The 72,089-nt window shown below is 39.2% G+C and overlaps 1 protein-coding gene across 1 annotated transcript; it reads right to left on the bottom strand.

Annotated features, from left to right (window-relative positions):
• Positions 1–33,300: 33,300 nt before the first annotated feature.
• LOC147605523 (arabinogalactan O-methyltransferase 2-like) lies at positions 33,301–35,725 on the bottom strand. The gene has a single exon (XM_086793477.1). The coding sequence runs from the start codon at positions 34,815–34,817 to the stop codon at positions 33,948–33,950; it is 870 nt and encodes a 289-aa protein (XP_086649603.1). The 5' UTR covers positions 34,818–35,725; the 3' UTR covers positions 33,301–33,947.
• Between the last annotated feature and the right edge of the window lie 36,364 nt (positions 35,726–72,089).

The raw sequence follows: 72,089 nt of genomic DNA, 5'->3' as shown, positions 1-72,089 counted from the left end.
TAGATGTAGCGAGGCCATCGAGGGTAGCCACACTCAGCCGGCTGAGACCATCATGAGCATATGGCTCAACATCATTCACACCCTCCACGGTCAATGGGGGAAGTTGTACGAAGGTTCTGACCTCATGTGGAAGCGGTGGGAAGCCTTTTTGGCCACAGTAGGTTGCTTCTTGCTCAACCAAGATATGCATGAGCTACCGAGCATGAAACAAAAACCACTTGTGGACACTCTTGTGTCATAGCAACCAACCCAATCTGAGTCCAAAAAAGCATGTAAATCTGGCGGCAACAATCCCCCCTTGGGATAAAACAACCCAAGATGTATGGTGCCACTCAAGTAGCGAAAGATACGTATAACTGCCTTCCAATGCTGAGACCCTGGGCTATGCATAAACTTGCTCACCTGTGAGACTGCAAACTGAATGTCCGGCCTTGTAATGCATACATAAATGAGGCAACCAACAGCTGTCTGATAGAGCGTGACATCAAAGTGATCTCCAGCATCATGAAGACTCAACTTCAAACCTGTCTCCATTGGAGTAGCAATAGGCTTGCAGTCTTCAAGGCCAAATCTCTGCAACAATAATGTCTCAATATACTTTGTCTGACACAAAGCAATACCTCCATCACAATGCTTAAATTGTATCCCCAAATAATGATGCAAATGCCCCAAATCTGACATCTCAAAAGAGGCATTCAAATCAGCCTTAAAATCAGCAATATGACTCATTTGGTCCTATGAGCAGCATGTCATCGACATAGAGAGCAATGATTAGATGTACATCATCCACACGTTTAACATACAAAGTGCTTTCTGTTGGACTATTCTGAAAACCATGTGCAGTCAAATATGCATGTATCTTTTCATACCAAGCTCGTGGAGCTTGCTTTAAACCATATAAAGCCTTTTTCAGCCTGCACACTTTGTTTTCCTGCCCTCTTTGAACAAAACCACGAGGCTGCGTTACATACACTTCCTCATGCAAATCTCCATTCATCAAGAACGCAGTCTTTATGTCCAACTGATGTACATTCCAACCATTATGAGCTGCCAATGCACAAATGCTACGAATGGTAGTCATACGACAAGTTGGAGCAAAGGTCTCATCAAAATCAATGCCCTTTTCTTGAGCATAACCCTTTGCAACAAGTCTAGCCTTATAGCGATCAACACTGCCATCTGGCTTTCGTTTCAACTTAAAAACCCACTTACATCCAATGGCCTTTTTACCAATAGGCAAATCACACAAAGACCATGTACCATTCTTCATTATAGCATCATATTCACTTTGCATTGCAGCCAACCAATTTTCTGATTTTTGTGCCTCATCAAATGAAAGAGGTTCTTCCTCTTCACACATACTAGACACAGCCAAAGCATAACAATCTGATGCATAAGAGGCATGGTGAAAACCTGAATGAGTACGACTAGAAATAGGTGCATCAATTTTACTATCACGCAAGGTTTGCACCAGCCATTTAGGCATACCTCTAGCCTGCTCATTTTCAGCCCTATCATGAATTACATCTTGTAAATCTGCATCAGAAATAGGCTGATCTATGATGTCGTTTGAAATCTGCGTAGGCTGAATATTTACCTCATTAGGACTTACATTTGAATTCCCACCTGTAAAGAGAGGCAACAACGTATCAAATACTGAGCTCACATCTGTCTCTTTGGTACATGATAACAAAGGTTGCACAGCATCTTCCACAAAAACAACATCTCGACTAATCAAGATACGCTTTGACTGCAGATGATACAATCTATAACCCTTGCTCTCAGCAGTGTAACCAACAAAAATGCATTTGACAGCCTTATCATCCAATTTTTTGCGTTGTTGCATAAGCACTAAAGCATAGGCCAAGCAACCAAAGACACGCAAGTGACCAATAGAAGGCTTCCTGCCATGCCAAGCTTCGTATGGAGTAATAGAAACCTGTTGAGTATATATGCAGCACACATGACAGCCTCAAGCCAAAATGCATGTGGCAAAGCTTGGCTCTTGACCATACATCGTGCCATCTCCATAAGTGACCTGTTTTTTCTCTCAGCAACACCATTTTGCTGAGGGGTATACGGCACTGTACATTGGTGTTTTATCCCACGACTAGCCAGAAATGCATCAAACTCTTTAGACATGTACTCCTCCCCCTCGATCAGAACGGAGGGTGCCCACATTACAATTGGATACATTTTCAACCATAAGCAAAAACTGTTTGAAGCACAAAAACACTTTGGACTTTGCCTTCAGTGGATATACCCATGCATGCCTTGAGTAATCATCAATGAAAGTCACGAAGTACAAGTGTTTACCAAATGACGGAGTTTGCATAGGCCCACATACATCACTATGTACAAGTTGCAATTTGCGATTGGCCCGCATAGAACCATCCTTTGGAAACGCAGAACGCTGCATTTTGCCTAAAATACAGCCTTCACAAACATGTTTCAATGGTGCCTCAAGAGGGGGCAATGACGCAACCATATCAAATTTTTGCAAACGCAGCAAACTAGCAAAGTTCAGATGACCAAAACGAGCATGCCATAGTTTTGCATCTGAAACTGCCTTTTCATCAGAAACTGCATTTACTGAATCTTCTACACACTTGTCATAAGAATTGAGCCTATACAGCCCATGAAACAAGGTGCCAGATACAATAATTGTATCACTAGAAGTCAAATCATGAACAGTACATCTGTCATCCACAAATTTGACTACAAGTCCAAGTCTGGCAAGCGGAGAGACAGACAATAGATTCTTCTTTATCCCTGGCACATACAAAGCATCTGAAAGTGTGAAAGCGCTGTCATTTGCAGCAGTAAGCATAATTTTACCAATGTCCTTCACTAGGTAAGAAGCATTATTGGCACATGTGACAGTATTTCCATTAGGGACAGGCTCAAGACAAGTGAACATTTCACGATGCGAGGTAATGTGCTTTGTAGCACCACTGTCAAAATACCATACATGAGAGTCAACAAAAACTGCCAAACATGCATCTGTACAGATAGATCATACTGGCAATACACGCTAAACGCCCATTCTGTATCCTGCACAACATTTGCAGAATCTGCATTTGTAGAAGCATCCGCTATTGTGGCTGCATTTGACTCTTTCTTCTTTGCCTCTTTAGCCTTTAGCTTAGGGCAATTCTTAATGACATGATCAGTTGCCTTACAATAGTTGCACCTCATTTTTTTCTTGCCTTTATCAAGAGCCTTCTCAGATTTATTGTTGCTACCTGTGGAAGGAGAAGAAGTTGCAGACCTACTTATAGGAGAAGAAACAGTGGAAGGGGGTGCCTTACCACTTCTTCTCTGCTGGGCAGCAACAAATGCCTGATCAACTGCACGCTGCCTAGCTCTGTTTTGCCTGGACTGCGCTTCTTGCAAGAGCTTGTTGACTAAAGTATCATACTTGACAACATCAGGTCTATCCTCAGTAACAAGTCTCCACGTGGAAGTAAAAGTCTGATATGACTCAGGTAAAGCATCAAGAACAGCACAAGAGAATGATCAGGAATAATCTCACATGCAGACAACTGTTCCTTGAGATCTTTAATCTCAGCAAGAAAAATATTCATGTCATCATCTTCCTGCATTATCTTTTATTCTAGCTCTTTACGCAGGTAAGAGATTTTTTGCCTCGTTACGACCTGCATACAAACCAGCTAGAATATCCCAAGCCTGTTTTACTGTTTTAGCTGAACGAATATGTGGGGTGATGTTACGTTTGACAGAAAGTGCAATCAAGGCATGAGCCTGCGCATCTTTACCATCCCAAAAACGAGCTTGTTCAGCAGTGGGTAAAATAGGAGCAACAGTAGAGCTGCTAGAACCTGCAACATCCTCAACAGATCCTACATCCATAGAACCTAGACGTACATCCATACCCTGCACAATGTTCCACACTCCTTTTGCAACCAAAACATGTTGCATCATGTATGCCCAAAGTGGGTAGTTGCTGTCTCCATCCAATTTGTCATCAGCATAATATGCAAAATACATCATTGCTGTTATCAGCCATGGCCACTGACTGAAACTGATGCAAAAGCTACCTGTAAAATGAAGCAAAGACTGAACAGAAAACAACTTGTGCTATGTAGCACGGTCCACAATAGAATACGTATGCCTATTTTGTAGAAAACTGCACTGTCAAAATTTCTGCACAAAATGACGAAAACACCTGTGCAGAACTTAAAATGCAAAAACGGAGCCTGAAACGACCTCAAATGCAATTTCTGAGAATGCGAAGCCCTACGGGTAAATTTGCAGAGAATAGGGACCTGCAAGCGCTCGTGAAAGCTCACCTCAATCGAAGAACATGAGTCGGAGGGTGCTGGCGGTGTAGCCCTAGGAGCCGATGCCTGCTCTGATACCAATTGTTGGAATTAGGGTTGCAGGAAAGCACACAAAGCTTGGAGAAGAAGAAGCAAGAATGCACACAACACAAAATGTATTAGATTGTGTCAATGTACAAAGATAATTTAGCCCTAGAATGATGAGCGTATATACAAGCCGGGGGAAAAAAACCTCTTAAAGAGGGAAAAAGTACCCCGGCGGTCCTAAGTGTGTTCACACACATCACTGTCTATATATATGGCAACAATAAGAAAAGCCTAAAGACCTACTCTACAAGAGGAAGAAGAAGCTAAGCAAGTCTTAAAAGAATAAAAGGAAGGCAAGAAGCACCAACATCAATTCAAAGTTCAAGAAGATGAACTCATTGAAATCAATCTCGGTGATGAGTATAGGCCCAAGACTGTAAGGTTCAGTGCAAATCTTGGACAAGAACAGAAAGATTAATTGACACAAATACTTACAGGGGTGTATTTTCTTGGAACTACATAGATATGAAAGCATCAATCTAAGCTTCTATTAACACAAAATCAACCTTAAAGAAGATGTAGTGTCCATCAAGAAAAATAGGCTCTACAAAATGAACCCAAACTAAGCAAGATAAGTGAAGGAAAAAATGGACAAGTTGCTAAATGTGGTTTATTTACCCCATTGATAAAGTAGATCACCCATTGTGATAGTAGCAAAGAAGAATGGGAAGTTGAGAGTATGTATCGATTACAAAAAACTAAATGAAAATACTTTCCACTGCTCTTTACAAACTCGCTCTTGGATGCAGTACAGGACATGAGATGTACTCTTTCCACTACTCTTTATAGACTCACTCTTGGATGTAGTATAGGAGGACATGAGATGTACTTCTTCCTCGCTAGGTTTAGTGGATATAATCAGGTCTAGAGGAGTAAAAGAAAATTAAATTTGTCACAAAATGGGGGGAATTTGCCTCAAATACTTTTGGCCTCAAGAATGCATCAACAACTTTCCAACATATGGTGTAGGAAATCTTTGATGAATACCTCACCACATTCATGAGTGTGTTTGGTGATGATTTCACTATGTTTGGAAAAAAGAATGAGGAGTTTCATCACCTAATGCTGTGTTTGGAAAAGTTCAAGAAAGCAAAGACTAAGCCTAAATCAAGCAAAGTGTGCATTTGCAGTGACCCCAATGGACCTCTAGGCCATGTGCTAATAGCAAATGGCTTGTTATTAGACCCAAACAAAGTGGAGGTAAGAATGAAGCTATAAGCACCAAGGAACATTAAGAAATTGTCTACAATTTTGGGCCAAATCAAGTGGCATAGCAAGTTCTTATGAGATTCTTGGGTAAGATTCTTGGCAGATGTTGCAACACCACTATGTTATTTAACTGTAAAGAACACTAAGTATGCTTGTTCTGGAGGATGCCAAGAAGCATTCTGAAATCTGAAGACCATGCTAGTGTCTGCACCCTCATTATTTTTATTAAACCATGGTTTTTTGAATCTTATGGATTTATCCCTTAGCCAAAATAAATTAATTTTTATGTGTACGATTCATTGGATGTTGGATGGATCTAGCATTGGGCACCATAGGTATGGTATGTTGTACCACCTCTATAGGTACTCCTTTCATGTCCTGGTATGTCCAAGCAAAGAAATCCAAAAATTCCTTAAGGAGAGCAAGAAATTCAACTTCATGTTCCTTGGTGAGATCCTTAGCAATGTAGACTAGCTTATAATCTTCTCCAAGTTCAACCAAGTCTACTTCTTTGACTTCTCCAATTCTATCATAGACTTCTCCATCCTCTCACTATCATGTTTGGAGTTTTCAAACACTAATGTGCAATCCCCAACCGTGTAAGACTTATAATGTTTAGGTGTTTAGCCTCATTTATGGCATATTGGTCACAAGATCTACCCTAAGGATTGAGTCATGGATCTTAGCTTCATGCATAAAAGGTCATCCTAAAGATCTTACCAAAAAGTAGACATGGGTCCTCGCCCAATCATGGACCATCTTAGCTTCACATATAAAATGTCATCCTAAAAGGAGTCAAGTTGTTTGGTAAAATCCATCACAATGAAGGTATGCTTCACTCAATGTTTCAACACTTTGATCTTAAGATCTCATAACATCTTAATAGGCTTGCCAATTGTTCCATCGGCCATATTTATTTTACAACAATGTCAAAGACTTCAAGATTTTGGCAATAGAAAGGGTTGCATTAGTCTCATCACTTTGAAAGTTTTGCCTCAATTTGCTCAATGGAGTTTTGACTACAGATTTAGTTTGGTCATCATCCACTTGAGGCTCTAGCACACTCCCATATGAAAGGCATAGCTTACACATGTCTTGCAATTGGTGGTAACCCAACATGCATTTCCCCATTGAGGAGAGCTTTCAACACAACAAAAAGTTATGAGTCTCCACACAAACATGCAATGATTTTGCTTTTTGTTTTTGAAGCCATGAATCCATTAGTTTGGGAATGTTCTCAACAAAGTTCCCGTCACCTCTCTGCCATATGAGGGCACTGGTGAGGTTAGAATCTCCACCTCTTTAAGGAGGTTAGGGGTCTCGTAATTGAACACTCTCCTAAAAAGATCAAGATTCATGCTCGGGATAGGTGAGTTTTCATTTTCTTCTAAGATAACACTAGGAACGTCCAAAGATCTATGGGTTATGATGGGTTTTAGATTCTTAGGATAAACAGTGTAGACTCACACTAGTTTTGGTTTCAATTCTAACTTATCATGAGTCTTTATAACCATATCCACCATGAGCTAATGAAGTTGTTTCAATCCTTGTATATGGTCAAGGTATGAACCAAGTCTGAGTTTGTTTAATTTTTTGATTTTTTGGATCTCATCCTTTTTGGTCTTCTTTGGTTTTTCTTGGGTTTTTTTTTATTTTCTCAGAGTCAGTCTGTGTGCCAACGGAATCAGAATTTTTATCCATCTCATTCATGTATACTGGTTCATTGGATGCTCCCAAGTTTATTTGTTCTATTTCCTCACCAGGTTTACTCTCCTTTAAATATTTCTTTCTTCTATGGCTCTTCTTCTTTTGGATCCTTCTACCAAGGTAGCTTGGGTTTCTGTGTTCTTTTTTGAGCCATGAGTCTTGTCACTTACATTTATAGATGGGCTATGATTCTTTAAGATTGTCTTCTGAGTTATGTTTCTTATCCCAATCATGTTGAGGGGCATAATGGTGGGGACCATTTTGTTGATTTACAAATGACCTCATTTTGTTGATTTACAACTGACCTCATTGTTGGGCAATCCGATGATCTATGGCACAGGTTGCGGGTGGCAAGCTAGAAGATGTAGCTTGAGTGACTATTGTGTGCTTGTTGGGACATTCACTTACTTTGTATTGTCCCTGACAGTGATAGCATTGAAAAGGCATTCTCTTAGTGGAAGCATTAATGTCGCAGCCTCTTTCTACTACAACTAGCTCTGGTACACTAGTTTAACTCCTCCTCCAGCATCAACTACATAGTAGTCAAGGAGCTAAAGGTCTATGGAGTCTTTAGTGACATGAGATGTGGTCTTGAACTCAACCTCATGCTCAAGATAATGAAAAAGTCCCTCAAAACCTATTTGATTAAGCAGTGTAATCCTAGGAGATGGAAGTTGAACTCAACACATTTGGTGTATTGTAAATTCCCTTGGTGAGATAGGTTGTGGCAGATGCTCATCAACAGTGATGGGTTGAGATGTGGCATCAATAGGCACCATGACTTGTGGTTGTGGAGATGCTGGTAAAGTTAGTTGGGGTCTAGAAGAATTAGTGAGAGCTTGTAGGCATGTTCAGCAATGTGAAGCTTCATGACCATAGCATCCACAAAAAGTGCAATTTCCATTGTATTGTGATAGCAGGACTAGACACTCACTTGTTGTATGCCCTTGTCTAGCAGATTGAATACCATTGTAGCTCCCTCCTTGGGTATATGTATGTTCTCAGGAGCTTTTTAAGTTTTCATTCCCTCTTTTGGAGAGCTTTCATGAAATTTGTGTTCATCTCTGCTAAAGTGTTAGCTTTAGCTATGGGTTTGACAATTGTGGTGCTATGCCCAATAGCTTCGGCAGAAGCAACAGATTTGGAATCAAAGGCTCTGACCTCTTTGATCATGAGATTATCTTCTAGTTGGATGTCATTAGTTGTAACTTCATCCCAATGTGTGGTGATTCCTCTAATGAACAAGTCATTATAGATCTCCTTATATTTTAGCCTATGGATAAATCTGTCAACAAGAAATTGATTATTCGAAAAGAGTTCATGGGGGTGTAACGAGAGTTCAAATGTTTAAGCTAGCTAATAAAATCTCTAATTGAATCTTCTTTCTATCTCTCTACTTTGTGCAACTATGAAGCTACACTCCATTATGCCCCCTTACGGCCCCTCATGCATTCCTCCTCAACTCTAGGAGTTCTATACCAATCCCCAGCTTTATCATCTAATGTAAGGCTAAAGGCATTGGTCTTGTCGATCTCATTTTGTTCTCCTAGGGCCTCACAGACTTGATTGAACACTTCAAGATGTCTCCTAGAGTCTCCATCTATACCAATCCTCCTCAGCTCTAGGAGTTCTTGCATTCCTCCTCAGCTCTAGGAGTTCTATACCAATCCCCAACTTTATCATCTAATGTAAGGCTAAAGGCATTTGTCTTGTCGATCTCATTTCGTTCTCCTAGGGCCTCACAGACTTGATCGAACACTTCAAGATGTCTCCTAGAGTCTCCATCCTCAATAAATTTGTGAGTTAGTTTAGCTATCTATGTAGCTCTTTCAGGGTTAGTTTGGCCGCCATCTCTTATAATAGGTGCTAAGGTTTGTACAAAAGAAACTAGGTCTACTAGTAGAGCAAGTGGTTTACGAATGGGTGCAACAAAGGACATCGGTACAAGTGCAGGTGTAGCATGTGGTATAATATGAGGGTGTAGTGGTATGTATCACCTAGCAAGGCTGGGCAAGTAGCATATGGAGGTGGCATGGGTCCCATGTGGTGGCACTAATCTTGGAGATATTATTCTCACCCTAGGATGTGAGTGTGGCATCTGTTTACTAGAGTGGAACATAGAAAATGAAGGTTGTGAAGTGGATGCTCCTCCTTGTGTAGTAGTTGTATTAGGAGCATGAACTCTATGCATAGGGGTGGAGAAACCATGGTGGTGGCTATATTAGGAGCATGAATGGTATGCATAGGGGTGGAAGAAACTATGGTGGTGGCTATCGTGGTAAAACCATGTGCATGCAGTTAAGAGGCAATGATGTTGCATTAGTCACAGGTGCTATAGTTGGTGGTGTGGGGGGCCAATCATTGGGTGAGGAGGTATGCTAGCATCATCTCATGTGAAGAGAACTCTAGAATCTAGGAAGGTGAAGCTCGTGCTATCTGGTTCTTGAATTCCTATATGGCCTTGTAAGATAGAGGGTGTAGTCTAGGACAAGGTATAGCTAGGTGAAACTACAATAGGAGAATCTTATGGGCTTACAAGAGGTGTTACCATTTCGCTCATTGTGAGGGATTTAGCCTTATATGTCCCAACTTGCTCCATAGGTCTTTGGATCCTTTTATGTTCTCAACAATCCTATATATGCATTCACAAATGCTCCATAAATGTTCCTCCTCAGTCATGGCTCCAAAGACTATCTAGACAATCTCTTCCCAACTAACACCGTATGTTTGGGTAATCCCAAAATCTATAAGAGTTTTTGTTGTTGTGTTATACTCCTAGTCTTCTATGAGTAGGCGTTGGTCTAGGACTTGCATGCCTAGTTCCCTCTTGGAGGCATGTGCAATGTCACCAATCGAGTCTTGGCTATGTCAAGTATTACTTGCATAGTCGTAGCTTGGGATTGGTTTTGGGCAGATTGAGCTGCCTGGGTAGCTAATCGTCATTGTTGTGCCAACCGAAAAGTCTCCTTCTTTTACTCTAGCAGCCTAAATTAGTGCCTCTATTTCTTGCGCTTCTTCCAATGTTATGTCATCAAAGCATAAGCACTTGTGCACAGGAGGTGGGTCAGTTGGGTAGAGTAGTAACAACAATAGTAGGCATTGCTTGGAATAGGGATATCAACGTGCATGCTGGCTACATCTGGTGTTGCTCTAGAGTCAACCTCAACTCCTCCTTTGATGTCTTGGTATGTGTTATAGAGTGTTTCAGAGGCAGCATGCAGCCAAAGCCAAACCTCTGAGATAACTCACCATAGGACCAAATAAACTGGGAGGAGCCAGTCTGCTGACAACTGGGTTAGGGGTTCCTCTCTTTAGATCTTGAGAACCTTCCATTCAGTCACTAGTAAGCAAGTCTAGGACCCTATACTATATTAAATTGGGTTCCGACCAAAGGTCCAAAGCCTAGAGTAGGCTGGTGCGTCCCTAGCTCAGCAAGATGCACTATCCTCTATATTGGCCTCTAAAACACGTCTAGACCATAGGTGCATGATTTAGGGCTAATTGAGGGCCAAGGATTTGAATGACCTTTTTTGCGTATTAGGGAAACTTTTCCAATGTGGGTCTTAGACAGTTGTGAACACTTTGGGAAGGGTTGTGCATGCACTTTATTTAGGGTACCCAAGTGCTAGCTTGTATAGTACTATGCAAATTGCAATTTTTGTTGGGTGTACAAGTACCAACATGATCCCCACATGGCCTAAAATGGATATCTAGAGAGTTTGTGCATGCGCTTTTCCAAAAGTTCCCTTTTTTTTGGGCTACTAGAGGTGACAATCATTTCTTTTCCTATTTTCATTTTTTTAATTTTAAAAAATAATAATTTTCACTTTTCTATTTTTAATATTTTATTTTTTCACTTTTTGATTTTCTCCTCCCGTTTGGATTTCAGGTCTAGTTATCTCATTTTGTGGCTACAAAGTTTCCTTGATTGCTACCCAATCTAGTGGACGTGTGGCACCCAACTATTGGTCTAAGTTAAAAGAGCATTAATCTTGATTAGTCCATAGATTAACTTTGACCTAATTTTTTGTAGGTTTGCAAATTTATACAGAACTCGCACATTTCGTCCAAATTTTGTACCCTTTTACTCAACCTGAACTTGGATTACCCAAACACACAAACTACAAAGATTGCAGAAATTGCAGAAATTGCAGAAAACACATCAAGATATTCTTTTGAACAAAAACATATTACAATAAACTTTCCCACACATCAACCATTTTTAAACATCTCTCAATTGCAGAAAACACATCAAGATATTCTTTTGAACAAAAACATATTACAATAAACTTTCCCACACATCAACCATTTTTAAACATCTCTCAATTGCAGAAAACAAGCTTTTGTAAGGGCTTCGCAAGAGAGTGATGTCCTGACAAATGGAACCAAAAATGGAGGGCTTCACAACCACAAATGCTAGGACTCCGATCTCAAGCCTCGGAGGGCTTCACACCAAAAAATGGAGGGCTTCATAGCCACACAAATGCTAGGACTCCAATCTCAAGCCTAAGAGAGCCATAGCTCCACCACCCAAACTCTATCTACCAAAAGAATAGTTCAACTTCCTCGCAGCTCGATCCCTCTCTCACTCACTTACTCACTTACTCACACACCAAAAAATGGAGGGCTTCATAGCCACACAAATGCTAGGACTCCAATCTCAAGCCTAAGAGAGCCATAGCTCCACCACCCAAACTCTATCTACCAAAAGAATAGTTCAACTTCCTCGCAGCTCGATCCCTCTCTCACTCACTTACTCACTTACTCACACATGCATAGACAAGCAGCTAGAAAGCTCAAATCATGCATACAAGCAAGCAAGAGGCAAGAGGGAGAAGTAAAGATCAAGAGCACTCTTAGATTATGCGCAAGAGGGAGAAGTAAAGATCAAGAGCACTCTTAGATTATGCGCAAGAGAATACCAACCAATGAGGGGCCGGGTTTCTTTTTGCCTTTATCTCCTTTATTTTCTAGGGTTTACACCATTTAGGTAGCCAAAGTTAAAAATTAGGTCATAGTCTTCATAAAGCTATCCCGTGGCACACGTTTCATAGACAATTGGTGAGTGCTCACATAAAATATACAAGACATAAAATAATTTAAGTGAAATCGGGCCTTTTTGATGCCTAGAACCAAACAAAATGACAGTGAAGAAGTGGTTGGTCTTGATGCCCTTAACCATAATGGTTCCTTCACATTTGATCTTTTGCGTGTAGGATTGAGCTTCATAACATAAATTTCTTAGTTCTTCCTGAGTCCCCTCTTCGTCGATAACTTTAATGCCTTAACAAGTTTTAGGGTGGGAGTTTTAGTTACTCCAATCCCTTGCACCTTGTTCCCATAAAAATCTGAGAAGAACATGGTCCCTTTCTGATAGTGAATATTGACTTGGTTCTAAGTGAGCCAATTCATACCAAGAATTCCATCATGCACACCTGAGGGCAAGACTCTGAACTTACATTCGGTTAGGTTCCCATCTAAGGGAAGAAATGAATTACATCTGTCTCATGGCACATGAGAAGAACTTTTCCACATGAGAATTTTACTTACATTGGTTTACAATGCTAGTTTACACTACTTCTAGTTGATAACCAACTTACACAAGTGTCCTGGTGAAATAAAAGAATGTGTGATGTTTGAAACAACCAAAAGCTTTAAATATGTATCTTAGAAGTTGGTGGGGGCCTAGATCATATGAACTTCTATTGTTCTGACCGCGTAGAGTGCTCAACTATCATGGATTTTGATTTCTCAAAATCTAAGGGGGGGGAGGTCCTTGATTACTTTGGGGGGTTGATTGTGCATAGTCCATGTGGAAACAAGATCTTAGAGAGTAGAGGGAGCTGGATAGGTGACAACAACTTGAGCATTGGGGAAATCATTCATGAAATGGGTTGGTTGCTAGCATCTAAAGCACTTATTCTCCTTTCTAAGCTAGAACTACAAGTCTATCGGCATTCAGGGGGAAGATTCCAGGCCTCTAGGTCTGCTAGCTTTAAACACTTATCTCTAATCCCAAATGTTACTCCTCTTAGACTTGGGCATGTCAGAATTTGAAGGAGCTCTCTTTGGAACAAGGGATTTTGCTAGGCCATCCTTTTAAAGTCTTACAAAAAATCCTTATCGATTCTTCTAACTACAACTCTATAGATGAGGTCTTTATATTCTTCGCCAATCTATCCAAAGGAGGATCCAATCTTCTGACAAACTAATGGAGAAGAGTCTCATCATCCATTACTAAAGCGTATCTAGCCAAGACTCACACAATACTAGTGATACGGCTCGATAGGTTTACCAACTTGGGATAGCTCTAAGAACTCATTCATATTTACTTCTTGTGAAAGCCAGCAGGGGGATAAAATCTTTGATGAAGATAGTTCTTCATGTCCTCCCACCTTAGGTCATCCTGATTAAGATGGTTAGATTCAATATAATTCCTCCAACTCCTTTTGGCCACACCAATAATCTTTAACTTATCAAGGGTCATCTTACACCTATCATTGTACCATCATGAAATATCAAAATAGAGTCAGTCTAGCTTAAGTCTTCCTCTCCAAGGTTGTTGCCTTCGCCTCAAGGGGGTCTAAGTTGAGATCTATGGAGGACTTCTTTAATATTGTTATCAAAAGTCTCCATTTCGGTTACAACCAAAAACACCCCAAAGCACATAAAAATATTATTAACATAGTAATTGACAACACACTATAGGGTATAACTTCTCCACCTAAGAGGATAGCTCAATTTGAGACAATCAAAAAAGCAGCTCAAGGAGAAGATGATGAGGGGGTGAGCACCAAAAGAGCCTATTATAATACTAATTGTTGGAGTGGAGATAAAGGTAGAAACACACATATAGATGCAGTAAGCAAGGAGTGATAGAGAGAAGCACACCACTCAAATTAGATTGATGAGAAGGAGTGAAGTACAAGTGAAGTGACATGATAAGGTCACTTATACACATTCATAAGAATGTGCGCATATGCTCGGGGGGGGGGAGGGGGGGGGGGAAGAACCTCCTAAAGAGAGAAAAAGTACTCGGCCCACTATTAGCCTATGTCCACACGACACTACCATATAATGTTATCCTAGGAATAAAGACCATGTCTCCAATTTTTGTACCTATAATGATTTATGCTTCTATGACCTTTGACTAAAATTGCTTGCATATCACTTTGGTACCATTACAAAGTCCCCACTGAGGATCCAAATTACGGAGCAACATGATAGGAGCATTAATCTTTAGAAGCAAGCCAGTGAGGAGGGTAACCACCACCTAAGTTCAAACTATTCAAGTACTCAATTGGCTACAATATTGTGTCATTATCACATAAGAATGTGCATATGAGGGAAAAAACCTCCTAAAGAGAGAAAAAGTGCCCAGCCCACTATTAGCCTACATCCACATAACACTACCATACACACACACACACATACACACACACACACACACACACACACATGGATACTGGTAGCCCCACTGGGGTATATAAGGGCATCAAAAATGCACAAAAAGTAGCGTGGATAGAAAACACAAGCATGTGAGAGATTCTCGACAGTTTGCATGCACAAAAGTAGTGTAGGTTAATGTGGTTAATGAGGTGATGGTAACAGCTACATCAAAGCGATTAAAGGCAAAGAGAGAAAACACACTCATGTGAGTGATGAGAAGAAGAAAAAATGCAGGGGGGGAAGGTCACCCAAGCTCTAGTAACCCATGTTAACTGTACATGGTGCTTTAGAGAGTGAGAGAAAGAAAGAGTGGGAACACAATGGGGAGAGAGTGATTGCACAACATAATGATGAATGAATTTATGATAATACTTCCCTTAGTACAGTGCCTTTATAGGCACCAGGGCCCTTACCTTTTATCTCTTTAATAAGCGGGTGTTCACACCACTAGCACACTACTAGACTCGAAAATTATCCAACAAAAATAAGTGCTTGAGATAAGGTGTATAAAATAAGTACCTGATATGAGGTGTATAAAATAAGATGCATTTTCATACTATTAAAAATATTATTAACAAAAAATCAATTAAAAAATCTCAATAAATCAATAAGCTCTACATTATATTAATTTAGGGTGTACAAAGTGGGAAGGACATTAGAGTTTTTTAAAAAGCTAGGATAAGGCATAAATATTGATTTTGTATGATAAGAAATGAGGCTTTAAATATTTTTAATTTTTTATTAAACTTATTTTAAGGTGCCCAATAAAGGATTTGATGTTTCATTAGAAGACTTCAAAGTGAGATTCCTTGTTAACTAGGTGTGATTAGCCATTAAGTGGTGTGGAAAATTTCCATATTCCATATTCCTTGTTAACTAGGTGTGATTAGCCATTAAGTGGTGTGGAAAATTTCCATATTCCATATTCCTTGTTAACTAGGTGTGATTAGCCATTAAGTGGTGTGGAAAATTTCCATATTCCATATTTAGACTTTTAAAAGGCTACTAAACTAACCTGACATAGGCACCCGTACTACACAACCACCCCAACTCACTCTAATAGATATTGGAAGTTAAATCATAGTGGAAACTAACATTTACATCATAGTGGAAACTAACATTTAAATCATAGTGGAAACCAACATTTACGTTGAAACTTCAAGTAGCTTTAAAATTGCACCCATATCCACATCATCCCACTATATAGCTATAATTCACATTCACCAATCCAATTGCAATATCTAATACTTTGCACAAGAGAGATTCTTAAGAATACATTTGGACTTTAAATAAATAACAAGGAATATGATGAACACTCGCCAAAGTTTTAAATTCCATTTGATATCCTTGCTAAACTATGGACAATGCACTATTACCAAGAGCTTGACCCACCCAACCACTCCCAAGCTCTAATAAGTCTCCATAGTAAACCTACCAAGGTATGTCTCTATAAAGGATAGCTTGTCTCACTCTCACTCTCCATCACAAGTGGGACTCCAAAGAGTCTTATCTTAGCCTCCACAAAGACTCATCAATACACTTTTATAAATAATATAACAAACCCTCTAGTGTAGTGGCTGGTCTATTTCACTCTTACTCCCACTCTTATTCACCCAAACAACAAGGTTCAAGTTCCTCAATTACAAAGTTTCATCTAGCTCATTACAACTTCCCAAATATTATGATCATATAAAAAAGAAAGGATCTATACAATCTTCACACATATTATGATCATGTAAAAAAGAAAGAATTTATACAATCTTCAAGAACATTCTAGTATTTTATTGAAATACATTCTTTGCTTCATGTATGAAACCAAACTTCATAAGGCTTCTTGGTTGAATCGCATCCAAGCTGATATTGTGCCATAGAAGAGCCATTGGGCTTATTTTCACAAGAGATGCATATGTTCAATGAACTTATTTGTTTCAACCCATATTATATCCATAACCATATAAAAATATAAATATTTTGGAAGGATCTTGAGATGATGAGATCATTTGGACTTGTGAATTTGAATTTTTCTTTGTGAGTGCTTGTTGATTTTCACACACACACACACACTCTCAATCACACACATGCACACACACACACACACGCACGCACACACATGCATGCACACGTATGCGCTGTCGTGAAGTGTGCGGTACAGCCAGGAAAGTACGAAACTTCTAGCTGTGAGAGTGATTGTCAAATCCAACAAGAAAACTCACACACAAAATTGCCTGAAACCCTTTGAACCATTCACATGTGGGCATCACAAGGCCTTCCAATTTTTCCAATATACATGTGACCAGTTTCATTCTTTACATCCAGTGCCATCAAAACCATTATTTCGAGATGCACTTTATCACCTGAAAACCTGCCTTAATATTCCAACATCTCACAAGGAAAATAGCATAGCATATGTATCACATAATCTTGTAATTTTTGAAGTTCCCTAACTTGCATTCAAAACCCGAAGTTCCCTAACTTGCATTCAAAACCCGAAGTTCCCTAACTTGCATTCAAAACCCGGCTATTTTGAATTTGAAATCTAAGCTTTAAAGCTCACCAAGGTAATAATAATAAAAACTTTTACAAGATCTCATTTGAAAGCTTTTTTTTTTTTATAGAGGAATTTTGAATTTTCTTTTAAAAGGAAGCATTCGCTTATCTCTTTAAGGGGAAAAGAAACGATTTCCAGTAATCGTTTCTTCCTTCTCATTCGCCACCTTCCTGTAAGCGTAAGGAGAGAATAACATGTTATGTAAAGATTTTTTCTGAGAGTCCTATCTCCTTATCAATCTTCATTTTCTCCTCAGTTTGAGACCCAAGACATGATGTACAGTCGCCACCATCAAGAAATTAGGAGCCCTGGTCGTTTTGACGCTGTTCCACACCTCTGCAGATTTTTTCTACTCCCTCTGGTTCGCCGCCGTGAGCCTCCGGTCCTTTTTCTCATTTCCCGCGGAGAACTCGGCGATGCTCACCTTTTCCCAGCTATTGAAGCGGGAGTTTCCGCATCTCTGCAGATTTTTTCTACTCCCTCTGGTTCGCCGCCGTGAGCCTCCGGTCCTTTTTCTCATTTCCCGCGGAGAACTCGGCGATGCTCACCTTTTCCCAGCTATTGAAGCGGGAGTTTCCGCATCTCAAAGGCTGCGCTCGTTTTTTTTCATATTATCTAGAATGCCCCACCACGTGTGTTGCTAGCCACGTGGTGATGCTAGCCTTAGTGCTTTCAACCTTAGCTCTAAGGTTGCAAGGCATAACCACAAGATTCTCCAAAATATTCTCAATGTGGAGATATACATAAGATACATGTACCTCTTTACATGATGATCCATGAAGTCCAAGTGCAGTTTCTATCTCCACATTTTCCCCACATTCAATAAGTTTCTCGACACTGCCATGTCCATTGAGTCTCCATTACTTTTTGATGCCTCCATAGTGTATAAATCATCATATTGGCCATGTGATTTATAGACTCCCAAATTATTTATTCAAGTATTTTCCCATATCTTCATAAATACATCCCTTTGTGCATTGAGATACCCTCATGCTTGCATTCCATAAGATTCACTGATTTGACCCAATCAATACCATTTAGCAGAACCATCACCCTCCACACTCATATGCAAAAAACTCCTAATTCTGACTCAGCCTCAGCTTGTCTTATTAAACCTCATATACAATATGAACATATGTACATGGCATCATATAATGACTCGTCATGGCACTTAACCCCATGCATCTGGATGTGTATTTGATGGCCTCACATGCACGGTTTCACATCATAGACGTGCCATGGCACGACAGCGCGCACACACACACACGCACACACACATGCATGCACACGTATGCGCACACACACATGCATGCACACGTATGCGCACAAGCACACGCACACGCACATGCACACGCACACGCACATGCACACGCACATGCACACGCACACGCACATGCACACGCACATGCACACACACACGCACATGGTGCTCCAAGGTCATATGTGCTAACTTGGACAAAGGTTTATAGATAGTTCACTGTAAGGATGCATAAAAATCATTGTGCTCCAACTCATTAAATATTTCTTGAATATTTTAGTAACCAAAAGTGTGAAACCATTGCAAAATTTCCTACACTTGATGAAAAAACTGTGGATGGTCAAAGTTTTGAGCCTCTATTGATGTTGATAAATTAAAAGAGGAATTCATGATGTTATTATAATTAAATAGGTAAGAGAGAGAGAGAGAGAGAGAGAGAGAGAGAGAGAGTTACAAATTATCCATCCATGAGTTTATTAGGGACATTATATTTTTAATTCTTAATAGGGATGCATGTGTAAAGTACGCCCATTTTACTTTGATACCAGCCAAATGATCAGTGGGTGGTGGATGCATTCTATGGGTGGGTCCCCATGCTATTTTGGTTATTTGGTATTGTATTTCAATTGTGTTGTGATTATTTCTCATGATGTTGTTGGGATTGATTAATGTGACTTCAATTGATTGTTTAACTAACGCAGATTACATTTGTGAGTTTTAGGTTATGAGATGTGTGAGGGTACCAACCTAAGTATGTATCGCACAATGCGAGGGTATCGATTGAGTGTCACATAGATGTATGTATCGCACAATGCGAGGGTATCGATTGAGTGTCACATAGATGGTGGACTAAGTGGAGGTGTGAAGATTGAGATCTAAATATTAAATATAATATTTTGGTGACCATGTGACACCATTTTAGTATTTAATTTATATGCTATTTATACAACCCAATATTCATGTAATGTGCATGTGTGCACAAATTGATTTATTATGGTTAGGCACCCATGTACATAATCGTTGGATAAAGTTTATTACCAATACGGTATACCTTATAACATTGGACAAAGGTTATTATTGATACCTTTGAATATTGGACAAAGGTTATTTTACTGATACCTTAGAACATTAGATAAAGGTTATTTTTATTATAAAGAAAGCCCAAACTTGATAATGTTTATGGCTCCAAGGACTAATTTTATGAAATATGATTTAAATACCCAGTGTGGGGAGTGGATCCACACGTGTCAATGAGTTTGTATTTGTCTTCTTGAATCTTTTTGTTTAAGATATGGTTAAGTGAATTGTTTATATGTTTTGTGAGATTGTTGGTTTTTTTTTGGGATCTTTGTGCTCGTGTGCGTGTGTGCTTTTTCATGCCACCGTCAACAACTAGCAGGTTTTGAACCTAGCACCTCATGCATTGGACTTCAACACCTTACCGCTAGGTTGTGTCTCCATTAGCGCATGAGATTGTTGGCTTTATGTTATACTTGGAACAAAGGCCATGTTATAGTTGTATCACATCATAGTATAAGAGTTTTTGGCATGGTTTAGAATAAGAAATTCAAAAAAAATTGAAGTTTTATACAAGGGCAAGGTAAATTTTTCCTTTCATATAGTTTATTGAATTGTTTTCATAAAAGCATGTAAAACTCATGGGCTTGCAAATTGAACCGTGCTTAGTACAATTTAATTAACCTAAAAAGTTTTAGGTAAAAATAAGGGATTGTTTGTGAATTTTAGGAAACGAAAGGAAAGGTATTAACTATTGGGCAAAGGCAAAAGATAAAGCTAAAATATTATCTCAAATCAAAGACTTCAAACAAAACAAAACAGGTTCTTCTTCCACAAAGCGATGCCTTCCTTCGCTCCAACAATGGAATAGAGAACGAGATCATTTTTCCTTCAACTCTTAGAGAACTATTTGCACCCCATTGTGATCACCAAGGTGAGGGCTTTCTCTTTTTGCTGAAAAAACACACTATTGTGTGTGGATGACAAGGTGTCATCTCAACACCCTAGCCATAGTTTTTGCAAAGACAAGCTTAGTGTATAAGTTTTTTTTAAAAATTAGCAAAGCTTTGTTAAAGCTTAATCCATGGTTGAACTAAAAGCCTTAATAAAAACGCTTACCCAAGCCTTAGAATAGCATTAGGCCTAATTAAAAGCCTTATCAAAAAGCACACAAAATCCTTTTAAAAACCCTTAAACTAAGGCTATGAAACCCTTACAAAAACAAAAACAAAAACAAAGAAAGATTCACTTCAAAGGGACTTTATTTTATTAATCCCTTTCATAAGCTTTCTACCTTGTCTTTTGTAGTCATATTTGGTAGTGATGTGTGTGAACACGCTAAGACGAGTCGGGGCACTTTTTCCCTCTTTAGGAAGTTTTTTTCCTCATGCTAGTATACACCCATCTTGGGGTATACTTATCATCTTTTGTATAGGACACATTCATTATCTATCTATCATCTCATTATGTGCTCCCTTGAGCTTCTCCATTGTGTGTGTGTGTGTGTGCGCGCGCGTATTCCTACAACCCTGTTTCCAACATATGGTATCAAAGCGTACGCTCCTCGCCCCTGTGTTGCTGCCTACCCTTCACCCTGAGTTGCCTATCTTCTTGAATCAGATCATGGAGTCCTTCTGGGAGAAGAAAGAGGAACATGAAGTGTGTAGTACATTGTATTGTAGATTTGCACTCAGATTTTCATTCCGGGCTCGTTTTGGGGGCCGTTTCCGTGGTTTTTTGGTTTTTTTCATACAGCTTCAGGGACCAGATTTGCACTATTCTTCATCGGATTCTAGAGTAGTTTTGTCAGATCTACTATAGACATGTGTGTAGATACACAAGAAAGCATCCACAGACACTCACCGCACTGGATCTAGTCTACAAGCTACACTTCAGTAGCATCGATCTCCACATCTTACAAGTAAAATTTCTAGTCACTTTACTCTACCTTTCTTTCATACACCTTGCAGGTCTTCATTATCAACCACCTTGGTTACATCAAAGGAACACTTAGCACTTTGTAGGTTGCATGATTACTTGCTTAGGTATTATCCGAAATGGCAGGCAATGATGTATTTTGGATGTTATCCCCAATGAGGATAAGCTTGATGGGACCAACTATTTGTTATAGTCCTATATGATGCGGCATGTATTGGTAGCCAAAGGGCTATGGAATTTCATGGTTGGTATTGAGAAACGTTCTGGTTCCTCTTATGAACATGATGCAGAAGGCACATCAGTAGACACGAACTCAGTTTCATAGCATAACGTGCCTCCTACGTAGGAACAAACAAGAACGTTATGCATAACATACCTCCTACGTAGGAACAAACAAAGTGGGATGAAAGAGATGCGCAAGTACATGTGTTGCTTGCTTTATCAATTAAGAGGATTATCATTTCTCACATTCGGTTATGCAAGACTGATAAACATGCTTGGGATGCACTTGCATCTTTGTACCAGGTATGTAATGAAGTACATGTTGCCTATACCCAAGCAATTAGAGTCAGAGCATATGGATGAGGGAGACTCCAAGGACATTTTCCTTATTAAAATCAAGGATTTTAAGGAACAGTTGGCCAATGTTGATGAACATTCGGTTATGCAAGACTGATAAACATGCTTGGGATGCACTTGCATCTTTGTACCAGGTATGTAATGAAGTACATGTTGCCTATACCCAAGCAATTAGAGTCAGAGCATATGGATGAGGGAGAATCCAAGGACATTTTCCTTATTAAAATCAAGGATTTTAAGGAACAGTTGGCCAATGTTGATGAAATATATCTTGGAAGTTCATTAGTGTCTACTTTCTTGAATGCTTTGCTGAACTCGTATCAAGGCTTTTCTTTAACCATCAGACTCATGATGAAAGGCAATTCAAATGCCTTGAAGTTTGAGGAGTTGATTTCTATGCTCTTGCAAGACGAGAAATCTAGGCAAAACAGATCTATCATGCATACAAGAGATCAGGCTTTTGTTACCAGTCAACAAAGAGGCAAAGGTAAATCCTTTCCTCCAAGTAGTTACAAGCCAAAATCAGAGTCATTGGGCAAGCCTACAGTCAAGGAAGGCAACAAGCCAAAGAAAAAGGGCAAATGCAACTATTGCAGGAAACCTAGTCACTACAATAATGAGTACAGGAAACAGCTGGAGAAGGAGAAAAACAAGGACTCAGGTATGGCTGGTTGATGCATTAGCATCCAATGTAGAAAACAAATAATCGACAAACTATGCACATGGTGATTGGTCTTTCATTGTGCAATGGAGTTATGATCCTTCACATAAGGATGTATGTATGGCTATTATCCAGCTGTTTCCTACACTCACTACATTAATGAGTGCAGGAAACAGCTGGAGAAGGAGAAAAACAAGGACTCAGGTATGGTTGGCTGATGCATTAGCATCCCATGTAGAAAACAAATAATCTACAAACTATGCACATGGTGATTGGTCTTTCATTGTACAATGCAGCTATGATCCTTCGCATAAGGATGTATGTATGGCTATTATAGATGTACATGTATAGTATTTTGACAGTAATGCTAGTAAGCACATTACTTCTCATCGCAGCTTGTTCTCATCACTTGAATCTACTCCACAAGGAAACACTATAACATGTGCAAAAAACTCCTCATATCTCATAAAAGGAGTTGGTAAAATTGTTCTCACTATTGGAAATGGTGGAATAGTCATGCTTTTAGATATATTATATGTACTAGGGATCAAGAAGAACTTGTTATCTATCTTTGCCATTACTAAGGCTAGCTTAGTGGTTTAGTTTGAGGATGACAAATGTATAGTGATTATGATCCCAGTGATAGCAAGACAATTGTTGCTTATGGTACTTTGTCTCATGGCCTTTACAGGCTAGATGCATATGAAAGACAAAGGCATACTATATGTATAGTTTCTACCACAAAGGTAATGGGTGATGCTAACCTATGGCATGCACACTTTGGTCACTTGAACTTTGGTAGTTTGCTGTGTTTGCATAAACATGACATGGTATCTGAGTTGCCACATCTTGAAACCCCTATCAAACATGTTTGTGAGGGCTGTGTTCTTGAAAAAATGCAGTGGGCATCATTTCCCAAAGATGGTTCAGTTAGAGCTGTCCAAAAGTTACAGCTTATACACATCAATGTATGTGGTTCTATGAGGACACCATCTATTGGGGGCTACCTCTATTTTGTCACATTCATTTGATGATTATTCCAAACATACCTAGGTACATCCATTGAAATACAAATCAGAGGTTTTTATGTGCTTTAGACACTTTGTTGCTATGGTACAACATGATTCTACATGTAAAATTGGTACCATGTGTATTGATCAAGGGGGGAGTATATGTCTAAGGATTTTCTTGCATACATGGCTGATCATGGGATAAAACACCAATGTATTATGCCCTATACACCTCAGAAAAATGGTTTAGCTGAACGTAAAAACAGGTCTCTCATGGAGATGGCACGTTACATGGTCAAAAGTCAAGAGTTACCTCATGGTTTCTGGCTAGAAGCAGTCATGTGTGTAACATATGTTTTAAATAGGTGTCCTATAAAGGCTTTGTATACACTTATGCCTTTTGAACCTTGGAATGGTAGAAATCCCTCTTTGGCACACTTACTCCTTTTTTATTGTCTTGCTTATGCACTTATACCTGATTAACTTTGCAAACAAGCTTGATGATAGGGCTGTTAAATTTATTTTTGTGGGATAGAGCTCGAAAAGTAAGGGTTACCGTCTCTATCATCTTGCTCTACCAAGCGGATTCTTGTGAGTAGAGATGTTGTATTTGTGAAAGATGCAATTCAACCCTTGCTTTCATGAAAAAACAACAAAATGTTGGTTCGTAGGACATATCCGACACTCTCCTTCCATTGTTCAATGTAGGACACATTGATATAGAGCATTTACGCAATCCAAGGAATGCTGAAAATCAACCCACGTAGATTACAAATCAACATGTTTTTCAGTCCACATATCAACCTATTGATGAGGCAAATGTGGATGATGTAGTTGATGAGAAAAGAAGGGAAATTGTGGAGTCAAAAAGTATGTCAAAATGGCTAGTACAAACACTATGTGACATCAAATTGGCCACTCCTTTTCGTAGTAGAACACGTGTAGGTTCTCATCTTGCATCTCATGTTGATGGAGGTTATGCCAGTTTATGTGATGAAGAGGAACCTGTCTCCTTTGATGAAACAAAGGAATTTGAGAATTAGATAAGTGCTATGCAATCTGAGTATAATTCGATACTAAAAAATGATACATGGGATCTGGTAGACTTGCCTCTTGGCAAGAAGGCCATTGATACGAAATGGGTTTATAAGCTTAAACGTAGAGTGGATGGTAGTGTTGAGGCGATACAAAGCTAGGCTTGTTTTTGCAAAGGGTTATGCATAAGAGAAAGGCATTGACTATGGTGAAACCTTTGCACCCACATGTCATATGACTACCATGTGGACTATCATTGCATTTGTAGCACATAAACGTTGGAATGTATGTTAGTTGGATATCAAAAATTCTTTCTTGAATGGAGATTTGCATGAGGAGGTCTATGTATCTCAGCCTCGTAGTTTTGTTCAAAAAAGTCAGGAATCAAAAGTATGCAGATTGAAAAAAGCTTTATATGGCCTTTAGTAGACTCCTAGCGCATGGTACAAAAAGATACATGCATACTGGGTCTTTGCAATAACCCAACTAACAGTACCCTCTATACTAAGGGGAATAAGGATGTTGTATTGGTCATCGTGTTATACGTTGATGACATGTTGCTCACATGCCCTAATGGTGATCATATTACAAATTTTATAGTTGATTTAGAGAAGTCATTTGAGATGTGAGATCTTGGACCATTGCACTATTATTTGGGCATTGAGTTTTGGTAGATAATGATGGCATTGTTATGCTGTAGAGAAAATACATAGATGCATTGTTGAAGAGGTTTAATCTTGAAGACTGTAAACATGTGGCTACACCTATGGAGCTAGGTTTACGAGACTAAGTCTTGAAGACGCAGGTGACCCTTTAGATGCTAGCTTGTATCAAGAAGCTATTGGATGCCTTGTCTTTTTGTGTAACACTAGGCTTGACATTCAGTATGTGGTCTCAATATTGAGTAGATTTGTGTAACACTATGCTTGATATTCAGTATGTGGTCTCAATATTGAGTAGATTTGTGTAACACTACGCTTGACATTCAGTATGTGGTCTCAATATTGAGTAGATTTATGACTAAGTCTTGTGAAGATGCAGGTGACCCTTTTGATGCTGGCTTGTATCAAATGGATGCCTTATCTTTCTGTGTAACACTAGGCTTGACATCCAATATGTGATCTCAATATTGAGTAGATTTATGCATAGCCCATGCACAAAGCATTGGCAGTTTGTCAAACGGGTGTTCCGTTGCCTAAAGGGCACCAAGAACTTTGGGTTATTTTATCCCAAGGGGGGTAAATCACAACTGTATGCATTTACACAATCAGACTGGGTTGGATGTTATGACACAAGAGTGTCCACGAGTGGTTTTTGCTTTCACCTTGGTGATTCATGTATATCATGGCTCAGCAAGAAGCAACCCACCGTGGCCACTTCTAGCTGTGAAGTCTAGCTGCGAAGCTGAGTATAAGGCAACGTTTACAGCTACAGTTGAGTGTGTTTGCCTCATGTGCCTTATTGTTGATTTGGGTATTGGCGAGTCCTGTTGAAAATACAAGTGAATAGGGTGTGTGCGGGAATAAGCCCTTGGTTAGAGGCTGTAAAAGAGAATGTGTAAATGTGAAAGAACCTGTGAAAAGGTGAGAAGAATCTACTGGGAGAGAATAAAGGGTAGCATGAGAAGATTTAGGAAGTGTGGAGATATTCTGGGGAGATATTCTGGGAAAAGTGAAGAGGTGGAGAGAATTAAGCAAAAGAGGTGGGGTGAATCAAGGAGAAATCAGTGGGATTAGATGATTTGATATAAACACTATAAATTGAGGCATAGGCCTAATGAGAATTTGCTGGTTTTTGATTATCCATGCCTACATTAAGCTATTTGCTAATTACTCACTTAATTATTTACTAATCACTTTGTTAATGATGTTGATTCTAGTATTTGATCCACCATAGCTCGTCACATTGCTTCTAATTTCAACATGGTATCAGAGCCATGCCTAGAATCTATCAGGTTTATGAGCCCATTATCTAATTAATTAGGATTAGTAGATAATTAGAAATTAATTAAATTTTTAGTTATTTTTCAACTCACCTCTGTACCCCCAGCTGGTGGAGGAGCTCTAGCTCTTTGCACACTCAACCATTGCCCAAACCCTTCTAGCCCAAGATAGCCAACCCATAGGAGCTCCAGCCAAGCCAATCACAAGCGCAAACTACCAGCGCATGAGGAAGAAATCGCGATTTTTTGCAGCGCAGTTTTTTCTGATGAATTTGCAGATCTTGTCCACTTCAAATCAAATTGACCTAATTCCTCTTAGCCCCGGGGGTTTTCAAGGATGCTCTACAAGCTGGTGAAGTGAGAATTCAATTTCATCAAGTCTATAGTGAGATCCAAGCTCTTCATCAAATCTGCAGGTGACTTTGGTAAAACAGAGATTAAGCTTTCAATATTTGGTCAAATCTTGTGTTTCTTGGCTTAATCCTCTACTAGACTCATTGCTATTGATGGCTTTAAAAGCATTTGAGCTCATTTGAAGTCTAAGGCACCAGATCTGGACTCCCCGCATACTCTGTTTTCTGCACACAAAACAGAGGATTAATTTGCTAATCAGTGATTAATCAGTGCTAAACACTGTATTTTGGTACAATTGAGGGTTCAAGTTAACCATTAGGTATCTGATACAGATCCCTATAACTTCAGATTTAAATTCAGAGTTGGTTTTTCACTCCAACCATTCCGTACAAATTGGTTACCCTTGATTTAATGTAATTTCTTGTAAAATTGTGCTGATAAATTTGTGATAATCATCATTTTACATTTAACCCTTGGTTAATGCCTATAAATCTCACTCAAATTCAAGATTATTCATAGCCAGAGTTGCATTTGGGAATGTGCATAAGAATGAATGCTATACGCATTATGTATTGGGCACATTACATCAGTGTAAATATGGGATCATACACTGCCCTTGTCCAGAATAAGGCAAGAGGTAAGACCTCCCGCATAAATTTGGGTTTGCATTGCATAATGATACAAGATAAACATCAAAAGCCCAAAAGAACTGTCAGCAAAACATTTAAACATGTTGCTCACATGGAGCAAGAAGACCTGACGGACAAGCTCATGGCCCCAGCCATGAAAGAAGAAGAACATCTCCTTCCAAGAGGAAGATCCACACCAAGAAGATCTAGAAGAAAAGCTGAAGGAAGACATGGACACGAGAAGAGAAGCTGCCACAAGAAGACTGAAAGAAGAGACGGACGCGTGGAGAGAAGCTGCCCACGAAAAGAAGACTGAAGAGACAAGAGAAGATGTGAGGCTCCAAAGGGTGAGGAGCCATGTGAAAATCTCTGAGAGAGAGAGAGAGAGAGACCCCACAACCCAATGTAACCTGCCCCAACAAAGTAAAACCACCTCTGAGCCACCGATGATGTAGGCCACGTGGTAGATGTATGTGTGAGCACTTTAGTCAAGGTCGCAGGCAACTATAGTAAGCCTTGGACACATAGAGAGAGAGAGTGTCAAGACTATGAGTTTAGGGACTTGAGGCACTGGTCTCGCAGGCTATCAAGTAAGAGAGAAACTTGGTATAGGGTCCAGGTGTGCTAAGATAAATTGAGGGGAGGTGTGCTAGACACTAGTCCTCGCAGACTATCAAGTAAGAGGGAAACTTGGTATAGGGTCTAGGTGTTCTAGGAGTATTCACTTGAGGGGAGGTGTTGAAAATACACATGAATAGGGTGTGTGCGGGAACAAGCCCTTGGTTAGAGAGAATGTGTAAATGTGAAAGAACCTGTGAAAAGGTGAGAAGAATCTAATGGGAGAGAATAAAGGGTAGCATGAGAAGATTTAGGAAGTGTGGAGATATTCTGGGGAGATATTCTGGGAAAAGTGAAGAGGTGGAGAGAATCAAGCAAAAGAGGTGGAGTGAATCAAGGAGAAATCAGTGGGATTAGATGCTTTGATGTAAACACTATAAATTGATGCTTTGATGTAAACACTATAAATTGAGGCATAGGCCTAATAAGAATTTGCTGGTTTTTGATTATCCATGCCTACATTAAGCTATTTGCTAATTACTCGTCTTAATTATTTGCTAATCACTTTGTTAATGATGTTGATTCTAGTATTTGATCCACCATAGCTCATCACATTGCTCTAATTTCAACAAGTCCTCAATCACTACCATCGTTCTCACTGATAGTTAGAGCATTATGGTAGTTGCGAGGAATCCAGTTTTTCATTCTCACACAAAGCACATTGAGGTGCACTATCCTTATGTTAGGGAGAGATGCTCTATAGGGGAAATCAACTTGATTTATGTGCTAACATAGGACAACTTGGAAAATTTGTTCATGAAGGCTCTCCCACGAGAGAAGTTAAAGCTTTTTGCAAAGCTTTAAACTTACTTCCCTTTGGGAAGTAAGTTTATGGGCTCCTTATCACAGTCCAAAGAGCGTGGAAAATCTATGTTCACAGTCCAAAGAGCGTGAAAAATCTATGTTCTTTTAGTGCCAGCTCACCCCCTTATTTACATCATCACTCCTAGGGGGATTTGTAGCCATATTTGGTAGTGATGTGTGTGAACACACTAGGACCAGCTGAGGCACTTTTTCCCTCTTTAGGAGATTTTTCCCTCGTGCTAGTATACACCCATCTTGGGGAATACTTATTATCTTTTGTACAACACACATTCCCTCTTTAGGAGATTTTTCCCTTGTGCTAGTATACACCCATCTTGGGGAATACTTATTATCTTTTGTACAACACACATTCATTATCTATCTATCATCTCATTGTGTGCTCCCTTGAGCTTCTCCACTGTGTGTGTGTGTGTGTGCGCATTCCTGCAACCCTATTTCCAACAGCTTTTCCTTAAGTAAGTTTCAAGAACAATCTCTCCTCACTGCTGTTTGTGTTACATTTTCGAGGTTCCATTAAGGCTCATAAATTTTTGAATTAACATAGGTTTTCTAACTATTTCTTAGAGATTCATTACTACTATTTAGTTGAACACACACACACACACGTGTATTTATATATGCATGTATAGACATACATGCACACATATGCATATGTATATGTATGTATGTATGTATGTATATACATACATACATACATACATACATACATACATACATATATATATATATATATATACATACATACATATATACATAGATATATATACATATACATACATACATACATACCTACATACACACACACACACACACACATACATATATACATACATACATAGATATTATATATATGTATGTATGTATGTATATGTATATATAATGAGTATACTTTTCATTTTTCTTGCTCCTTGCAATAAATTATTTCTCTTTTTGGGAAAAAAAAGTGTATGGATTTTGCCTTGGGATATTTGTTTTTTTTTCTGTATCAAGCTAATTTGACAAGAATTTTCAGTTAAGTGTACTTTTGGGACAAGATGCTATTCCATACAAGATACGTATGTCTTAACATTTTTCTAATTTTTTAATTTTCTTGTAGAATTTCCACAATGTTCCATGGCTGTTCTAGACTAAATCGATTCTCTTGGTGCATTCTTATACAAAAAGAACAAGATTCTTGAGAAGAAAATCTTGTGACGTTTGTATAGGGGAAGGAAAAATAGATCAAAGAAGGATAAGACATTAAGAAAATTGACAAACAAAGTCTAACTAACAAGACTGAATCCAAGCAACATATCATTTAATGTTATACGTGTCGTAAGCATAGATATTTTCTAGGTATTGTCCATCAAAAAAAGAAGAAGAAGATCATGGCCTAATACACAACTAATGGTAATCATTTCAAGCAAAAGGGTAACCTTGACAACACACTATTTAACAGTGAAGGCAAGCACAAATTTTGCTTTGAATTTTTTGCAAATAGATCACATTATTTATTATATTTGTCATATTTTTATTCTTAAATAGTTTATACAATGTGAGTATAAACACATGGGATTCCACCCACACATGGAAATCCATCCACCATTGATAATTTAGCTGGTATTAAAGGAAAATGGGCATAGTTCACATGGGCATCCCCTCCAAGAACTAAAAATATAATTTCCCTAATAAATTGATGGATGTATAATTCATAGCATTCCCTTTCGCTTGGGTTGCAACTATCCTCAACAGTTGCATATTTATATGAGCAGATGACTTCATGATAAATGTTGAACACATGATCTTGTATTTCAGTAAATATGTTCTCAAAATCCAATCAAGTAATCGTATGTAAAATAGGTCTAAGTGTCCCATACCACAAAAGTGCATTCCACATATAAATGCTTGTTGGACATAAATGTATCTAGAGTATTCACATAAAATCAATCTAAGTGTCCCATACGACGAGATTAACTCCATATAAAAGACTCATTAGGAACATAAGATTGAGATGGAAGGGCCATTTTCCCTTGAAACTCACATCTCAACGACATATTCCGTTATACTAATAAATTTTAAACTTGTTACTTGAAAATTCTTCAATCAAATTCAAGATTGGAAATAAATGTAATCAAATTCTTCTAAAATCAAGGAGTCCTTCTACCAAATCATAGATTAGTAAATAACATCTTGAACTCTTTTAGTTACTTATCTTGTAAATGTAAATCCTTGTAAGGGTTGAGATAGTTTCTGTCTCAAATTAAATTTTCTTTGGATGTCTTGAGATGAATGTTAGTACTTGAATACAAAAGTTATAATGTCTCTCTGACTATTTATAGTTCTTAAATTTCTAATCTTTTGCTATACTTGTTATTCTTTGCTTTAAAATGTGAATTTTAGAATAATCAACACTTTGCAAAAATTAGTTGTCATGTATATCTTTTTCTCAAAATCTATTAAACGAGTCTTGACAAATTGTTGCATTTAGCTCTTGGATCTTCTATTATCTTGACCATACTAAATTGTAGTACTTGAAAAACTGTCAAACCTTAATGTTTATAATACTTGGCAAATGAATTTGAAAGAATCTTAGACTTGGAAAAAATATTTTGGGTCAACTTGTTTAAATCTTGGTCAACTTAATGATATATCATCAATCTACTTTAAGTCTTGTGCTTCCATATATTTCTCCTTGCTTTTTGCATCTATGTTTGTGTGTTGCTACATTGATCTCCAGTCCAACAATTGATTCATTGGCATTTGCATTGCAGTCTCTAACAAAATTACTTGTCTAAAAAGCAAACCAAAGTATCTTTAAAATTAGCATTGTCAATTTTTAACCACAAATAGTGTTACAAACTAATTTAAAAAGTTTTGTTGAAGGTATTCAGCTTGATAGAATGGCCATGTGCTTAGTGAGAGGTTGCTTTAGTCAGTTCAATGTTCATGATTAATAAATTGCAATGTATTTTAGCAACAAAAATAATACATTGAGTTTTAAAAAAAGACATAAGCTTAATCTTGCTCTCTCATAGATATGATTATAGTGACATCAAAATATGCTAGCTGGATTGAAACCTTTCTGATAATCATTCCTAAGGTTTTTAATTTAATAGAAACATTAAATCCATATAACTTTTCATTAGATTTTTAAATAATGATTGCATGTTTTTACATTTGAATCAGCTAGGTATGCAAGACTTTTTATTTTTGGAACAAAAAGGAGACATTAAAAAGCTTGTGTTACATAGTTTTCTTTCTTTTTCCTTCTCTCCCTCCCTCCCTCCCTCCCTCCCTCCCTCCCTCCCTCCCTGTCTCTCTCTCTCTCTCTCTCTCTCTCTCTCTCTCTCTCTCTCTCTCTCTCTCTCTATTTTTTCCTTATGTATGTTTCATCTCTCACTCCCTCTTTCTCTCTCCATAATCTCTCTTATAAAATTTTATTGATTTTATAATATTTTATATTCCCTAATGGTTATTGTAATTTGTTGTATTTTAGGCATTTGAGATAGAAAGAGGAAACTACGTAGTAGCGATTAATAAGTAAAAGGAATAGAAAAGAAAAGAGTTTGAGCCTAGGGTAAGGTAAGTACAATATTTCATGTTATGCAGTGCTATAAAAAAGCATTCATTCTCTACACTTTCAACATTGAAAACATTGTTCTAAATGGGGGAAGGGCACATGGGATGTTCGTCAAACATGGTCTTGCCAATGTAACTACATTTTTACTTATATTGAAATGTGCCAACATGTGGTGTTTGTGGTGTTGTTTCTATGTAAGAGAAACATAGAATCTCAAGCTTTGCATGTACACCACAAGCTCTAAACTCTCAACATTCACTAGGGAACGTTCTCTTGTGACTAGCTTGGCATTCGTGTGGTGATAAAAACCTACTACACTAGTTGCTTGGGAGATGATTTACGATAGTCCATGCAGTCCATTTTGTTTATCTGCTCCTAGATTATGCAAGGCGCACATTGAATCCACACACAAGTTCTTAGCATCATCAACATGTCAAATTTCAACTAGACTATAAAGAATGTACTTGCATAAATCATTCTTGACCAACGTTTATTGCTTAATAATCAATTAATATCATGGACGAATGCACCATCTCGTGCATTGACTGAGCAAGAACTGTGTTTGACGTGCTTGCATTCAATATTGTTCAAGCTTTCAACTAGACTATAAAGAATGTAATTGCATAAAGCGTTCTTGACCAATGTTTGTTGCTCAATAATCAATTAATCTCATGGACGAATGCACCATCTGGTGCATTGACCAAACAAGAACTATGTTTGACGTGCTTGCATTCAATATTGGGCACAACCCCATTGCTCAAACTTACAAGATGAATGCCACACGTCCTCACAAGAAACTTGGCTTGTGTGTGTTGATCCAAGAGAGTATGTACTCGAGCATGGAATTGCATCCTCGGGAGAATGGGCCACGTGACAATTGCAAAGCCAGATGATAGGTTTTGTTGCTTCAGGACATGGCAACTCATGTTTTTCATAGCAAAGACAAAAGTTGCCATGGCCGGTGGTGCTCGGAAACACCGACATTTTTGTGTATCTTGAACCAGCTGAAATTCAGGAAAACCACTTGAACTTTGACCTTGTCTTGAAGAAAACTGATGAAAATTAATATTTTTAGTTATAAAACCGGCCAATCAAAGGAGTTTTGATCAAGGAAGATCAAATACTTTTTCCTCAAATGTTATTTTTTAAACAATATAGGTACCTTTAGACATTGTATTATATAAAGTTCAAAGATGCATGTGGTTTTTGAAGAGGATTTCAGCAGAATTCTGAGCTGCGAGAGGGGCCTTCACCGTAGACTTGGAAGTGCCAGAGCTTGCCCACAGCCTCGACGCGGTTCTTGGAGCACAAGAACTCTGTGCTGAAGGATTTCTCCACAGGACGATCCACATCGTGAAGAAGAATGTCTGTGCTCTGCTTCTTCTCCCTCCCCTTCGCCATCACCGCAGAGCTGTAGATGGCACTCATCCTGCCGGGAGCTTTTGCGAAATAGCCCTTGGGCGCATCAACCATGATCACATCCCACTTCGTCCTGTAAATTTCTGCAGGTAGAGTTTTCATCGCAAGCTTGCAGCCTGACTGCAGCAAATCAATGGCCGGCGAGCATATCTTCTTCTCTCTCCTCGCATATGCGAGCAGTTCCTCCGCTTTAGACTGCTTTGTTGTGTAATTCACATGAAAAGACCGCAGACTAGGGTTCAATCGAGCCATGTCTTCTATCCAGGTAGGGTCTTCTTCGAGAAACACTGTGTTCCCTCCATTGTTTAGGGTTTTCCAGAGCAGGCTGTCAAACCCTAGCCCAAAGATCAGAAAGTTGCAGGGGGCTCTCCTTCTCAAAATGTTGGCTGTCACCATGATTTCTTGTTTGGTCTGCTGCGGTCTGACCTTTGAGGTGGCATAATGCACCAAGGCAAGGGAGACAGAGTAAGGGAGGGGTTTGCTAGCAGAGGCATCTGCCATGGATGGTTTTTCTATGTGGGACTGCAGACTTCTTGCATCGTTGGGGCACGGGTTCCAGGACATGGGCAAATCCTTCTGAACGAGGTATAGAATGGCCATGAACAGGACGATGAAGAGTGGCCAGAACCTGCCAATGGCAGGACGAACAGTAAAGTGCCAGAATGCCATGGTTTCGAATAGGAAGACAGGTGCGAACCCTTGCCGTTGTTACGGATATGGCTGTCTGGTAATGCGGTCGTGGCTACGGCTACTGCTCTGTTTTTATTGCTATGGCGATCTGGTTTGGCAACAGAATCAGATATGACTGCAGTTATGCCAACACAGTCAGCCTTCAGGTTCAGCTATGGCTATGAATATAGCCACACTTCCGCTTCCAGTAACGGAGTCAAAAAGCGATGTCATGGCAATGGCAATGACTATGGCGGGTCTTCACCAGAATGCAAGAGAACATGAGGCAGGGTATGGCTATGACTGAGCACAAAGGATAAGGGTTTTGGCTATGGTGTCTGCAAGGTGACATGGGTTTGGCTATACATGGGGCCTATGGTGTCTCAGCAGGTTGCAAGGGTTTGGCTACGGCTGTTCCCAGCATTAGGCTATGGTTGTGCGCAGCATGCCAGAGAAAATGGATGAGGCCAAATTAGGGTTTGGCTATGGAAGAGGGGAGGGCAAGGAAGAATCCGAATGAGTGGTCGGCTATGGCATTCGTGATGACATGGATATGGAGTTGGCGATGGGGTTCAATTCAGCAGAGCACATGGTGAAGATCGGCTATGGCTATGGCGTCTAATGTTGAAGAGAAAGTAGGGTTTGGGCGTGGCTATGGCCTGTTAGGCTGGGTTTTTGAAGAAGGAAGAGAGGATGGCCTAAGCATCAATGAGGGTTTGCTGTCTGGTAACATGGACCATCAATCTCAATCGAACGGTTCCTAAATCATGAGTCATGATCCTGATCCCCTAAGTTAATCACCACACCGTTGAGTCTAAAAAACATGATCTAGGCATGTGAACTTTTTTTTTTAAAAATGTACCACTGGTCATGCCCAATGTGATTGGTTCAAAAATGCCATAATTGCTTATGTGACTTTTCAATTTTAAATATTCTTTATTCATATCCTTTGCCCATTTTCGAAGAAACCATTTGATTGGTTGAAAAGTGCCTGCCCAATTTGTTACGACCCAACTTTGCCCGTCCGTGAGCAAAAGAAGAATGGGTTCGGGGTGGCAGTTGACTAGGATGTCGAGAACTTAGGGCAAGGAAGACTAACTTTGACGTGGTGGTTGACTGGGATGCCCAGAACTTAGGGCATGGAAATATGTGTCGGCAAGCAATCCAAGGGCTCCTTTTTTTCTAGGATGGGTTGGGATGTCCAGAACTTAGGGCATGGAAAAATGTGTTAGCAAGTAATCCAGGGGCTCCCTTTTTTTCTAGGATGGGTTGCACTCTAGTGTGTAAACACCCTAAGAGTTGAGTGGAAAAGTTAATCACCATACTAAGCTACAAGTTTGTTGCAGGTGGACGGTGGAGCCTCGCGTGAGACCTTGTTTTTTTGCACTTAAATCTTGCCCTCGTCTCGAGACAAAACCTGACCTAATCGATTAATCACTCGTAAGTCTCCTTAGTCTTCCAGTTGCTTCCCACACGCTACTTAGCAAGTTGAATTCTCATAAATGCTTAATTCCTATTCGTTGTGACTCCACAAGTAATAGCCAAAATAGTTGAACTTCTGAAGGAGTAACAAAAGAGAAGCTAGCATTTATGATGGATTTGGGCTAAGCGAGTTCGAAAGCCCACCCTACGTATTTCTACTTTATTTTTTCCAACAATAAATAGGATTTAATGCGTCTACTTAAGATTACCAAAATTTGAAATGTTGATAAATTTGTTATTCTTCATGGCTACCCTCTTAACAACCTCCTTCTATTGCCCTACCCTCTTAACAACCTTCTATTGCTCTGACAGCAGTAATTGTTTCGAATTCTTTTACTTAACGGTTCGGGAAATAATTTATATTGAACCTTACATTAAACCTTTTCACCATTAGTTGAAGAGGTAATTACCAATTTAAATAGGCATTTTCTTTATATTTTCTTCAAAATATAACTAAAACTTGTAATATTTGAAGATGTTTTTTTCCTTCTCTCACAAATTTAAAAAGGTTTTTCCCAAAGTTGAACAAGCTCTAAGATAAAGCGAACCCTGCTTTACTTACACCATGGCGATTTCTAATCTTGTTTAGTATGGGAATCATTAATAATTGATTTGCTTTCTGGTTTTTTAAAAAATGCTAGTAACCTCAGTCGTTATTATGAGTGTTGGTTGTGTGGAAATTAGCCCTAAGTCTTGCATGGGCTACAATCTCAGCAAATGTTAGTCCATCTACTCTTAGTACGACTTGATATGAAGATGCTCCCTTTTTCTTTGACCCCACTTAATCATTCACACTTTTGGTATGACTTGCCTTTACTGACTCCAATGAAGATTCTCTCATTTTCTTTGACATCACTAATGTAAAAAACAAGATTAGATATGCCCTATTTTCCAACTATGATACTTGTCGTTTATTGTAATAGTAAAGTAAAGCATGGTAAGTCTATGTGGGACACAACAACAAACTTAGATCTCATATGGAGTTTTAATTTTTTTTTAAAGAATGTACACATTTCTATGATGTTATTTAAAATAAAAAATAATGAAAACAATTTTCCACATGGGTTTCCTTCTTGGGGGAAGATAGGAAGAGAGAAAAGTAAAGCTAGCAAGCTTTTATGTAAAAAAGAGAAGAAATGATTGGGAAGAAAAAGTTAAAGGCAAAGTAAGATACTAAGTTGGATTATTTTGAATTTTGAATTTTAAGAAAAAGAGCAATTGAGTCAAAAGGCAAAACTTAATCATTTGAAAATTGGCTCCCATTGTTCTCACTTATTTTTAAATAAAGACTAAAATATTATTTTCATAGGTACTATATGCATGAAACTACCTTTCAAAAGAATACTTTTATATATGTTTTCACAAACTTCATGTAGTGGTTTTGTTGTACATAATCTAGCATTGAACTTTTGTAGTTTTTAAGAAAGATGTACAAGTGTATTATGGGAGTTAATTATATGAGGTTTCTAATTTTTAAAATTTGAGGTTAATCTGTAGAAATGTATGTAAATAAGGTTTTTCAAAAAAATAAAGATGATGATCGAACAAGTGTTTTACTACTCAGGCCGAGTCCAATGGCTACATAAGGGATTTTTTAATGAATTTTGAAAAAAATGTAAGTTTGTGTAGAAAAAGGGGTCGTTTTAAATGGTTACATTTCATAAAAAGACACCCCTTGAATGCACGTGGGATGTATAGGGTTTTGATATAATAAATCCAATGTTACTTATTTGACGGGCACCCTCGCTCTGTCAAATTTGACGGGAAAGGGATGAGACTTGCAAATATTTCACCATTTACATGTAATTTATGACGAATAAATATTTTTGCAAGTTTTTTACATCCAAAATACCCAAAAACATTCAAAATGCTCGTCTCAAAGATCAAGCCTGAATGGATCCCTCGAGGACATAACTATGTATACAAGGTATCTTAGACTCGTTAGCGAAAAATCATTATTTAGAGTATTTTTGAAGGCTAAAATTGAATTTTTGTTTGCCTTGAAAATTCCGATTCAAAGGTTGAAGATATTAGGTGCGGAATCCATTGATGTGGAGACTTTTGAAAGAAAAACATCAAGTGATAGTAAAGCTACACCAAATTCTCAAAATGCTTTTGGGAATTTTTTATTTTTTTTGCGCAACTATATATTGTTTTTAAAAGAGATTCACCTATTATTTTATTGTAGTACCCTATCTCCAAAGTTATGACCACTTGTCCTCAAAATTCTCAAATATGAAATAATAATATTCTATTTGATCTAAAAACGTGAAGCATCTAAGATGTGACACTCTTAAATACCCACATGACTTCTTAGCTTCTAAAATTGCATTTACGTATTTCAAAATAGGAGAAGTTAAAAAATGAAATAACTTGATGTAGACATCACATTTTCAAACTTCTTTTTACTCACGCCTACCTCTATGCTCTAAGAGTGTGACTGTTAATTTTCGTCATTTTTCATTAAGTATATAGGGGTTTATGAATTTTTTCTTCATTTAGAGACTTCTCTAGATTTTTTAGAATAAGAAAAGTAAGGTTTTTAGTTTAGGGTGATTTTAGTTTGCTTTGATGAGATATTGCTTTAGGTTTTTCACTTTCCCTCCTTTGTAAAGAGAAAATTCAAATCTGTGTTTGTTTTCTTTAGTAGATATGCTCAAAAGATTTCTTTCCCTCCTAAACCACATTGATGAGTTTAGATCTTCTCAATCATGGGGTTTCTTCTCTTCTGTAAACAGAGAAATTGAAGGGTATGTTGATTATTTGGTACCATTTAGTTGGAACCACATATTCATCTTCCCCTTCAATCATCTTTTTGCTCATTAATCTCTGCAAAAGAATCAAAGAACAAGAGAGCAATGGAGGTATGTCCATCTTGTTATCTGTTATGTTGTTTCGTTATGGTTTAATTTTGTTTGAGTTATTATGTTTTATTTTCTATTTTGACCATCTTATTGTTCTAAATGTGATTTAATCATGTGTGAAATAGAAGATAATAGTTGAGTTTAATGATGTTATTTCTATGCTATTTGGATTGTTTATTTACTGATTTTTTGAGTGCAACAAGTGTGTGAAATATAATTGTTGATTAATAGTATTGATTTAGTTTTGGAAACAAGAGAGTAAAAGAATCAAAGAACAAGAGAGTAATGGAGGTATGTCCATCTTGTTATCTGTTATGTTGTTTTGTTATGGTTTAATATTTTCTGAGTTATTTTGTTTTCTTTTCTATTTTGACCATCTTATTGTTCTAAATGTGATTTAGTCATGTGTAAAATAGAAGATAATAGTTGAGTTTAAGGATGCTATTTTTGTGTTATTTAGATTGTTTATTAGTGATTTTCTGAGTGAAACAAGTGTGTGAAATATAATTATTGATTAATAGTTATGATTTAGTTTTAGGATATATTGGAGTCTATATGCTATGTTCAATAATGTTATTTCTCATTTATGATGTTATTTCTGTGTTATTTGGGTGAAACAAGTGTGTTATTTTGATTACAAGTTATGATTTAGTTCTATATCATATTGAAGTTATATCTGGTTAAAGTTGTGTTCAATAATCTTATTTTTGGTTAAATTTTTGATTTGTACAAATGTATAAAAGCTATTTTTTTGTTAATATTTGTATTTTCTCCAGAGCTAATTTTTACTTAATAGCTATGTTTTGTCCAAATGCTAATTTTAGGATGTAGGCCGGAACAAGAAGAGAGACATTCACTTCCAATTGGAGGCCAAGTATGCACCGCTAGACAAGAGAATGACAAGTAGTAAAAAAGCAACCAGAGATAATGCAACAAGACAGAAATGCAGGGAAAAAACATGTTGATCTTTGGGTTGAGGGGTGTATTTATCCACCCGATCCAATTACCCAAAGACCACAATTTAGTGGGCTTACATCTTTCATTAAGTATGTGTGTGAAGGTAATGCATAGTTATTAGGATACACTAGGAGGCTAGCAATGCAACCTCATAGTGTTTACACATCTGTTCAGCACACCATGATGGGCATGGATGCAAGGATTAAGGAGCTCACAAAATCACTAAGTGAAAAGGAGAGAGAGTATCAGAATCTGCAAGAGATGCGATGCATGTTATGGAAAATGTGATGCATGTTATGGAAAATGCGATGCATGTTGTTGAGGTAGACAATGCAAAACTGCATTGCAAAATGCAGGGTTTGGAGAAGGACAACAAAAAGTGGCAGCAATGCTTGCAGCAAAGACTGTTGTTGTTGGACCCTCAACAAAAACCAAACAAGCATGTGAGCGTGTGAGGTTGCTCAAACCACTTCATGAGTTAACCAGAGGGAGTGGGCAATATAATCGGCAGGTCTATGCACAATGTGAAAACATGAAGAATATGTTTTCCAACCCAAGTGAAGTGGTTGATGATGCAATTGCAAAGGTCTTAAGCAAAGGTATGGTGAAGTATGCATTGGAAAACCCCAAATTCAAAACCATTGGTGATGCTGTTGTTGCAAGAGTATGCTTGAAGGAGGTAAGCAATACCTTCACAGCTGCAGATGCTCAAGGCATATGTGACAAGGTAGGGACTAGCTCTGAATCCTATGCTATGATTTATAAGAAATTGGATGCAGGGTTTAAGGCTGTTCTTAACAAGAGATGGGTGGTGTCATCCCTAAACCGTTCCATGTAAACCAGGCATGAAAAGATCTTAATGCATAAAGCTGTGAAGGAAGCCATTGGAGCTTGGAGCAAAGGAGAAGCTGTGGAGCACACATCGGCATCAGATCTGAGAGCTAAGGACCATTGGTGAGTGTAGCAAGACCCCCTCTGCGGATTGCAGGTATCAAAGAGCAAGTTCAGTGAAGATTGAAGTGCATAAAGCAAGCAGAAAATTTCTGGTTTTGAAGCTTTCATGGAAAGCTTGTGAAGGAATGTATTTTGTCAAAAGTATTGGTGCAAATACAAAGGAAACACAGAGGTTCTCATGTATTGTGAAAGGGCACATGTATTAGCAACACTGGAGCAAACCATTGCATGAAAATTGATGCATTACAGGCAATTTGTGAAGGAAAAAATTCTGGTTTTTTGGACTCTACAAAAACAGAGAACATATGCCCGGTGGAGGATCAATTGTGGCAATTCTACTCAAAATTGAGTCAAACCCTTCATACCCATGATAGATTAGGTCATTGCTAAGAGACCTATCCACTCATTAGTGATTACCCCTCTCTCCTAGAGCTCCAAGAGAAGGCGGCGTTTTTTGGAAGAGTTTCTTGAAAAGTTTGCAATGAATTTGGTCTAATTCACTCATTTGGACACCAAATTGAATGCTTTAAAGCTTGGAGAGTTTAGCAAAGACATTGCTAAGGCCTTGTGATGCTTGGTTGCAGCTCATTTCATGTATTTGGAGCTCATTGAAGTGATTTATCAGAGGTGTGCAGGTTTGCAGAAATTCTGTCCAGAAACAGAGCATTTTTAATCAAGGCATTAATCTTTGTCTATATCAAATTGGCCTAATTCCTTTGGTACAAGTAAAGTCCTATGAGTTGCTAAACTTTTGAATCAAAAAGTTTTGGATTTGGAGAAGATTTGAAGGAGATAGAGCAATTTTAGTGAGAGGTGGTACCTGACAGGTGCAGAAAAATTCAAACCAGAGGTTACAAAAATTGGTGGTTCTCATTCCCCTTAAAGAATTGGATCAAACCCTTCTAGGATATGTTGGAGCAATGTGTTGGGAAGCTAATGCAAGTTGAATCATTGAATTTGGACAAGATTTGAAGGATTTAGAGCATAATCTTGACTGGTTATACTAGCGAGAATTTACTGGCGAGAAAAAAAACCAGAAATTTTTTTGTGAAGGAGTTTCATTTGATTTCAACTTTGATCGAGTGTACATTGTTGGTGAATCATTGTGGGATGTTAATGCACACAATTTGCAAGCATTTGATGTGATTTGGAGAGATTTGGAGCATTACAGGTACTTCGTACATTGTAATCGAAAGGGTACATCTACTCTATTTTTTTGCAACAATGGGAGATGGTCCGATACAGATTGTTGGCGAGAAGCTTGATCGCACTAACTTTCAAGTGTGGAAGTTTCGAATGAAGAGCTTTTTGAAAGGCAAAGGTTTATGGAGTCTTGTCTCGGAGGAAGATCCGGAGCCATACTTACCTCCTCAACCAAATAATGCTCAGTTACTGGCTCACAAGCGATGGGTAGAGCGGTCTTCGAAGGTGTTGCATTATTTTTCAATATGTGTAACAGATGCCTTGCTTATTCACATCCAAGATGCAGATACACCGAAAGAAGCATGGGGTATATTGTGCCGTATGTATGAGACAGACACTGGTGCAAGGAAGATACAACTGAAGCAACAGATTCACAGTGTCACACGAAGGAATAGGAGCATACATGAGTATGTTCAGGAAATCAAGGGTTATGCTGACTCCTTGTCATCGATCCATGCCCCGATGGATGATGATGATTTGGTTGCTCTCACATTGCGTGGTTTAGGCAAAGAATACAAATCTTTTGACACTTCCATCTCAGTAAGGTTGGGAGGAATGCCAGACTTTAATGAGCTTGTGTCCTTGCTCATTGTGGAAGAATTGAAGCTTGGCCTTGGTGGTATGAGTGTTACAGGTGGTGCATCCTCGTCAAGCAATGATGAGCATGCAAGGAATCAGGCTTTTTACTCATCTAGAGGCTTTCGAGGCAGGGGGAGATTTACCCCTCGAGGCCGTGGAGGACGTGGTTGGAATGATAGGTCTACTCAACCACAATCAAATCAAAATTTTCAGAATTCACAGTCATCATTTGGATCACGTGGAGGACGTGGATTTCAATCCCATAGGGGGAGATTTGGAGCAGGTGCTCGTGGTAGAGGACGATGGCAAGGTCCTCAACAAAATTTGAATGGGATTGAATGTTACTATTGTGGCAAACTTGGACATTTGGCAAAAGATTGTTACAAAAAGCAGAATGATGCGAGGAATGGAAGACCACAACATGGAAATTATGCATCTACTAGTAACAATGATGGGAGTTCAAACCATCTTTTTGCAATGAAGCATGTTATGGGGACAATGGATTCTCAGAATGCTCGAGATGAGTCATGGTATATGGATTCAGGTGCCTCAAACCACATGACATGTCATGGTGAGTGGTTTGAGAAGATGCAACCATTGGATACAAATGGTTATGTGGTCACAGGAGATGATACTCAGCATCTTATAACACATGTTGGCAGTGTGCCTTTGAAGATGCATGATGGAAATGTGAAAAATATGTCAGAAGTGTTATATGTACCATCCATCACAAAGAGTTTGGCATCAGTAGGACAGATGGTTGAGTAGGGACTACAAGTCAGATTCAATGAGAAAGGCTGTTTTGTGGAAGATTTTAAGCATGGCTGTAGATTGGTTGCCAAGGGCAAGAAGGAAGGAAGGTTGTTCAAATTGGATGCAGGCATACCAGAATTGAGCTCAGCCATGTTTTCAAAGAGCAATGGGATTGTGCAGGACATTGACATGTGGCACAAGAGGATTGGACATGTCAATATACAGAGATTAAAGAACATGCAAACAAGGGGCATTGTCAGTTGGATTGCCTCGATTCAAATATGATGGTCATATGCATGTTTGTGAAGCCTGTCAGTTTGGGAAGCAGGCAAGGTTGAGGTTTCCTAGAGAAGGAAACATGAGTAATAGACCACTTGAGATAGTGCACAGTGATGTATGGGGCCCAGCACAAAATCCATCTATCAAAGGAAGTCTATACTATGTGACATTTATAGATGACTTCAGCGCAGGATGACATGGATATATTTCTTGAGAGAGAAGAGTGAAGTGCTGGAAAAATTCATGGATTTCAAAGCTCTTGTAGAAAAACAATATGGCTGTTGGATTAAGTGCCTGAGAACAGATGGAGGTGGTGAATACACCTCAAAAGCATTTGAGCATTTCTTGCGGAAGCATGGGATAAGAAGACAGTTGACATGCAGGTATACACCTCAGCAGAATGGTGTGGCTGAGAGAAAGAATCGTGTCATATGTGAAGTGGCAAGGGCAATGCTCAATGAAAAGAGCATGCCAAATTACTATTGGGCAGAAGCATGTGCTACTGCAGTGTATATCCTGAACAAATCACCTACAGCAGCCATTCATGGAAGCACGCCTGAGATGCGGCTTACAGGTTACAGGCCAGATATTGGACACCTGAAAGTCTTTGGATGTGTAGCTTATGTTCATGTGCCTGATGAAAGAAGACGGAAGTTGGATCCTAAGGCAGAGAAATGTGTATTTGTTGGATATGCACAGGATCGAAAGGCTTACAAATGCTATAACCCTCAAACTAGACAAGTAGTCATCTCACGAGATGTGGTATTCGATGAGCTTGCTAGTTGGTATAAAGCCAAAGATGAGGGAGTCATTGACACACTTGAGGCTAATGTGCCTGTGAACTTGCCCTCACAAGCAAGTTCTAGTTCTACTACTATGTCTGGGCCAGCAGCAGAAAGCAGAAGCTGAGAGTAGTAGCAGTGTCCGTCCGTGGTCAGGACGTCTGAGACATGAGAGTGTTAGCACTGGCAGTAGTGCTATGGATAAAGGCAAGAAGAAAGTTGAAGGAATTGGGATCACAGGTTATGAGTCTTCTAGCTCAGAGAGTTTGGATGAGGAGCTCGGGATACCTGTTGTACGCACACCTGGTGTTAGGCAGGACAGATATGTGCCACCACATGCTCGAGTTACAGGTGTACAGAGTGACCCGCATGCATTGCGGAGATCCCAGAGAGTCAGATATCCAGTGGAAAGATTGACATATAGAGATTTTGCTATGCATTATGCATACATGACATCTATGGTAAAGCATGTGGAACCTACATGCTATTCAGAGGCTATTGGAGAGCATGTATGGCAGAAAGCCATGGATGAAGAGATGGATGCTTTGGACAAAAATGATACATGGGAATTGGCTGAGTTACCTAAAGGAAAGAATGCAATTGGATGCAAATGGGTGTATAAGGTAAAGTGCAAGTCAGATGGCAGCCTAGAGAGACATAAGGCAAGGCTGGTCGCTAAAGGATATGCACAAACTTATGGTCTTGATTATGATGAAACTTTCAGCCCAGTGGCTAAAATGGCTACAGTGAGGTCTATCATTGTATTAGCAGCACAAAAAGGTTGGGCTTTACATCAAATGGATGTCAAAAATGCCTTCTTGAATGGTGATCTACAAGAAGAGGTGTACATGGAACAGCCAGAAGGTTATGTACATCCAAAATATCCGACTTTTGTTTGCAGGTTAAAGAAAGCACTCTATGGTTTGAAACAAGCACCTCGTGCTTGGAGTGACAAGATCAGCAGATATCTTGTCAGTATTGGATTTGTGGTTGGAAATGCAGACTCTTCACTTTATGTAAAGAAGACACATGATGGTATCGTGATGATAGTCATTTATGTTGATGATCTGATTATCACAGGTGATTGTGGGAAAGGCATTGATGAGGTTAAGGCCTCTTTATGCAAAGAGTTTGATATGAAAGACCTTGGTGATTTGAGGTTCTTTCTTGGCATTGAGGTGATTAGAACAGGCAAGGGTATATGGTTGGTGCAAAGGCAATATGCACTTGACATGCTGGCAAAGTATGGTATGACAGCATGCAAACCCATGTTGACACCATTAGAGCAAAACATGAAGCTTAGGGCTGATTTGGGTGATGAGCTTGATGATATCACCATGTACAGGCAAATGGTTGGTAGCCTTATCTACATGACCATTACGAGGCCAGATCTCAGTTATGCAGTTGGTTTGGTAAGTCAGTTTATGCAGAGTCCTCGTAAACCTCACTTGGATGCTGTGAGACGGATTCTGAGATACGTCAAAACTACCGCGCATTATGGTCTTTTCTATGAGGCAGGAAAAGACATGCATGTCTATGGATATAGAGATGCAGATTGGGCCGGTAGTGCATATGATAGGAGATCTACCAGTGGCTATGTTTTCAGCCTTGGTAGTGGAGCTGTGAGTTGGAGCAGTAAAAAGCAACCTATAGTTGCTTTATCTACCACAGAGGCAGAGTATCGTGGAGCAGCCATAGCTGCATGTGAGGCTATGTGGTTGAAGAAGTTGCTAGATGATGTCAGGATACAGAGTGATATGAGAGTTGTCATTCATTGTGACAACATGAGTAGTATTCAGCTTGCTACTAGCAACCCAGTTTATCATGCCAGGACCAAACATATTGAGGTCCACTATCACTTCATCAGAGAGAAAGTGCTAGATGGGCATGTTGATTTGACATATGTGCAGACAGATGAGCAGGTTGCAGATATCTTTACCAAAGCACTTGGTAAGGATAAGTTTGAGTATTTCCGTACTCGATTGTGAGTCCTAGAGATGGACATGTCGAGCTTGAGGGGGAGTGTTGAAATATCAAGCTCGTATATAGCTGGAGGATAGCACATGGGTGCTGTTGACAGAGTGACAGTATGGTAGATAGATATCGTGTGGTGTGTTTATGACCGCGTCCAGCTGGTCATGTGTGGTGTGGACATTACATTAGGTTTACTTTGTAGTGTGGACATAACACTATGTTGTGTTCCCCTTTGTGTGTGTGAGAGAGATGGTGACTATGGCTTCTCTCCTTCTTTATGGTTGATGGATATGGATTAGGGTTTGCTTCTCTTGTGTGTGTTACATCCTGCTCCTGTTTTTTATCACCTTTTACTTCTCTAGGGTTTTTAGGTCTCTTGTCCTCGGTCGCGGGTTTGACCCCGACCGAATTGTCAGGCCATATACGCTCAATCGTTGTCTGGTCCGGAGTGCGTTCGTCGATCACGTGTGATCCGCCAGCGCCCTCCTCGTCTGCTAACCCTGCCTTAGGACCCCAGCGAGCCCGCAGCGGCTGCAATAGCAGATGACCCCTTTCTAGCCGATGAGCCAGATGACATGAACACCGACGTTGCCGAGGGGACCGAGGAGGACCTCTTGGAATATGACGACGATGATTATGACCTATTGGACCCTGTCGACGTCCTGGCAGAGACGGAGCTCTTTAGTGGACTTTTTAAATATCTTAATGCAAAACTGAACAATATGGGTAAAGTCCAGGCTGACCTAGTCACGATGCTACAGAGCATCTCCACACGGTTAGATGCACTAACAGCCGCCTTGGCTAGTACTCCGACTCCTCGTGGTAGCCGAGCTCCTACGACAAGGGTGAGCATAGCTTCACCAATGGTTGTAGGAGTATAGGCCGATGCGCCTGCGGGGCCGTCCGTAGAGACAGCTTCGTCATTATTGAAAGACTTGCAGCCGCCTAGTTTTGGTGGCGAGGAGAAGGATAGAAACAAGGACTCAGTCAACATGTTTCTAGCGAAGTGGTCAGATTTGCACGCGCTGCGGTGGCAACAGCCTAGCCAGATACAGCCCGTAGAGGCTAGCCTCTCATTAAAACTGGCAAAGCGTACAAGTGGTGGATGAGTTTGACTCGTCCTGCCACTTGGATGGAGTTTGAAACGATGTTTTGAAAAGAGTTTTTGCCTGTTAATGAGGCAGAGAGAAGATGGGAGTTATGGGACAAGTGCTCGATGGAGAACAAATCCCTGAGTCAGTACATCTCAGACTATAGGGAGATAGTACTCAAGCTAAAGGGGATCGATGCATTCTCAGACTATAGGGAGATAGTACTCAAGCTAAAGGGGATCGATGCATTCCAGACATTGCGAGGCTTTAAAAGAGGCCTCAAAGATGATTACCTTGAGTACGTAGAGCCCTTACAGCCTAAAGACTTAGCAGAGGCAATTAAGTATGCGTAGATATTTGATGGCAGCAGTATATTAAAGCATGAAAGGAAAATCGTTGCTTTAATTGCAACGATGTAGGGCACATGAAGGCTGAGTGTCCAAAGCCTAAAGCTAGCACGAGTGGCAATGAGCCCAAAAAACATGGTAAATCCTCTAGGCAGTTGCATATAGTGCAGAGACTCCCTCTCAGTTCCGCAGAGTTCCGAGAGGTGACAATGTGTCATTGTGAAGAGCATCATGCTTGTTCAGCGACACCAGCGATGTGGCAGCCTATTGTAGGTCCGCATGACATGGTGCGCATGTATGGCACCATAGGTGGCCGTAGAGTCACAGTTTTTATCGATGATGGAGCTAGCCACAACTTCTTGAACTACTCGTTAGTAAGAAGTTGGAGTTGACTCAAACCCAGAGCGATCATGAGTATACTGTTGGCCTAGCCAACGGGTATGACAAAACGGTATGGAATACCGTAGTATTGGGGGTCCCATTATCTATGCAGGACTACGAGGCTCCGCTTGACTTTCAGGTCATGCACTTAGCCAGAGCAGACGTATATCTAGGCAGGGAGTGGCTGTATGGCTTGGGCCCTAGTATAGCTCGAAATTACCTACATAATACGCTACGTTTTAAGCATGGAGGTAATCCATAATCCACACAACACACAATGAGTTGTGTCCACACTCTACTAACCCTAGCTAATGTCCACACACTATGACCAGCTGGACACGCGGTCATTTATGTCTCACACATGTTCCTACCTAATCTGCTAGCACATAGCATAGCTGGCTCACACTGACATCGAGCTTGCATCTCAACAGCCCCTCTCAAGCTCATGATGTACTGCCAATGAAGATGTAGATGAGCTTGGGATATCAAGGCTCTCAACACTCCCCCTCAAGCTCATCCCATGTACTCCCAACATAGTCCGGAAGTACTCGAACTTCTCCCTGCTAAGTGGCTTCGTGAAGATATCAGCCACCTGCTCGTCTTCACATAGTGAAGATCAACTGTACCATCCAGCACCTTCTCTCTGACAAAGTGATAATGGACCTCTATGTGTTTGGTCCTCGCATGAAACACTGGATTCTTTGCCAACTGTATACTGCTCATGTTGTCACAATGTATGACAACTTTGCCATCAAGAGGCTCACATAAATCTGCCAAGAGACTCTTTAACCATATAGCCTCGCAAGTAGCAATGGCTGCACCTCTGTACTCAGCCTCTGTACTGGATAAAGCAGCTGTAGGTTGCTTCTTGCTACTCCAACTCACCACGGCACTTCCAAGTGTAAAAGCATATCCACTAGTAGACCTCCTGTCATATGCGCTACCTGCCCAATCAGCATCTGTGTAGCCATGTATGTCCAAGCTTTTACCACTCTCATAAAATAAACCATAATGTGCTGTGGTTTTCACATATCTCATGATGCGTCTCACTGCATCCAAATGTGGTTTCCTGGGGCTCTGCATAAACTGGCTGACTAGCCCCACCGCATAACTCAAATCCAGGCGTGTGATAGTCATATATATGAGACTACCAACCATCTTCCTGTACATAGAAGGATCATCCAATTCCTCGCCATAATCAGCCCGCAACTTCACATTTTGCTCCAATGGTGTACTCATAGGTTACACCCTGTCATGCCATACTTTGCCAACATATCCAATGCATATTGGCGCTGTACTAACCAAGTACCTGCATGATCTTTCACCACTTCAATGCCAAGGAAATATCTCAACTCACCAAGATCTTTCATGTCAAATTGCCCACTCAAAGCTTTCTTGACATGCATCACATCTGCACCATGATCACCTGTGATAATCAAGTCATCCACATAGATGACTAGTAAAACAATCCCATGCTGTGTCTTCTTCACATACAGTGAAGAATCTGCTGTAGAAATCTGAAAACCAAGTGAGATAAGATATCTACTCATCTTATAACTCCAAGCACGTGGTGCTTGCTTCAGACCATATAATGCCTTTTTCAACCTGCATACGTGAGTAGGATATCTAGGGTGTACATACCCTTCTGGCTATGCCATGTATACTTCCTCTTGTAGATCTCCATTCAGAAATGCATTCTTAACATCCATCTGATGCATTTCCCAGCCATTAGCTGCAGCCATAGCAATGACTGCTCTCACTGTGCCCATCTTAGCCACTGGACTAAACGTCTCATCATAATCCAATCCTTGGGTCTGTGCATAACCCTTTGCTACCAATCTTGCCTTATGTCTTTCAATAGAACCATCAGATTTGCACTTCACTTTGTAAACCCATTTACATCCAATAACATTCTTGTCCTTTGGTAGTGCAACCAAGTCCCATGTATCATTATGGACCAATGCGTCCATCTCAACATCCATTGCTTTTTCCCATACATGCTCTCCAATAGCCTCTGTATAGCATGTAGGTTCCACATGCTTCACCATAGATGTCATATATGCATAGTGCATAGCAAAATCTCTGTATGTCAATCTGTCTCAACAGGATATCTGACTCTCTGGGATCTTCGCAATGCCTGCGGGTCACTCTGTACACCTGTAACTCTAGCATGTGGTGGCACATATCTGTCCTGCCTCGCACCAGGTGTGCGTAAAACATGTATGCCAAGCTCCTCATCCAAACTCTCAGAACTAGATGACTCATATCCTGTGATTCCAATTCCTTCGACTTTCTTTTTGCCTTTATCCATAGCACTACTCCCAGTGCTTACACTCTCATGCCTCAAACGTCCTGACCATGGACGTACACTGCTACTCTGCTGGCCCAGACATAGTAGTAGAACTAGAACTTGCTTGTGATGGCAAGTTCACAGGCACATCTGCCTCAAGTGACTCAATAACACCCTCATCTTTTGCTTTGTACCAACTAGCAAGCTCATCAAACACCACATCACGTGAGATGACCACTTGTCTAGTTTGAGGGTTATAGCATTTGTATGCCTTTCGATCCTGTGCATATCCCACAAATACACATTTCTCTGCCTTAGGATCCGACTTCCTTCTTCTTTCATCAGGCACATGTACATAAGCTATGCATCCAAAAACTTTAAGATGTCCAATGTCTGGCCTGTAACCTGTGAGCCGCATCTCTGGCGTGCTTCCATGAATGGCTGTTGTAGGTGTTTTGTTCAATATGTATACTGCAGTAGCACATGCTTCTGCCCAATAGTAATCTGGCATGCTCTTTTCATTAAGCATTGCCCTTGCCACTTCACATATGACACTATTCTTTCTCTCAGCCACACCATTCTGCTGAGGTGTATACCTGCAAGTCAATTGTCTCCTTATTCCATGCTTCCTCAAGAAATGCTCAAAAACTTTTGAGGTGTATTCACCACCTCCATTTGTCCTCAGACATTTAATCCAACAGCCATACTGCTTTTCTGCAAAAGCTTTGAAATCCATGAATTTTTCCAACACTTCACTCTTCTCTTTCAGAAAGTATATCCATGTCATCCTGCTAAAGTCATCAATGAATGTAACATAGTATAAACTGCCTTTGATAGATGGGTTTTGTGCGGGACCCCATACATCACTGTGTACTATCTCAAGTGGCCTGTTACTCATATTTCCTTCTCTAGGAAATCTCAATCTTGCCTGCTTCCCAAACTGACAGGCTTCACAAACATGCATATGTCCATCATATTTGAACCTAGGCAATCCATTGACAATGCAATGTCCATCATATTTGAACCTAGGCAATCCATTGACAATGCCTCTTGTTTGCATGTTCTTTAATCTCTGTATATTGACATGGCCAATCCTCTTGTGCCACATATCAATGTCCTGTACCACATTCCTGCTCTTTGAGAACATGGCTGATTTTAGCTCAAGAATTCTAGCATCCAGCTTAAACAATCTTCCTTCTTTCTTGCCTTTAGCAATCACTCTACATCCATGTTTAAAATCTTCAACGAAGCATCCATGCTCATTGAATCTAACCTGTAATCCCTGTTCTACCATTTGACCAACTGAGGCCAAGCTTTTAGTGATCGAAGGCACATACAGCACATTGAATCTAACCTGTAATCCCTGTTCTACCATTTGACCAACTGAGGCCAAGCTTTTAGTGATCGAAGGCACATACAGCACATCTGACATAGACTTTGTCTGACCATTATGCATGACCAATGGTAAACTTCCAACATGTGTAATGACATGCTGGGTATCATCACCTGTTTCCACATAGCCTTTGACATCCATTGGCTTCATGTGCTCAAACCATTCACCATGGCATGTCATATGATTTGATGCTCCTGAGTCCATATACCATGTATCATCATTCTCAGCATTTGTTGTCATAGAACCCACAACATGCTTCATGGCAAACAAATGATTTGCAGTTCCATCATTGCTACTTGATGCATAGTTACCACCATGTTGTGCATAGTTTCCACCATAATGACCACCACGTTGTGTTCTTCCCCCTCTCAAATCATTCTGTTTGCGGAAACAATCTCTCGCCATATGACCATATTTGCCACAATAATGGCATTCCACATCTTGCATAGAATTTTGTTGGCCTTGCCAACGTCCTCGACCACGGGGGTACCTCTGCCTCGCTGAGGTGCATATCCACGACCACCTCGAGCACCATATGAAGGCTGAAAATTCTGTTGTGGAGGCCTATCCTGCCATCCACGACCATTACCACCACGTCCAGTTGCTTCCCACACGCTACTTAGCAAGTTGAATTCTCATAAATGCTTAATTCCTATTCGTTGTGACTCCACAAGTAATAGCCAAAATAGTTGAACTTCTGAAGGAGTAACAAAAGAGAAGCTAGCATTTATGATGGATTTGGGCTAAGCGAGTTCGAAAGCCCACCCTACGTATTTCTACTTTATTTTTTCCAACAATAAATAGGATTTAATGCGTCTACTTAAGATTACCAAAATTTAATGCGTCTACTTAAGATTACCAAAATTTGAAATGTTGATAAATTTAACACGTGATGCAAATCTCCCCCTGCCTCTAAAGCCTCTCTGCGAGTAGAAAGCTTGATTTCTGCCATCATCATGGCTAGTAGATGCATCCAGAAATGAATCACTGAGCTTGATTTCCTCAACCAACAAGAGGGAAACCAACTCATCGAAGTCGGGTAAACCTGTACTCCTCACACTAAGATAGATGTATCAAATGATTTGTATTCCTTGCCAAGACCACGCAAGGTAATATCCACCAAATCATCATCAGGCATGGGGGCATTTATTGTGGCCAATGCATCTGCAAACTTCTTGATTTCTTGCACATAATCATGTATGCTCCTTTTATTCCTTTTCACATTGTGTATCTGCTGTCACAATTGAGACTTGCGAGCACTCGTATCTGTATCAAACATCTTGACCAAAGTATCCCATGCATCTTTGGGATTCTCAGCATCCTGAATGTGTATGAGCATAGCATCAGAAATGCATATAGACAAATAATGCAGCACTTTGAATGCTCTCTCTGACCATTGCTTATGAGCAATAAGCTGCTGCTGTGTAGGTTGCCGAGGTAACGCAGGCTCTGGCTCAGCACCTGTAATGAGATTCCAAAATCCTTTTCCTTTCAAGAAACCCTTTATCTTGTACTTCCATGCCTGGAAGTTCTTCCTATCCAGCTTTTCACCAACAATCTGAACTAGATTGTCCGACATGTCTGCTCAATGTGCACCTTCCGCACACTTCAAATCTGTAAATGAGCCTTCCTCAGCTCAACCACACTCCAATGAATGTTCCAGATACTCCAAGATAGCCAACAAACTCCAAATTTGATGTAGAAAATCAACCTGTAATCATCCAAGATGAACTGACTCACTCAGTGCGGGATACCCTGAATTGACATGCCTTCCAAGGCTCCAAATCGCAATGTAATGGTGCAATCAAGTATGGGAAACTTGCATTGACACCTAATGAACCTCAATGTTGAGTATCAACTCCATCTGACATGTGTAATTATCAATTTTTGAAAACCCCTTTTTCTGTTTTTGGAAAAACCAGAAAAACCAAAAAAACCAGTAATGATTTGGCTCTAATTTCTTCAATATTTGACCAAATTGAGCAACCAGGCATTCATTGGCTTAGCAATAGTGTCCATCAACTCCATGTAAGAGAAATTTGTCCAATTGTAAAACACCAAAGATTAATTGCTCGATTAAAATGCTCTGTTTCTCTGCACCAGTGGACAGCCTGTTTTAATCAGCTCATTCCCAGCTCAATTAGGCATCATTGACCAACAAACAAATCACATAGCCCTCTTCTCCAAGATGTAAAGCATCCAATTGCTAAGGAATTTGTGGAATATATCAAGCACCAAGTGAGAAATCAATCTCCTCGTAGTGAAAAAACCAGAAATATGCTCTGTTTTCTCTGTATGGACTGCGCCGCCTGGTGTAGGGCTCTTTGGGAGAGGTTGTAATGCTATTTGATGATGTAATCAAGTCCCTAACACTCCTAGGTAGGTGTGTAATCCACCAATGATTGGATTTTTGCCAAATACATGCTCCAAATGCTTCAATTTTGGGCTTCTTTTTCACTGTTTTGTGAGAGCTCAAAAACCAGAGTTTTCCACTCAATTAAATGCATTCAAATTGCTCCAAAAATTGTTCAAGGCTTGCACATGGGTTGCTAATACATCCCTCTTTGACAAATGCATATGTCTTTTGCCAGAATCACACGTATTTCCACCATACATGTCAAGCTTTAATGGAAAGCTTCAAAAACCAGAATTTTGCTTTGCTTTGATTTGCTCTATTTTGCTTTGTTTTTGCCTGTTTCACCTGCAATCCGCTCAAGGATGTTTAGAAGACCTTACCCGGTAGGCCAAGCTCTCAGATCTGATAAGAACTTCACAGCTCCAATGGCAAGCTTCATAGCTTCTTTTCACAGCTTCTTCTCCCTCTTCACTCACTCACTCATAAACCCTAATAAACAGCACAAGGCTCTGATACCATGTTAAAAGATCGGTAGAGGGGGAGGAGACACACACACAGGAGCAAACCCTAATGTATATTGCAAACCCTAACCATAGAGGGAAGCCATGTCCACTCTCACACAAAGCATAATGCACTAATCCATAATCCACACAACACACAATGAGTTGTGTCCACACTCTACTAACCCTAGCTAATGTCCACACACTATGACCAGCTGGACACGCGGTCATTTATGTCTCACACATGTTCCTACCTAATCTGCTAGCACATAGCATAGCTGGCTCACACTGACATCGAGCTTGAATCTCAACAAAGAAGAAAGACGGATCTATGCGGATGTGCATAGACTATAGGGCTCTTAATCAGATAACGATTAAGAACAAGTATCTGATGCCACGCATGGATGAGTTGTTTGATCAACTCTATGGATCGAGATACTTTACAAAAGTAGACCTGAGATCAGGGTATCATCAGGTTAGAATTAAAGCAGAAGATGTTGCGAAGACAGCATTTAGGACCCGTTTTTCGGGCATTTTGAGTTTTTGGTATACCATTTGGGCTAACCAATGCTCCAGTGACGTTTATGATGCTGATGGACAGGATTTTACTTCCATATCTAGGAAAATTCATAGTAGTTTTCCTAGATGATATTCTTCTGTACAGTAAGACAAAAAGAACACATAGAGCATTTGCGTTTAGTGCTCGAGTTGTTGTGAGAGCACAAACTATTTGCAAAGAAGAGCAAATGTGAAATCACCTTTGATTGCCACGGCTTCAAAGAGGGGTGATAAACTTTGTCGGGGGGAGAAATATGCTAATTACTCCATTGACGATGGGTACTTACTCTACAAGGGTAGAGTATGTGTACCAACTATTGGTGACTTTCGGGCCCAAATTCTTAAAGAAAGTCATGATAGTCCAAGTGCGGGTCATCCCGGGATTCAAAAGACCTATGCACTAGTAAAAAGACAGTTTTATTGGCCTAGTTTTTTTAAGGACGTCCAGACTTATGTGCTGAAATGCAGTAAGTGCCAGGTCAATAAACACGAATGTCTTAAGGTTGGAGGACTACTCCATCCGCTGGAGATTCCTCAAGAGAAATGGGAAAGTTTTTCCATGGATTTCATTACCGGTTTACCCAAGATGAGTGGAGGGAATGACTCAGTGTGGGTGGTAGTGGACAGGTTAACTAAAATGGCAAAGTTTATTGCCACAAAGAAAACTGTTAAAATGCCAGAGTTGGCGAAACTCTTTCATTGAACATCTCTACAAGCTATATGGCCTGCTCGCAGATATAGTGTCGGATAGAGATAGAAAGTTCAACAGTCATTTTTGGAGGGAAGTCTTCAAAAAGTTGGATACTAATCTGAGTATGAGTACGGCGGATCATCCAGAGTCTGATGGTCAAACTGAAAGAGTTAACCAAATTCTAGAGGATATGTTGCGTTCTTATGTTAGTAAGAAGCAATCTAATTGGGAAGAGTACTTTTCCTTATTGGAGTTTGCCTATAACAGCTCCAAACACTCAGCGCGACTGGATTTATGCCATTCATGTTAATGTATGGATTCCAGCCGAGATCTCTGATAGCTGTAGGCCTAGAAAAGGAGAAGATTCAATCTGTCAAGGATTTCCTTGAGAAGATATGAATGATATGCTCAGAGCCGCACGTGAGAGCATTCGTAGCGCTCAGGATTGCACTAAAACTTATGCGGATAAAGGACGTAGAAAGGCGACCTTTGCAGAAGGTGACTTTGTATTCCTTAAGGTTCCTGGGCAGTCAGAAACCATGAAAACAGGAAAGTGTGATAAACTTTCTCCGAGATATTGTGGTCCTTTTAAAATCCTTAAGAAGATTGTGGACATAGCATATAAACTTGAGTTACCGGAGAGTTCTCAAGTCCTTCTCAAGTCCATCCTCTCTTCCATGTTAGTAAACTGAAGAAATCAGTTCACGGGTTTGAGAACGCAGTTTCTCCAGAGATTTTGGTGGACTTGATAGAGCCACCAAAGATACCACATGAACCTGAAAAGATTCTAGAGTATCGTGACAAACAAACCCCCCGACATAAAGTGTACCAGGAGGTACTTGTTAAATGGACAAACAGGGATGAGGAGGCAGCTACTTGGGAACGCCGTAGTGCAATTTCCAAGAGGTTTTCCCAGTTTGTTTTCGAGGACGAAAACTCTTCAGGGGGGGTAATGTCATGTAGGCTATAACGCCTGTGAGATCGACGGCCGGCAGACCGGATGGCCAGACGGGGCTTTAGCATCAAAGCCTCGGTGGGAGCACCGAGAGGACGTGGCCATCCGGGGTTCAGTGGGAGAGGACGCCCATGCGGAGTCATGGGAGAGGACGCCCATGCGGAGTCATGGGCGGCCAGGCTAGTGTGGACGGCAGGCCACACACTATATAGCCTGGGGGATGAGGGGCAATCCTCATTGTTCCTCTATGGCTGGGTGGTGAGCCAGAGGCCGTCCCCTCTTGTGGTAACGCCCGTAGTGGTGTTACGATAATCTAACAGTATGTGTGTTTTTCCTACAAGATGGAGCCTGCTTTAGATAATGCTGATGCAACATGCAAGAAGGTAGAACAAGTCTTATATGATATTGGATTGCACCGGGGGGGCTGGGGCCAAGTAGAAATAAAAAAGGACGAGAAAAAGTTAGGAGAGAGTGAAAATTTGCCATGCAAACGGTGTTTTGAGGGAACGAAGGCTAGGAAATTCTTATCTCCACCAGAGAAGTATGAAGGCTAGGAAATTCTTATCTCCACCAGAGAAGTATGAAGCATGGAAAAAACTACACATGGTTGTCCCTGATCGGAGCAATGGGGGACAGATACGGAAGGCAAAGGTGTGGATTGCACTTGATGAATTGGCACCACTTTTATAAAATATGACATTCAATTCTGATTACGCCAATGCATTTAAAGAGGCGGTTGTAAACTTTCATAATTCAATGGACAGAGGCATGGACTTCAAATTGCATTACAGACTATATGGTTAGAGTGATCTCCATTTCATTTTTACAATTAAATTGTGAATGTAATATTTTGAGTTTAATTGTGGATCTTGTGTTTTTGAATGCAGCACATACTTTAGGCTCATGGTCCATACTTTGTTGCTGAACAAGGAAGTTTGGCAATATGGTCCACACAAGGCATAGAGATCGATATGCGGATTCCAAAAAGCAACAGCACATGGAGGTGGAATCAATGATTCCAATCCTATGAGGCAATTACTCCAATGGTGGTATATGAGAATAGAGATAAGATATGAGGACAAATTAATAAAGTCCAAATCCAATGATATAGAAGCTGTCGCGCCACAAGGCAAAATATGAAGTGAGGAAAGCAAGATATGAAAATAGCATGGCCAAAGAACATCATGCAGAATGGTTGACAACCCAAGAGAGAGTCGGTAGCAAATGGAAATATTGATAGAATTGTAATTATGAAATAACATTTTATGTTTATGAGAGTATTGGAGCAATCTAATGTTTTAAAGAAATAGGTGTTTGCTAAAGTCAACATGGATAACTTTTTCAAAATAAGTGTTTATTAAAGTTAACATGGATCACTTTTTGATAGTGTTGATATTTTTTAAAAGTAAGTGTCAATAACTTATAGTAAGTTTCATTTATAAATAAAGGCGCTTCTTTCATTTCTTTCCATTCCTCCATTTCTTCTAGCTTGTGTGAGTATGGCGCGTAATAAGTAAAGAGCAAACAAGATGCCTTCCAAGACACCGGTTCATTCATCCGGATCTAGTAAACATACTGACACCGACAATGATGAACGTTAAGCTCCTCCCGCTGCTCCCCCTAGGAAAGCTGCTCCAGATGGAAATGCTTATCCAGCTACCCATAAGAAGAGAAGATGGAGACCAGGCACCGCTACTCTTCGTTGAAATTAGGAGGTTCTAGAAGAGTCCTGAGTTGATTATACCCAAGGCACCTTTCTCGAGGTTGGTGAGAGAAATACTACAAGATCTACAAAGGGAAAATCACTACAAGTACTTTTCAAGAGATCAAGCATGTATGTGGGAGTGATGGTCAGCCCAAGCATTGCTTGCTCTTCAAGAGGTGGCTGAAAGTTACTTGGTGAATCTCATGCATGATGGTCAGCTGTTAGCCATCCATGCCCGGCGCATCACACTCAAGCCCTCGGATCTCACTCTTGTTCGTAGGATTCGTAACAATAGTGATGCATTCAACCTTAACCATGACATAGTTTGAAGAGCTGTGTAAGTTCTCGTGTATCATTTTGTGTTTTCACGTTTTCCTTCAGTTCTACTCAACTAGTTGTACTGTATGCGATGTACTGGATTTGGATATTTTAAGTTTCCTTGTTTCTAATGTTGTGTACCAGACTTGCCCATTGATTTGAATATTTTAAGTTTTCTTCATTTCTAATGTCAGTGTATATTCTTATATTTTCATGGAAAAAATTTTGTAAGTGCATGTGCATGTGTAGGTGCTTTTTTATTTGTGCATGTGTAGGTGTATATTCTTAAATTTTTTGAGAAAAATTGACGCATATGATGGTGTGCATAGATCATAATGGGCTGAAATTTGTTCTGTGCATAGATCATGTGGCTTACATTATGAGAGCATGTGCAAGCAAGTCCATGTGCATGTGCATGTGCACGTGCTATTTTATATGATAATATTTTTTTTCCTAGAAAAAATTGGTGTGTAGTGATCAGAATGGGTTGAAATTTATTATGTGCATAGATCATATAGTTTATATGTCTTAGATAAAATATCAGCCCTATCAAGGGCCTATATAGAGCCCTTGTCCCCGAAGCCTCGCGTGTAGAGACCTTCTTTTTTTAATAGCAGGTCTATACACACGAGCCTTCGGACAAGGGCCCTGCAGACCTCTGATGGGGCTGATATTTTATCTAGGAGGTGTTCCATGATACTTATATGTACACATAAAATTAGAGCTCATTTTGATAAGAAAAACTATTTTTAATTAAAAAGTATCAAATTTATGTATTGAGCTAATTTAGAAAATATATACATTTTCATCTATAAGTATGGAAGTAACCCTCATTTCTCATCTTTTATTTCTCTCTCTCACCTCCAAGAGCATGGCTCACACCAAGAAAATTGCTAAGAGAGTCTACCCCCCCAAGGTGGGATGTGGAGTATCCCCCGTCTAACCACCACGACTGTTAACAATCCAAAAAATGGGATTGATCATGGTGAAGGACATAGATTAAGCAATATAATTAGGGTGGATTAAACCACACTAAGAACTCCATAAGAGAGAGAGAGAGAGATTGCACACTCAACACTTGATCTCTATTGCATATCACAAATGAACCATACAATGATATAGGCTTTCTAGCCTTATCCCACTTTACATGTCATCACCCATGTAGCAACTCCTTTTCCACTCTTTTGGTCAACACTCACACACCATTCAATATTACATATGGCATTCCTATCTTGCCACAATATCTTGCACCTCTATGGTGCTTTCCCACATATATACAACACCGTGATTACATCTCTCAACACCCCCTCTTAATCGAGGTGTTCCACAACTCACCCATCATCCATCACCCATATCAATGTAGCATTGCACAAACGTAATTGCTACCTCTCAACACTTCCCCTCAATGATACATTGGAGTGTCCATCAACCAATCATGTGTGCGCGTGTCTACCATCTTAGACACCAAGTCCATTTTGAGCCAACTCGCTCACAGCGGAACCACTGAGTCCAATTTGAACGTAGAAGCTCGGGTGGGATCCAACCCATGCGCATGCACCCCACACGTGCATCGCTTATGCACACATTACGCGACAACCATTTCGAGCTTCTAGGTGAGCTCGGGATGCAGGGCAAACCTCATACCATGGGTGATTACAAAAAAAAATCCTTGTTTTGAGCTTCAAGCTTGGGTACAATTACCCTTATAATCATAACCTTGCCGATCTTTTCACAAAGGCGCTTCCTTGTCGTGAGAAGTTCGAAGCTTTCCGCAAAGGGCTCACTCCCCTTTGTGGAATGATCTACTTCGGGCATGGCACTCCCCTATACATGAGTGCCAGCTCTCGTTCACACCATCACTCCCAGGGGGGATTTGTTGCCATATATATAGGCAGTGATGTGTGTGAACACACTTAGGACCGTCGGGGCACTTTTTCCCTCTTTAGGAGGCTTTTTCCCCCGGCTTGTATATACGCCCATCATTTTAGGGCTAACTTATCTTTTGTACATTGACACAATCTAATACACTGCGTGTTGTGTGCATTCTTGCAACTTCATCTCCAAGCTTTTGTGTGCTTTCCTGCAACCCTAATTCCAACACATCCAACATCCAATGAATCACGTACACATAAAAATTAAAATTTTTTTGGCTAAGGGATAAATCCATAAGATTCAAAAAACCATGGTTTAATAAAAATAATGAGGGTGCAGACACTAGCATGGTCTTCAGATTTCAGAATGCTTCTTGGCATCCTTTAGAACAAGCATACTTAGTGTTCTTTACAGTTAAATAATATAGTGGTGTTGCAACAATCTTACCCAAGAATCTCATAAGAACTTGCTATGCCACTTGATTTGGCTAATGTTCCTTGGTGCTTATAGCTTCATGATGATTACCTCGACTTTGGTTGGGTCTAATAACAAGCCATTTGCTATTAGCACATGGCCTAGTAGAGGTCCATTAGGGTCACTGGAAATGCACACTTTGCTGGATTTAGGCTTAGTCTTTGCTTTCTTGAACTTTTCCAAACATAGCATTAGGTGATGAAACTCCTCATTCTTTTTTCCAAACATAGTGAAATCATCAACAAACACACTCATAAATGTGGTGAGGTATTCATCAAAGATTTCCTACACCATATGTTGGAAAGTTGTTGATGCATTCTTGAGGCCAAAAGTATTTGAGGAAAATTCCCCCCCATTTTGTGAGACAAATACAATTTTCTCAATCTCTAGACCTGATTATATCCACTAAGCTTAGAGAGGATGAAGTACATCTCATGTCTTGCTATACTGCATCCAAGAGTGAGTCTATAAAGAGTAGTGAAAAGAGTACATCTCATGTCCTGTATTGCATCCAAGAGTGAGTTTGTAAAGAGCAGTGGAAAGTATTTTCATTTAGTTTTTTGTAATCGATACATACTCTCAACTTCCCATTCTTCTTTGCTACTATCACAATGGGTGACACCCATTCTACTTTATCAATGGGGTAAATAAACCACATTTAGCAACTTGTCCATTTTTTCCTTCACAGATTTGCAAGCACTGAACCTTACAGTCTTGGGCCTATACTCATCACCGAGATTGATTTCAATGAGTTCATCTTCTTGAACTTTGAATTGATGTTGGTGCTTCTTGCCTTCCTTTTATTCTTTTAAGACTACTTGCTTAGCTTCTTCTTCCTCTTGTAGAGTAGGTCTTTAGGATTTTCTTATTTCAAGAATACCACCTTGGCTTTTTCTTCCTTTAGTAGTGGGTCTTTAGGCTTTTCTTCTTGAAATTTTGTTCTCATTTTGCTTTCCTTTTCTTGATCCACTAGCTAGACTGTTAACACATCCGAATCATACTTTAAATGATCCTTTCCACATCTACATCAAACAGTGTCCAAATCCTCTCTCGAGATTTCTCTTCTTCATCATATTCCACACCTTTCAAGAAGCTTGATCCTCCACATCTTCCAAGAAGTTTAATCCTTCATCAACATAGAGAGGTCTAGTTGCTAGGTCCAGTCTATCCTTGGATTTGATAGAGACCTTTATCTTCTTCTTTCCTTTTCAATCCATCAGCATGTAGAGTCTAGATACTAGGTCCAGTTTATCCTTGGATTTGATAGAGAACCTTATCTTCTTTTTACCTTTCCAGATGGTGGTTCGGTCTGTTTCCTAGTTATGCTTAATTTGTCCATGCCAAGGTCTTTCCAATAGCATATATTTCTTCCATTTTGAGCACCACAAATATCACACGGAAGGCTGCTATTTATATTTCTTCTTCTCTCATAATTCCCATTGGTTGGACTCTCCTTTGATTTGCTATTTCTATTTCTTATGCTCTCACAATTCCCATGGGTCGAACTCTCCTTTGATCTACCATATTCAATTATTATAGTTTTTAGCTCCATCATTGGCATTATTGCCAACTTTACCAGCTTTGGAGCAGCTTCTGCCTATAGTTTGGCACAAGTGACATGAATTGGTCTAATCTAATTTTTAGTTTCTTGTTGAGGTTGTCCCATAGCTCATATCCTACTATACTCTTCTTGCTTCCCTCGTGCCCTTGGCCAGACTTGTTGATTCCATCCTACTTTGCGGTTGGTGTGGTGCTTCTCTTTCTTTCTTACTGGTTCTTGTCTGACTTGATGGTTTCATTTCCCTTCTCTCTTTGAGTTGCTTCGGGCTCTTTTTGGCACAATGCCAACATCTCTCCTTCATTGTAAGTTTCCTCTACCCACAATTTCTTATCGAGAGACATTGGCCAGACTTGTTGATTCCATCCTACTTTGCGGTTGGTGTGGTGCTTCTCTTTCTTTCTTACTGGTTCTTGTCTGACTTGATGGTTTCATTTCCCTTCTCTCTTTGAGTTGCTTCGGGCTCTTTTTGGCACAATGCCAACATCTCTCCTTCATTGTAAGTTTCCTCTACCCACAATTTCTTATCGAGAGACATTTCCTTCGTTCTTTCATCCAAGACATCATGCTTTGGATTATTTCTAGTTGGATCTATTGGCATAGTCTGTTCTATATAGTTCAAATCCCTCCCTGGTCTTCTTTTACTATTGAAGTTGATTTTTATGCATAAATAGATGCATAAATAATTTTTATATCAAAATTAGACTTCTCTTAAAATCTATGTTTAATTTCTATGAGTATTTGATAAATGAATAAGTAAATACTCTATGAGAGAAAATTCTATCGTTTTATATTCACACAGATTGTAAAAAGAAAATTCAAGAAATCTACCGAGATCAAAATATTCAAATAAATGATTAATTTATTCTTTATTAGAATTCGTAACTAATTTTAGAAATCGATTAAGTGAATATTTAAAGAAAGAAATTTCGTAAATTAGTAACTGAATTATCAATCCTTTTTGAGAAAGATAGTTTAGGAAAAATCTTATGAGACTCGAACCTTGAATCAGACTATGAGCAAGACCACCCAAACTCTATTACCATGTCCACTCTTCTAGGGCAGCTTCAACCTTCTTGTTTCTAGTTTGTCCGTTGGTGCTTTTGCATTCAGTCGTGTGACCTAGTCATAAGCATCACTTTTCAGGGGTTTCCCATGTAATGTTTTAGGTAAGGTCTCAATTCTTACCATGTTTACTGTAGGTGCTTATCCTCCTTTAGTGGGTTGTAGCACCTTGTTGTCTTGTGGCATAGAGAGCTCCTGTTGGTGTCTTTACTAATCCGAGATAGTTAGCCCTTCTATGTCTAAGTGCATTATAATAATAATAATAGGTTAATCTTGCTCCTCTTGGTCCGAATCTACCATTTCCTTCTTGTTCATATTGCCATACATTCTGAGGTGCCACTATCACTTGCCGGTAGTATCCATGGTGTGATTTGTCATGTCACAAGTGGCACATTTGTTGAGGAAGGGACATCTTGCATTCTTCCTTGTATGTCCCTAGTTGTTACACTTTGTGCACTAGACATCCATCCTTACCACAACTATTGAATCTTGTGTGTTCTTTGTTCATTTTGGCTAGGGAAGCTTTTAGTTCTTCTTGAACATTCACCATTATTTGCTTCCTACATTTTCGGGGCTTCTATTCTTCATTAGTTTCTAAATCCAAGCTAGTATCTCTGCCTTGAAGTATCTTTTCTATAATCAAAATCTAAGGAAGATTCCTCCCTTCCTTTTCCTTTCTAGACTCTCTTCTTCTTCTTGGGTCTTTCTTTAATACTCTCTCTATCCTAATAGTTTACTACCACCACTTGTTTATATGTGAGCTTGTCTAGATTCATGGATGCTACTGCTTGTTGGATTGTTGACCTCAGCTCTCTCACAAACCATTGATTTAAAGTGTGATGTCATGGATGTGGTTAGGCTCATCTAGCCTCATTAACAAGGCCCTGAATATTGAGGCATAATTCTTTATGCAGCTTCTCCTAAGTTAGCCTTTACAATTTATCATCACTTGGGTGGTTGTCTTGTTCTTCCACCAAAATCTCTCCAAGAAGGTATCCTTTAGTATTTTAAAGGTCTAGAAATAATCCAAGCCATATTTATATACCAACTTGTTACTTTTTCTCCCAATATTGTGGTAAAGAACTCTATTGTTATGTGCACATTATATTATGTGCATATACTAGGAGGCTAACCCACCCTAGGCATGTGAGCATGGGAGCATGTGAACATGCTCTAGTGGGACAAGGGTTAGAACTAACCTTGGGTTGAGGTTAGGATCAAGCAACCAATGGTCACACATGGAAATGGAGAGTCAAGGGTCACTTGAGAGCTCTTTTATATGATAGGGGCATGGGGCACTCTCAAGGGAGGTTCTCTTGTGTAGAGCATAGTATCTACTCTCTTGCCATTTCATACTAGATTGAAGACATACCTCTTGGTAGTATGGGACACCAAGGTTAGGTATGTGGTTCTTCATTACTTTGATGTGTGCACCCGGGCTCGGGGGTGGTCGCGTCGTGGATGCATATATGCCTGGATTATGTGTGTTAGCACATAGTGATTAGCTAGAGAGATCTTTAGGGTTTTAACAGTGGTATTAGAGTATGTTATCTGCACATTATATTATGTGCATATACTAGGAGGGTAACTCACCCTAGGTATGTGAGCATGGGAGCATGGGAACATGCTCTAGTGGGATAAGGGTTAGACCTAACCTTGGGTTGAGGTTAGGGTTAGGGAAAGGAAACTTCGTAATCGCTTAATCCCTGAGGTTAAAATTACGTGGAAAGATAGGGAAATCGAGGATTTGGCTTGGGAGTCAGTTGAGAACGTTCAGCCCAAGTTTCCTTCTCTTCATTGCAAGAGTGCAATGTTTTGAAAGAGGGGAAGTATGTTATGTGCACATTATATTATGTGCACATTATATTATGTGCATGTATTAGGAGGCTAACCCACCCTAGGCATGCGAGCATGGGAGCATGGGAGCATGCTCTAGTGGGACAAGGGTTAGAACTAACCTTGTGTTGAGGTTAGGGTCAAGCAACCAAGGGTCACACATGGAAATGGGGAGTCAAGGGCACTTGAGAGCTCTCTTATATAATAGGGGAACGGGGTACTCTCAAGGGAGGTTCTCTTGTGTGTAGAGTATAGAATGTACTCTCTTGCCATTTCATACTAGAGCTACATGCTGCTGGATTGAAGACATACCTATTGGTGGTATGGGACACCAAGGTTAGGTATGTGGTTCTTGATTACTTTGATGTGTGCACCCTTGGGCTTGGGGATTAGCTACGTGGATGAGTATATGCCTAGATTTTTATGTATAGTGATTAGCTAGAGAGATCTTTAGGTTTTTAACAGTGGTATTAGAGCGGTCTTAAGTTAAATTTTGCTTTTTTTCTCCTCTTAATTCTCTCATTACACCAAAATTTTAGTAATTTTTTAAAAGTAAATTTTAAAAAGAAAATTTCGTGAGTGAAAATGTTATTTTTCTCTATTTTTATGTTAAACTAAATATTTTATAGATTTTTTTTTACCAAAAAGGTATTTTTTGGTAGAAAGGATTTCCTACATCTCTACAATTTTTAGGAATTTTTCTAATTATTTAGGACTTTCTCCTAATTATTTAGGACTTTTTAGAGGATTTTAATGATAAAATAGGTATTTTTAATGCATTTTTGCAAGTTTCCCGCGAGCATGTTAGCAAATTTCTAATGATTTTTTGCTAAAAATGAGTGGGGGGTAGCATGTAAATGCATGGGGTTCTCTCCTGTGTGCGCACAGCATACTTTCTATCTCTCGCATCGAAGTTTTCCTTCAAATTATTTGTTGCACGTGGGAACACCCCTTATGTGGTGGGATTAATTAAACTTTAATAACATAATTAATGATTAACTAACATAATTAATGGTTAACCACACTCTGTTTAATAGAGAAAAAGAGGAAGGAGATGAGAGAAGGGCTGAAGTGGTTGATGAGGTGGAGAAGGGGAAGAGAAACAAAAGCTTTTGTTTCTCCTCTTCTCCCTCATGCAATCGCGCACAACCCACTTGGGGAGGGGGAGGGGGGCTACCATGGCTGGCAGCCTACCCCCCCCATGATTATTCAAAAGTTTTTTTTATAAAAGCTTTAAATTAAAAATTTAAAAAAACTTCATTTTCTTGATTTAAAAAAAATCATCTTGAAACCTTTGGCCTTTCCAAGAGTTTCTTGTCCTTTTAATTTTCCGCGAGTGTTGGTTGTCCACATTTCGGGATGACTGTTCGGGTTCCAAAATTTTTGTCCGTTCGTATTAAATTTTCAAAAAATTCGTGAAAAATTAGACAATGGATTTTTCCAATTTTTGTAATATCTGGGTTTGTTGTTTGGCATGTGGCATGTCTGTTCGGGTGCCTGTGTGACCGTTCGATTTCCCATAAAAATCTATTTTTAACCCAAAAATTTGAAATTTCCATTAAAATTAGAGATTTTAATTGGATTTGAGGATTATTCAAAATTTCATGGATTGATGGGATTCTCAAGGTAAATTTTTCATAATTACTAGACTTAAAAAAATTCTAAAAATTATTTTAAAAATCATAGAAATTGGTATTTTTTGTATACTAATTGTATTTTGGTGAATTTTTTCACTAAATTTTTTTGGAAAATTTAGATTTAGAGTGCCATAAGATAGGATTTGGTGGAGTTCAAAATTAGTAAATTTTGAGGCCATAGAAAAATAGGGAAAAATCATGATAATTCTTTTTTCTCAAGAATTCAATATTTTCATGGGTTATTTAGCGTTGAAGTACATTTTCACATGCTGTCAGTAGATACATGCGGGTTATTTACATATAATTAATGCGAGGGTGCCTTGAATTAGATACATATAATTAATGCGAGGGTGCCTTGAATTAGTAGTTATTTCTTACAGATGGAGCAGGGGTTATTTTGAAAGGGAAGGCATTGACTTGGAAGGATCTCAAAGAAGATTCCATTCCTACCACTTGGTAAATTTTCTAATAAGCTTTCAAAAAAGAGTTCGTCCAACTAGAGGATGAATTCAAGATAATTGCCAAGCTTGTTAAAAATAGCATGGGGAATCAATCATTTGACAATTATGTGCAAAAGTTTAGATAGTTGGCTACTAAAGCCAAATTAGATGATCATACCTTATGTGAGATTTTCATCAACGATCTAGCTTGCCACTATCAGTACAAGGTTAAAAATACAAAGTCAAAACGACTAAGAATGCTATTCAGGGAGCTCAGGTTTTTCATAAGATAATGGTCAGTGCCAACACTTCAATTCATTTCCAAAGAGTGGACAAAAAAGGAAGATGGTTTTTACACTAAAACCAAAAAAATTCAAAATTTGTGAGATAATCTCACATGTTTCAAATGCAAAGAAAAGGGACACAAGAGGAAATTCTATCCTTTGAATGGAGTTGCAACACCTTCAGCGCCGCCTAGGCAAAAGGCAACACCGAAGTTTATACCAAAGAAATTTGTGAATATTACAGAACCTCAAGGTAAATTTTCTGAAGTCAATATTACGCCGCATCTTGAAGGAAGCCAATGTCCAGATTGTACTTTCAGTAAATATGTTTTTGGTCCAAACAAATTATTTCATATTTATGGAACAATAAATGGACATCAGGTTCATATATTGTTTGATCTCGGTAGTACTCACAATTTTATTAAAAACATTGTGGTATAGAGGATGAAGCAAGAAACCACTCAGAATGATCACATGTACAAGGTCAGGATGGCTGGAGGACAAGTCCAATTCTTGGACAAGAAGGTGTCAATGTTGTTGCTAGACATCCAATTGTACTTAGAAAATTGTACTTAGAAAGACTTGATTTTCATGTCATGAGAATTTTATTAAAAACATTGTGGTATAGAGGATGAAGCAAGAAACCACTCAGAATGATCACATGTACAAGGTCAGGATGGCTGGAGGACAAGTCCAATTCTTGGACAAGAAGGTGTCAATGTTGTTGCTAGACATCCAATTGTACTTAGAAAATTGTACTTAGAAAGACTTGATTTTCATGTCATGAGCTTGGGTCATGTAGACATCATTTTAGGATGGAATGGTTTCATCGAAAAAAATAAAAATTTACTATTGACTAGGTCAAGAATTTGATGTCTTTCCGTCACAATGGAAATCTTATTAATCTAAAGGAAGTGTTGTTATACCCAAGGAAACTTTCATTAATGAGCTTAAGTTAATGGGAAACCTTTTTAACCCCATGAACTTTTCCAGTTGCTCATGGATCCAATGTCATCATGTGTTCATTTTGATGTCAACATTATTTCTTTAGATGTTTGGGAAAGTAAAGTGTTAAATTCCATTAAGAGCAAATTTCAGGATGTATTTCTTGATGAGTTACCTTGTGGATTACCTCCTAAACGAGAGGTGGACCATAAAATTGAGCTAGTACTGGGGGTGGAGTACCTACTAGTATTCCTCTATATCAGCTTAGCTAGACTGAGGAAGATGCGATAAATATCGAGCTCAACTAGTGCTATGGGTATTGATAACCTCCTTGAGTGATAGCTTCCACACTTATGCCACTTGGTGAAGTTATGGGTGATATGTTGCCAGTGGTTTAGGTGTTATGTGATAACCACTTTGGTATACTAGAGTTATGGCATAGTTAAAGTGCCAACTCATGTAGTTGGGTTCACACTATGGACTGATTATTGTATGTTATAGTAGTTATAGTAGGTACTCTTACTCTTATAAATAACAACTTATGTAGTTGGGTTCACACTATGGATTGATTATTATATGTTATAGTAGTTATAGTTGGAAAGTAATTTCCCTTGTACATGTACACTTACCTCTTTATGCTATGGTTGTAGAGAAGAGAAGTGAATAGAAGAAAATTCAACCATCCAACTTTCTTGTGTGCTTGTCCACTCTTATGTGTGTTTTTACTTACAAGGTGCTCAAGCTCTGAAGTTGTATCTCCCCAACAATAAGGAATTGGGAAAATGATAAAGAAGTTGCATCTCCCAAACAATAAGGAACTGGGAAGTTGTATCTCCCAAACAATCAGGAACTGGGAAAATTCCCTCAAGATGATATGTGCAAGATTTTGGAGAGAAACTTTGGGCATAAAGATGAACAAAGCACGTCATGACCTATTCAACAAATGCTTTTTACTCTAAGTTCTCTACAACTCTCTTATACACGATTTCTTCTAATTTTGACTCTAAACTACTCAAAATTAGTCCAGAAAAATTAAAATCACTCTCTGACATAGTAAAATTTCCTATTATACCAAAAAGCATCCAAATGAGAACAAAGCCATGACCTATCAATAAATGCTTTTCACTCCAAGTTCTCTACTCCAAGTTCTCTACAACTCTGTTATACACAATTTCTTCTAATTTTGACTCTAAACTACTCAAAATTAGTGCACACAGAATAATTAAAATCACTCTCTGACATAGTAAAATTTTTCGTTTATGCCAAAAAGCATCCAAATGAGATCCTAAACTCATATATACATTCTAAAGATATGAAGTTTTTGAAAATAAAAAATGGAGCATTACATCCACCCCTCCCTCAAAGGGATCTTTTCGCGGAGTTAAAAAGAAAGAAACTTAGAAACTTAGCTATCTCTTAATTTGGACTTGATGATAATCGGATCTCAGATCTTTCTTAGAAAAGATATTTGCTCTGGCGAACTAACTCAACAAATCATCAATATGCGACAACTAATGTTTATTCTTTATAGTCTACACAAAGTCTTTTTTTTTAAGAGGACATGTGCTTCCACAATCATTCTATTAAAATCTACCTATTAAGTCCTCTATATCTTTCTTCTTTTGAAGGAGGCCCTAGAGACAAACTTAGTCTAATAAATCCCTTTAAAGCCCTAGAGATAAACTCGGTCTAATAAAGTACTTTTTAATCAAGTCATGCAATTGAACCTTCAATTCTGCGTACTTATGTGAGTGTGACTACGAATGTGACTACAAGTGACAAGCTCTCGAGGAGGGTGGTCGGGACATGACCCAATATTATGCACAACTTTTAGCCCATGATGGGGCTCATCTCTAGCCAATCAAGAGTATACCTAAGTCAGACTTCTTGGACCTTCTTACAAAAACGTACACTAGCCTTGATATCATATTTGTGACATGAACTCTGATACTAAGCTACACAAGAATGTTGTTTAGCCTTGCATATTATAAAGTTATTGCCTTTAATAGCAAAAACTTTATTTAATGCCACGTTGCTTTATTGCTTTGCAAAAGCAGCTTTGCCTTTTTCCACAGCCTCAGTAATACAAGAACAAACTAGAGGTGAGTAGGCAGAATAAGTCACTTAATTATTTTTAGAGAAAATAAGTCACTTAATTATTTTTAGAGAAAATTAATGAAAATAATAAATTTTGTTAAAGCTAATGGAAATGAATGTAAACATAAAGAATACAGCATCACATAGAAAAGTGTTAGGCATGATGAGCACAATGAGTAGCTCTTACATAGGTCTTTTATTTATACATGCTTTGTAAGAGCTATGTTTGTAAGAGCTATGTTTGTAAGAGCGCTAGCTCCACTCATATTTTTTGGTATGACAACAATATATAAATTTCTAAATTTCTAAAGTATCAAGATTTTTGCAAATTTCCTAATATGATGTTTGGAGTTTTGTATTTCTTGTGAGATAAGTTTTTATTATCCTTATCAATATCTATAACTTTTCTTTGATTATCTCTATGTGGTTTCTTAATGTGAATGAGTTTTAAAAGCTTGAATACAGGTATCTATTAACTTTTTAGTTTTCCAAATTTTAAGCATAAATTTGATGATCTTTTTTGCATCTTTGTCTGTTTTTATGTTAAATTATTTATTTTTATCCTAATGTATTCATATTTAAAATACCTAGCTAGGTATTGTGGGGGCAGAATGGGACAAGTTAGGGCAAATTGTCCTAATCTATCCCATTC

Source organism: Cibotium barometz, chromosome 59 (assembly GCF_041138505.1).
Source record: "Cibotium barometz isolate CiBa-2024 chromosome 59, ASM4113850v1, whole genome shotgun sequence".
Taxonomy (NCBI): Eukaryota; Viridiplantae; Streptophyta; class Polypodiopsida; order Cyatheales; family Cibotiaceae; genus Cibotium; species Cibotium barometz.
The sequence above is the reverse complement of the archived record's forward strand: the minus strand, read 5'-3'. Positions and strand labels throughout refer to the sequence as shown.

Coding starts and splice junctions, on each gene's coding strand:
- LOC147605523 (XM_086793477.1), bottom strand. CDS start 34,817: ATGGCATTCTGGCACTTTACTGTTCGTCCTGCCATTGGCAGGTTCTGG.